The sequence below is a fragment of the Symsagittifera roscoffensis genome, chromosome 3 (genome assembly GCF_963678635.1).
Source record: "Symsagittifera roscoffensis chromosome 3, txSymRosc1.1, whole genome shotgun sequence".
In the NCBI taxonomy this organism is placed as follows: Eukaryota; Metazoa; Xenacoelomorpha; order Acoela; family Convolutidae; genus Symsagittifera; species Symsagittifera roscoffensis.
The window spans coordinates 10195651-10262640 of NC_087064.1; the positions used below are offsets into that span (position 1 = coordinate 10195651).

The following is a 66990-nucleotide window of genomic DNA, read 5'->3' on the forward strand; positions in this document are numbered from 1 at the left end:
AACCTTTAAAAAGGAAAAAAGGCGAGGGAGATTTCGAATTACTGCGGGACGTTTTAAGTCGGAACGCAGATGTATTTTCAAAGCATAAGGCGGATATCGGTTGCTGTAACTTCGTCGAACACGAAATCGAACTTCAAGAAGGCGCCGTTCCCCACAGAGAGAGCGCAAGACGAATGACGCCACATAAGTCGGAAGCGTGCCGAGCGGAGATCGAAATGTTGCTCGAATACGACATGATTGAACCCTCGAAATCGCCATGGGCTTGCGGAGTAGTAATGGCGAAAAAGAAAGGGGGGCAGCTTAGATTTTGTTGCGACTTTCGTTACTTGAACGCGGTAACGATAAAAGATGCGTACCCGATACCGCGAATAGACGAGAGCCTATCTAAACTCGGTGATGCCAAGTTCTTCACCACACTGGACTTGTGTTCTGCCTTCTGGCAGGTTCCTCTGCGGAAGAAGGATAGAGAGAAGACCAGATTCGCGTGCGAATTGGGGTTGTACAAATGGAAGAGGATGCCCTTCGGCTTCTGCAACGCAATGGCCACTTTTCAAAGACTGATGGCTCAGGCTTTGACTAGAGTGACAAAGAAGTACGGGAATCTTGTGATGTGTTACGTGGATGACGTAGTCATAGCAACATCGACCCTGGAAGACCACATTGATTGGCTCGATGAGGTCTTTGGATGCAAGAAAAGAGAAGGCTTGAAGTGCAAACCATCGAAATGTGAAATCCTAAGGGATTCGATCAAGTACCTAGGAAGAATGGTGGACAGGCATTGTGTGAGGCCGGACTTGGAAGCAGTAGAGGCTGTGTTGACATGGAAGGCTCTGAGAACGGACACACAACTCATGAGCTTCCCAGGGTTTGCCAACTTTTACCGTGAGTTCATAAAAGGATATGCAGACAAGGTGTATCCAATGCAGAGGCTGATGCGCAATAAAGAAAAGAAGTTCGAATGGAACGATGAAGCACAAATTGCTTTCGAGAGCATATAGCGGGAACTGTGCGAAGCGCCAGTGCTAGGAATGCCTACAGAGAAGGGCATGTTTGTTCTTGACACAGACGCATCGGTAGTGGCCATCTCGGGAATATTGCATCAGGAGCAGGAATGGAATGGAAGAACGGTTCTCCGTCCCATTGCATAAAACAGCAAGGTTTTGAACGACACTGAGATGAATTATTGTGCACCAAAAGCAGAAGTGTTTGCAGTAGTCACATTCGTGGAAAAGTACCGCGCATACTTGGGGAGCGCTCCCTTTAAGTTACGCGTGGATAACAGAGCGTTATCCTGGTTGAAGACCTACTCGATGGATCAGAGTTACATTGGTAGATGGAGAGTAAGATTGGATGGCTACCACATGATAATCGAGCACAGGATGCGTGACATACACCAGAATGCTGACAACCTCAGCAAGAAAACCGGGTTCTATGAAAGGTTGGAACAGAAGTAAGCCAATCAGGCAGAAATAAAGGAAGGGTTCTCGTTTCTGGACAAGGAAACTCACGAAACGCTTCCCTTAACGAATTGGTTGGACAAGTCTGGACATCCAATTCCAGGACATCCTGAGTTACCTGTAGAGAAAGCAGCCGAGATAAAGATTCTGTCCAAAAAGGACCCGGTGATCTTGAATCTGTTGCTGCGCTCAAACCTGGTCCAGCTGGAACTCTCTCGAATGAGCATAAACAGCCACTCATTGTTGGATAAGACTGTGCAGATCACATCACAAGTGATGCGGATTCTAGGTGGGTTGTTAGAGAGAGAAGTGACCAGAGATGACCCCGAGTGGGCAGCAGCCATGGCATCACTGATAGTCAGCGAGAAGGTGAAGATCATGCCGTCAATACGACAACACAAAGACAATGAGGGGGATTGTAGGACAATAGTTCAGCAACTAGTATCCTCAATACCCCTCGTAGTTTTAACCAGTACTTCTTACAGTCGGAAAGAACAGTCGGAACGATACCAGGATAAAGAAGGTGAGAAAGTTGAACGAAACCTGGTGCAAGATTGTTTATCCGGGGAGACGAACGGTGAGAAGAGCCGGCGAGTTCAAGATCAATACCCGGGACAAGGAAGTTTGTCCGGGGAGTCTGATGTAGATGAAAAAGTTCCTGATGAGAAACGGGACCTGAAGAACAAAGTTTTGTCCGGGGAGTTCAGATGGATGCGAAAAATAACAGAACTGATCTGGAGGAGGGTGCAGACTCCGTCACAGACTCTTCAACAGATGACAATTCTCGAAACTCAGGAATTGACATCTACTCAGACAGGAACTCGAGCTCGGGATCGGAACTGTCAGAACTAGCGATCCACGCACTGCTAGTGGAAACTCGAGCAAGGGATCTGGATGGAGAGGTATACCAGGACCCTGACAGTGATCGCTACCTCATACCAAGCGAAAGAGTCTTAGCTGATTTAGAAACAATAGCGGCGTCGAAACGTTCGATAAGTCTGTTGCCACAAAAAGAGGTAGTCAGGACTGATCTTCAGCCATTCAAACAAGAAACACAGCCGCTGGCGAAGATTTGGTGCGTTAAGATGGAAGAAGACACACACCAGCCCAATGAGCTGAATAGTCAGTTGAGGGTCATGAAGACATACTTGATGGCGAGATGCAGACTCTCGGACCTACTAAGGGCGCAGAGAAATGACCGCATGACAAGCAACCTGAAAAGCTGGATAGAAAATGGTGCTCCGGACAAAGGTGACCTGGAGGGAAACCGTTGCCGTATTCTGAGACAGTATTTCATACAGAAAGAGGGAAGGTTATATTTGAACAAGGACGGGATTGTGGCTTGCGAGAGAACAGATGAAGAGAAATTCCTATACAAGTATAACGCGATAGTGTTGCCACAACTCTATCAGACAGAACTCTTATTCAGGTCGCATGATCAGATGGGCCATCAGGGGATCGACAAAATGCATCAGAGGATCCTGAAGCGCTTTGAGTGGTCTGGAATGAAAAAGGCATAAGAGAAGTCGGTAACAGCGTGTCTATCATGCCAACAGGTCAAGGATCCTAGGAAATTGCGATTTCCATTACAATCGATCGAGCCGTCTGAATTCAACGAGGTGGTGCAGATAGATCACCAAAAGATGCATGACTGACAGTGGTTATAATCAAGTGTTGGTCATGATAGATAACTTCACGAAGTATGCAGAGGCCGTGCCCTGCATAACTGCCTCACCAGAAGAGACATGCGACCACCTGATCAATACGTGGATAGCGAGGCATGGTTGTCCGATGACGTTTCAATCGGATAACAGAACAGCTTTCGTTGGAGAACTGACGAAAGAGCTTATGAGACGCTCACAGGTTGCTCAAGCTCACTCCACGACATAGCATCCCCAGACGATTGTTAGTGTCGATGATGAGGGTATATTGTTCCAGGTACATGACTGATTGGGACAGATACCTTCAACAGGTGATGGGGGCTTATAATAGCAACACTCCACCACCGGAGTAAGTCCACACATGATGCTAACTGGTCACGAGAAGTCATTGCCCTTGACCCTTTTCTACCCAGAGTATGAGGGAAAGAAAGCGTCTCCACAAGTCTACGTGAGGGATGTGATTAGACGTCAGCAAGAGTTGAACGACTTGTGTAGACGAAATACTCAGCAAGCACAGGCAAGGCAGAGGAGAAGATTCCACAAGAAAGCAGCTGGTGCAAAAGTTTTCTCGGTAGGAGACTACAATTGGGTATTTCAGAATGATATACCACCAAAAGGAACGAAAAAGCTCCTAAAAAAGTGGAGGGGACCCTTCATGATTACGGAAGTGCACCAGGAGGGACGCTTTTATAGACTGATTACTGGCCGAGCCGCCCACTACGAGAAGACAAAGCCACACAACCCATCGACAGAAGACTGGTGTATACCTGCAGACATGGAAGAGGGGGGTTATCTAATGATGGACCCTGCTTGTGAGGCCAACGAGAAGGGCACCAGGGAAAAGAACGATGGAAACGAAGTCGTAGAGGAAGGAACAAGTACACCACTGGACCTGGATCCAAAGGAGGTGATCAAGGCAGACGATGAACTTTTACCCTATGCAGAAGAGGACTGGCAGGACCCAGATTTGGAACCAGATCTTCCATTCACGACACAGACTCGACAGAACGACGGGACAAGATCCAAGAAGAAAAATAATCTTTACGGTGACGACTTTGTAGTAGACGGGATCGATCTAAAAATGATAGTGGAAGAAGTGGTGGGTCTAGAAGGAATAACCGTGTCACAAGACATCGACATAGTAGATGACCACGACCAGGAATGGATCGAGGACCGGTCGAAACCCGAAGTAGAATTCGGCGACGAGAAACAGGAATCCTACGAACAAGATCTCACAAATCTGCGTGTCATGGAATGGCTGAACGAGATGACATCAGACCCCAAAGAGACCATTGTCACGTTTCAAGATGAAGATCGTGAAAGCATGAAATACATGAAAACGGAACAAGATGATCCTTCCTGGGCTGCCCAGGAAGGGCAACTACTCATTCCGGCTTCCAACCTCGACTTGATATCCGGTATGCGATCGACGGGGAGTGGGGGTAGGACTTACCCACACTGAAAATTTATTAATAAAAAATTTAAGAATAACAAGAGAGACAGCACACTTAGAAGCAGAAAAGGGCGAAGAACCAAAGAAACCTGACATAGGGAGGGTAGTTGAGCCATATTTCAACTTACCAAATGAATATTCAAGTAGCACAAAATTAACAGATAGCGATTTCATACTCACAAATAGAACATGTGCGATAGCAGTCACCGCAGACATAAGTTTTAGGACAGCGTTAGTGGCAGACTATAAATGAGAATATAAAAACATAGAATTCTTTTGGAAGCAAAGACCAGGATTAGGGGGCGTAGCAGCTTTGCCTCCGGCGGCTCCCTAGATACCGGAAAAATATTTATGCCTCTTGGTGACAAGGGCAACGGAAAAACAGCACGTGGACCCGGAAAACCTAGTCATGTCCTTGACGAGGTTGAGAGACTTCCTTGTGGAAAGGGAAGTGAAGGAGCTCTAGCTTCCAGTGTACGATCCGAACAGAGGACACTGCATCCTCAGGAGCTGTACGCGCTTATACACGTAATCTTCTCTGATACTAATATACAAGTATACTTACATAAGAAATATTACTTATGTATAGGCTGAGTTAAGGTGACATGCAAGAGGGTGTCAAACTAAAATAACCAAACTATCACTAGTGTGTGATATGTGTGTTATGTTATGTTATGTGTTATGTTATTAAGATTCTGGGTAAGAAGGAGTTAGTGACCATGAACAACTGAATAACGATCTTAGGATTAGATCCAAAATTTGGACTGTCCAATCTTATGTCGAATTCCAAAATTTTAGAGACCGATTGATTTTAATAAATTTTAGGATCAAAACTTTTTTATCTGACTCTTTTAAATAAATTTCAACGAGAAGTTGAGGTGAAACTGACAAGTGTGATATTCGTGACCTCTTTACTAGATCCTGGTTGATCGTTTAATTACTCATTTGAGTCAAATCATTGAATCAAATCGAATCAAAGCCAAAAAGAGAATGGATAACTTCAACTTGGATGAATTGATGGACCTGGCAGAGGCATATGTAGGACCGATGGTAGATGCGATCTATCGTCGGCTAATGGATCGAGACTTCGCTCTGGAGGACCCAGAGGTAGTCATGTTGCTGACCACCCTGATAAACATCTTGGGGCATGACAACCGTGGGGACCGCCCCACGGAAGTCCTATTGATGGCAGCATACGGAGAAAGGGTAGTACTAGACCGCCCGAGCATGAGAGTGATGAGGTGGAGAAACCGGGCTCTCTCAGGGAGTGACTTGGCGAACGAGCCTGGATTGGGAAGTTCTAGGACTTACCAACCAGGTGAGATGCCTTTGCCCTCCAAGCCCAAGTCTGGGTTGAAGAGAATGCATCAAGAGATGAAAAGCGAAGCTGCCTCGTCTAGTTCACCACTGAGAATAGTTGTGCCACCAAAAGGGCGAGAGTAGAAAAAGGGGTTCAAACGAACCAAACCATGCAAAAATCTAGATGGGATGAAAGATGAGCTAGAAAGGACCAGAAATGAGCTAAATGAAAAGAATAAGACCATGCTCACTACGGAGGAAGACGGAGACATGTGAAAGAGATTGTTTGAAGACTGCAACAAAAAGCAGGGTGAAGAAATTGAACGCTTGAGGCGGGACTACAAAGAGCGATCGGAGCGGTTGGCGTTGACAACTGCCGTGGAAAAAGTGATACCTGCAAGGAGTGTTCCTCGTGGGCAGTGTCCGATGGAGCTCTTGACGCCTCGAGAAATGAGTCAAACGACAGAAACGCGACCCCCAAATACAACAGGTCGAGTGACAATCCCGGACCCGATTGATACCTTGGGTGACCCGATCGTGGAGCAAACGGTGAGGAAAATGACAGAGACAGCTGGACGACTAGTCGCCAATAGGAAGGCGCCAGGTTCCGGGGTGACTTCACCCTACGGAACGATCGACGATACGGGCAGAGTACAGCTCTACCAAGACTTGATGACCAAACAGGGAGTTAGCGATACAACGCTACCAATGGGGAGCTCTAAAGTCCCAGAGAGGAAGACACGAAAGATGCCGGCAAAGAAAGTGTCCCGGGTGAGAGACGTACAAAAGAATAATCAGTTGAAGTATAACTTCACAGGAGTTCCGGAGGCGGATCCGAGAGCTTGCTTCAATCGAGCAACCTGGAACCCAGCTGTAAACCTGCAGCAACCAACACTGGGGACATCACATCTGATACTGGGAGACAACTTGGTCAGAGTGCTCTCAAATTTGAGGACCTCCTGGATCACCACGGTGATGGCTTTCGGAGGCGCGACGATAGCCCAGTTATTTTGGATAATGGAGTTGATAAACCTAGGGAGAATCCCTAATGTGATGATCCTAGTTGGGACAAGTAACATCTCGGGAAGCTCAGATGAGGAAGAAGCACTATGGGAATCAATGATGGTGTGGTTGCTTACTACCCTCTGGCAGAAGTTCAACTGCGCGGTACTGACCGTTTGCACTGTGCCAATGAACACGAGGACATTGACTGCAGCAGGGAGAAGACACAACGATGGAGTAATAGGGTGGAACAACATCCTAAGGAATCTTGCAAGTCGGAATGCCGGAAGGATGATCCTTATGGATATCGAACATGAGCTGAGGGCTATGGATCAGGCCAGGCTGACTACTGACGGCATTCTTTTTGATAGCATAGAAGGACAGGCTTGGTTGAACAGAGTCTTCCGAGAGCGATTGGTTGAATTGGAAGTAGAACTCTTTGACACGGGAGTGCTGAAGGAAGAGGGAGCATCAAACGAACCGGCAATTACCATCTTTGTGCCTCCTAACCTGGAAACACGCTTGGAATTGATGCCGGCCGTGACGAATTATAAACAGCAGAGCTCTAGCGAATCAGGTCAAAGAACAGACGTTCAAGATCGATTGGGAGAAGCGTCCATGAGGAGGACCATTAATCCTAGACGACGATTAGGGCCGGTCAACCCGACGGTGAAGACGACCAGCATCTCCGGATCGGATCCGAGATCGGAGACGACGAGTACCAGTCGAGAGGAGAGACGCCTGATAGAGGCTATTTGATGTGGTCGAGGCCCATACCTTCTCCCTGGCACATATACAAGGATGAACTGATGAAACTGAACCTTCAGACGGTGAGCTTCGCGGCGGATGCCATGCCATGAGGATACTGAACAGAGCGAGGTTATTGGTCAGCGGACTGTACTCGATATCAGTCGTAGATTGGTTGATAGCTGCTGGCATAAACTTCAGCTCCACGACTGCCTTGAGGTTTGCTGATCTAGAGGGACTGCCCTCTAATAATACAATGGGCCCAGTGAACGCAAGACCATTGCAAGACGTGAGAATAAATCAGGATGAAGGAAATCGGGAAGAAAGACCTGGGAGATTCTTGACGACGAGGGCACCGATTGGACAACATGTCAAGATGTTCAGACAGGTGAAAGCACCCCCAAGCCACGTGAAAGAAAGGGCGTACCCGAAGCAAGTGAATCAAGAAGGTGATGCCCAAAGATACGGCGGGTTGAAAGCGATAAAGAAAGATGAGACCATCTTTGCCGCGTACGACAAGGCAGAAATGAGGAAGGCCAAGATTATGATAGTAGCAAATTCAGACTTCGTACATACTTCCAAATCTCTGTTTTGGCCGGATGTTATAATATTGGCAGCGGTCGATCTTGACTTAATGCAATCGGGGTACAAAGACAGACAGAGATGAACCCAATCACAATTGTGTTTGCTGGCATCAATGACCATTTACACAGTAGGGGTTTCCTGAGCTGACTCAGAGAGCCTACGACGGCAGAAAACGCTGTATGGCCGGCATAAATGATATCCTCGAGTCAATGGTTGAAGTAGTGGATACTCTGAAGGAGGGTTCCTTCACCAAGATGACACCGAGAGCCGTGTTCGCGCTGTCTTTGGGGTATGCGATTGTGGCTTTGCTCTCGGAAGGGAAATACGATGTAATCATATCGGCCCCAAATCGCGAGATAGAGATGGAGAATCTGAGACCACTCAGGGCTGAACTACCTGCGGTGTGGTCGGATATCTCGAATACATTGAGAGAATTCAAGGACCATTCACTACACAAGCTAGTGTTGGACGAGGTGCTGGGGTTGGAACTGTCCAACTTCAGTCGACAGCTCAAGTTGAAGCCAGGAATAGACGACGACCATCGAGAGATCGTAGCGATGTCGAATGAATTATGGTTCCGAGGAATGGACATAAAAGAGGAAAGAAAAGGAGAAAGAATTCCCAGGAAACTGAAGCTCACTTGGAAGCGATGGTTTTGAGAACCAAACCAGAGGCTAACCAGTTGCTACATCTAACTCCTCGAGTAGCGGTTTTGCGTGCGGATGCTTTTGAGCAAGGCCCAGTGATGATCAGGAAGGACCATGCTTACTTAGTAAAGGAGGTGAACCTGGCCGAAAATGTTGAGGAAAGACAGCCGAGTTTGTGAACAGAGTGTGCCATGTTACCCTGGAAGCTTTTTGGACCCAGAAAGTGAAAGGGGAAGAAGGCTTTGAACGGACTGATAGCATGCTGAAAGGGTTTCGATCCGGATGGACCGGGTCCTTCTTGGCGAAAGTCCACCAAAAACTCTCTCGATACTTGATAAAAGAATTCCTCTAAGCAGTAGTGGAAGTATCAGTCGTTGAACTACTATCCTTGTTCGAGACGTTTGGAGCAGAAAACTTCGTGAAAGGACCGGTGGTACTGCTCACCGAAGGAGTTCAGAACTTGCGGTTAGATGGACTTCTAACATTGATCGCGATAACAGATGGAAACTTGGGAGGACTGATGAACTTGACCCGTTACCCAGAGCAGATGAGAGAGAATGTGAGGAAGTTCGACCTGAAGAAAGCCACGGCTTCCTGAAATAAGATAAGAGATTTGAGACACCTTCTTATCCAGTATCTCCTGCAGCAGAAGCGCTTTGGAACAGGAGAGGATGAGACGATTGCGAGGGAGGAAGACGTGAGGCGACATGTTGGGGCATGCCCCTGCTAACTGACTTGAGCTTGGCTATGAGGACCGATCCCTTAGCAATGATCCGAGTAGCCACGGAGTTTGTGACAGTGATATATGTTCCGGCAGTCACGTTTGCGTTCCCTGACGTTAAGGTGGAGGCGTACAGGAGGTCGGTGCTGCACCTGAACCTCATATCAGCAGTGGACGGGAGTGCGCTGAACTGGTGTGAGCAGCACGTATTGCGGGAACTCATGAGCGAAGATCTGTTATTTGCAAAAATATCAGAGCGAGAAATGACCGTCGTCAACTTTGACGATCACTTCCTTGATCGTATGGGAGAAGTAGAGAGAGGGCACATTGAGTTATTTCCGAAGCTCTGGAATCTAAGGCCCTACGACAAGACAAATGGTGAGATCACCAGGATTCCTCGTCTCACTGCAGCAAACCACAAGGTGAGAGAAGAGACGAGAGACTGGGGTGATTACAAGAAGCTGCCAGAGGAAATCCCTGAACTCTCTCTGATAAGAAGGATGTCGCTCGGAGCAGTCTCCGTAGTCCAAACTCCTAGGTTGAGAGCGTTTGATACCAATGAAAGGAGTGTAGCGAAATTCGCGGAAACGATGGATGCGTGTTTTGTGAGTAGAAATGCCGCAGTGTTACAGCATACGCGATTTGCCTACACGGATCAAGCGACGAGAAGGCAAAAAAGCAACGCCGCGACTCCTAAGCCTGGAGGATTTGACAGGGAATGGGCAGAATTAAACCTAGCACCTATGAGGATGAGAGGCAGAGCCGAATTACCTGATACCTGAGGCCTCCCTGATTTTGACTAGTGTGAAACCGGAGTTAACAGTGGAAGGAACGCTGCAGACGAGAACCTTCCTGACACCCCCCGTCTATTAGGAAATCGAAGTAGTCCATGGAGAGGAGGAAGATAAATCAGCCGGCAGGCTAATCAAACCAAAATTTCCGGTGGGGGCCAACACTGAAAAGCAAGGACCCTTAAAATCAAAAGACAGACCAGAAGGAGATGATGGACAGGGAGGAAACCATCGATCGGAGGAACCTATGCAACAGGACACCGATCAAGTGGAGAAGGAAGACGACAAGGCATCCACAGGAGGAGTATCCAGCCTGGATTTAATTTTCCTCAGTGACTTCGAAAACAACGCGGATACGTTGGAAACGACTGAGCCAGCAAACGAAGATACTTCGACACTGGAACCTCCGGCTTTTATAGCAGTGAAACGGAATTTGCCGGAGAGCAGCTCTCCGGGCAATTCTAAAGATAGCAAACAGAGACTCCTCATGGAATCACGGAGGAGAAGAAGAATAGAAGGCGCTGCCAGAGTACCTTTCTTGGGAACGTTGCCCGAAGAAGAGTGGGAGGTACATCACCGAGACCATGAAAATAGGGCGGGATATAGATTGGACAGAGTGGCCTTCATGGAAGAAGTCTGGACGGTAGTTCAGAGCTACGGAACCCAGTCCATTTTAAAAATAGGTCTCAACCGACCACTAATGCGGGAAGTCCTTGACAAACTCGACGGGAAGAAGGAAGGTTGAATGAGATGTTGATCGACTCAGCCACTGACGAAAGTGAAGCAAACTCTCCTATCAAGATGACGCCGCAAGAAGACAAGGGAGAGGTGGTATATCTGTCGAGAACCAGGAGAGGAACAACGCGATCGAAATTGGTGATTGACAGGATCAATGAATTGAAGATGAAACTAGGCAGCCAAGTGATACCGAGGAGAGCGGGAAAGACGATGGTGGATTCGGAAATTTCAATAAAAGCTGTCAATTCAGCGAAAAGGAAACGGGTCGAAGAATTCATGGATTTGGGACAAAGTGATGATCGATTGCCTGACACAGACAGAATGTTGACGGATGTAGCAATGGTGCCAACCATTCTCATGGCAGGGATAAAATCACCAGGTTATACATCTAAAAGGACTGACTGGAGCAACATTGAAAATGGAAATACTCAGCCAATGTGGAGAAAGTACCAGGAAAGACTTTAAACCGTCTTCCATGAACCACGGAAAGAAAATGTTGTAGGACAGCTTTTAAGTGGAATATAACCGACTTACAGTGTCAGAGACTGTATCAATAGATGAGCCCTCCGGTGGAGACATGGAGATGTTGCAATAGAGAAACTCGGCCAGAGGACACTTAATTGCACTGGAAGACAAAAGTGCTACGTAAGGTTATCTGAATACGATGGTGTAAGGCACAAACCTGAAACAGAAGGCATACGGGACTCTTGTATCGTTGGAAATGCACGTGGAAACGATAGAGCAGTTGTTGAGCCTACCATGGAAAGCAGTAGTGTTAAGGTACTTCGAAGAAGAGATGAGGACCACGCCGAAGATACACGCTCTGATAGCAGTACCTTACGTGAGAATTGAATTACAACTGAGGTTCGCCTGGTGCATGATCGGACTGACACGCAAGGAATATGATTCAGAAGAAAGGAAGAGATCAAAACAAGAAAAGGTCTTCCTCATGACGAGCTTGGGGGATCTGATAACCCAAAAGGGAGCAGCAGTAGCATGCGCGAAGCGGAGAGACCGTCTCTATTTCATCCGATTCATGATTGAGCAAATTTCAGTGCCAGCATTGAACAGTTGTGTCATGATGCTGAGAGAAAGTGATGAACGAGCGAAAACCTTACTTTTGCTAACTGCTGCTGAATATGCATCAAAGCAAACCAATGAGGGTGAACATGAAAGAACCCGTGGAGCTTGAGCCCATGAGGAAAAAAGACGAAATCAGGAGATTCTCAAACAAGGAGCTGAGACTCACTAAGGAATCTATGGGAGCACCGCCGAAATCCAGTGAATATTGCGGACCGATCAGGAAGAAATCCTACAGTTACATGGCATACAACCCTTCCATTAATGAAGACATACGCGATTGCTTCTTTGATTACGAGCAAGCAGTGTTGCTGAGGTTTTGGACATCGAGAATTGCAACGATAAAAAGCGCTGCTAATCCGCAGACCAAACTGGGACAAGTCTTGGAAAAAAAGTGGCTGCACCTTCAGAGCCAGAATCCAACAAACGAGTGGAGTTTCGATTGGGATTCTCAGATGAATTACTGAGAACGAGCTTGATGGTAGTGTGGGAGCTGATGAGACCATCGTGGTGTCCTAGTCCTAACGCTGACTCGATACTACAGGCAACACAAGATGTGCAGAGAGAACTAAATTCAGACTGTAACCTTGTGACCTGCGTGATCTCTATATCATATATAATGTGATTACAACAGCCACTAAGAGCAACGGGGAAGACAAAGTGGAGTTGCCCGGCGGGGGACCAGAAGACTGGTTTAAACCTGGTAGCTATCTGGCAGAAGTCTGTGGACTGGAAGGTCACATTTGTGGAAGCCTGGATTGCGTGAAAACCCTAGAGAAACAACACAAGCAGTTGACAATATTGTTTGAGAAAATTGTGATGAAAGCAAAAACGGAAACAAAATTGATCGCAGATTGCCATGGAGGAACCGAGGGGAATCTAGTGACTGCACTAGGATTCTACAGTATGTTTGGTTCTTTAGAGTCACTATTGAATCTAGAACAGAAACTTGAGATGGTCACAGCCATCAGTGTAGAAGTTTTCCCAGGAGTTTTGCAGACTGAGTAAAAGCACATAGGAAAATGGAGGGAAGCGATCGAGGCGGAGATGAACATCCGATCCGACACAGCGAGACTTATCGCAGGCAATCGGAAGCGCGATATTTATGAGATCGACATTAGTTTCAATGTGCAAAGTAGATACCCAGTCTTTTTTGTAGCTGTGGATGTAAAAAGTACGAGAACGATCGTGGATCAAGCCTTCTCAGTGTCAAAGTGTGTAAGACTAGCGAGAATGTCCAAAAATTCTTATGATTTGCTATGTAAGATGTTCTCAGCGGTTCCAGAGAGAACAAAAGAGGAGTTGGAGTCGATACTGGGAAGGAAGTTCATGGGATACGTGATTGGGAACTTCAGTGACTTTGAGAGACAGAAACAGAGAGGATCAACCGTCACAGATTACAATTAGATGAGAATGATGAAGTCCACCGAGTGATGATGGAAGTGGAACCACTACTGGAAGCTTCGGGAAAGCGTAATTGGAGGAGCATCATGTTGACAGATGATGAGTTTCCCTACCATTGCTTGCTGCAAACATGGTGGTACCCCGAGCGTAGTAATCTGGTGTTGATCTGGGACTCCGGAGAGCTGCTCTCCATGGGTTTACCAGACTAATCACTGCCCATAACAATAGTGATAGTGGTAGTTATGATGGCGATACGATGGCTGGAAGCTCATGTGAAGGTGAACAATAGACAGGAGGCGCCAACGAGAGATCAATTGCAGAAATTGCATTGTCTAAAAGGTTTAGATCTTTTTGAAACCATGTGCAAGATTCTGAAAATTCCGATGGAAGTGAAAAAGATATGGGCAAGAAGGCGAATGATGCCATGGTTTAGAGCCAACATGAATGCATGGTTGTACGAATATGCCAAGAAGCACATGTCGAAGCACGGCAGAGTGTACAGTGTGTATCAGCTAGACATTGGGGCAGGAGCTTGTAAGCGAGCTTTCGTAACTCATCGGAATGCAGTGACCAACGCTGTGAAGAGAATTTCCAGGACAAATGAACTTAATGGAAGGGAAAAAGAAGAGATGTTGAAGGAAGATTTAGAGAGAAACGTGACGTTGTGTCTCCACAACAGCTTCTGTACGAACAGAGAATCTAATGTGGATCCCTACCTTGTGTAAACAACGGGTAGAAGAGCCGAAGTGTTGGAGGACTGCTTTCAACAGCGTCAGAATAGCTAACGATGTGTTTCAAGACACAAAAACTGTTAGTGCAGAGTCAATGTCGCAGGAGGAGGAGATGGAACATTGACAAATGGTCGAAAAACAAGATGCAAGAAAGAAAGAAAACTAGAAAAGCTTACAAGTTTTAGAACTTCTAAACGACGAAAAAAGAAGAAACAAAGAAGTGACGAAAGAGAATAAGTTAAAACTCAGAATTGTTTCATATGTGTGATTAAAACTCGAGTGAGAAACTCAGCAACCAAGTTGTAATTGAAAACTGAAAGAAAACATTTAGTGGAGTTTTGAACATCAAAGAAGTTGTTGCATTTATAAATTTGCAGTTTGATTTTAGTTAGTAGCTTTAGAGATACTTACTACTTATTTAGAAAGGCTTGAGTAAAGAGTATATTTAAATATTCCAGCCTGCATGACTGTTTTTATTCAACTAGGACGACTGATCACTTTGTGGTGACATGAAAGACTTGGATAATCTCTTGACGAGGAAGATTGTTTTATTGTTCTTTCTAACCACAGAGTTTCTTAATTTTAAAATTTAGGACCAGTAACAACGAAAATTTCCGAAGGGAAGAAGCATAGGAGGGTAATTTTAGCTTGTTGGTTGGCAGGACTGTCCTGCAAACTAACACCTTTAAAACCTAGGAGAAAAAATTTTTAATCAGGGCGTTGACATTGGAAGTCAGAAAAAATGTTTTATCTTAAGTCATATCATCGAAAGTGCAGATTAAAGAAAGAGTTTGAAAGGCTATAGTAGTGTAGTATGATGCCATTTATATTCTGCAGTCAGTCGATATGACGTGGATAAGAGTAATTTCGTGAATTTTGTAAATTCTGTTCGATGAAACTGTAACATTTTTTACGAAGATTGCGAGATTCAATGGGGACATTGACCGGGTTGTCCGGTGATTATGTGACACTCGACCAGAATAGACGAAAATGCAGATTCGTATTATTAGCAGCTAGCCTTCCGAATTGGCAGTTTTGAAGGATTAACAGTGTTGTTGGAACAAACAGTCAAACGGTGAAGGCTAGAATATTCTGGTATTTCAAATTTTTAAAATTTCGAATGGTGACTTCATATTTCTGAGAAACGTCAAAAACTGTCATTTTGGAAGAAAATCCAGATGTAACACAACAACAATAGTTGCAACGACGACAACAACGAGAATTGCGATAAAAAAAGCAACAAGGAATAGCAGAATTAGCAGAGAACGCTCCGAGTTGCAACGATTGTGTCGTTACAATCGTTGCAAGGCCATTCACAACAACGGTGTAGGGTAGAAAACAGCCTTCCGGAGAGGAGATAAGTGTGTTATTTCCCCGGATTCAGGAATCCGAAGGGGCCTCGGGACTTGAACTGAAAGCATTTTTATAAACTTTTAGCTTCCCGATTATGTCCTGAATTGAATTTATTTAACGTTTGAATTCATATTCTGACGATGAGAAGCTAGGAGTTAGGGGAAAGGGTTGATCCATCTTCGACGGAGATGATGATTTTTATCTACTGAACAAAAACAATAGTAATATAACAAATAGTAGTAGCCCTGTTTTTAGGAGTGACCTCGTTGTCTGGGGATACTGAGACCCAGCCATGAGCTCACTAATTCTGCATGTAATTAAGTTAATTAGAGCGTTCTGGTCGAAGCCGGAGAACAGTAACGTTTTTGTCGACCCGATGTTGAAAAGACCATCAAAAGAACTGGCTTTGGTAGAGACGGTGAAAAGCATGTAGAGCTCTGTTTAGACGTCGGCCAGTCGTCTTAGGACTTAGCTTTATTTTCCGTCGATATGTACTTCTTGTCTAGTTCGCTCTGCAGCTCTGAACACTTCTTCTGTCGTCTTATACTCACTTTTCCGTGCTGGTTAGGCTGTAGCTCGATACACCTGCGTCTCGATCCGGCTGGTTAGGCTGGCAGATCGTCTTGGTGTTGGTTGCGTCAGGAATTGTCTGGGCCCATAACCTTCTAAGTAATGCTGAGAGAGTTGAGAAGAAGATGTGTCTCATAAGAGCTTTATTCATGGGATGATTTACAAAATGATACAGAAAGTAATTTTAACGAATGCTGGTAGACTAATTAATGAGTTTGGTATTGGCAGGTCCATGAAGTCAATTTGAAATCGGCACTTTTGATTCGACTTGGTTGATTGAACTTGATATTATACCTTGTTAGTAATGTAAAGTTATTTTCACTTCTTTTTCATCAAAATCTGACATACACTTGCACATTTGAAACTATTTTCATTTTGAAATTCAAGTGTTTTTCTTAAACTTTTTAGGCTCAACTTTATTTTCCTGAATGAAATTCCACTGGTGTATTGACTGGGTTAATTGATGAAGTAAATGACTGGGTTAATTGATGAAGTAAGTTTTTTTTTGTATATGAGAAAATATGTTGGTAAACTAAGTTTACAAAAATATTTTCTGATTTACAAAAAAAGTGAAAATATGCTTATATACATATTCAATGTCTCATTTTTCAGGTTCCTAATTTGTATGATATGAGTGATGAAGATATATCTCACAAAATTACAAAGTATTCGCGCATTTTGCGAATAAAGGAATCTTCTTATAAAGATGTAAGTACGTTCAAATAACGCTCCTTGTTGAACATTTGACTCATAATTTCGACACTGGTCACTTAACATGCATTTTGTTTGTTCAAATTGAGTTTTGTTCAGGTTATGGTATCACTGGAGCGCTTGCAATTCTGCATTACTTCAAGGCAAATTTTAGAGGTAAGTTTTTTTGCTAATAGTAACAAGTACTAGAAAAAGAAAAAAGCTAAACTGGGAGAAAGGTTTATAAAGTGCTCAACTTTCAGTTACGAAAGCTGATTCTTATTTCAGACTTCCCAATTATCTATTGATCCAATTTTCTCAAATTTGGTTATTTTTTATCAAAAAGCAACCATCATAATTTGTTCGTAAATTTCGAAGAGCTTTTAAGGGCATATGTTTTTCTTTACAATTTTAAAAAAGTTTTTTTGTTTCCTTGCGTTCATTAATCTTTTCCAACTTTCAGTGTTTGATGATATATATTCGAGCCCATTTGAGTACAGGTCCGTAGAAGTTTCCTGTAATTAACTAGCATTTGGGTACTAGACTGTTGATGCACAGCATAGAGTTGACTTTAATGAGATTGATGAGAATTAAGTTCGTGTTTATAGTTATAACTAGAAATCATTAACTAATATCAGGTTGCTGTGAAAACAGCACCGAATTCTCAGACAAAGTTTTAGTGCAATAGTAGGTTGAACGGAATGATCTAGAATATTCTTTGTTTTTTCAACGTTGATATCAGTAGGCAAGCAGATCTAGAAAATTAAATGAAAATGTATCATGTCTATAAGGTCCTTTTAAATATAGCGATAGAACTTATCTTTTGTGTTGCTAAACAAGCAGCAGATAATTTATATTCCATACCGCTTACAAGTTTGGCTTGAATCACATTTTCGTGAAAAGATTCATTTCAAATTACAAAACAACCCTCTCTCTAAGACATGGCCGTTTGTTTGCTGAGAAATGATCAACATGAAATAAATTTCTTTTTTTCCTCCATCTGACTATTAAACTTTTTATCTAATTGTATCATAGATAAAAATGAACAATCACTGATATGAATTTTGTTTGAACTCTATTTTTTACTAGTCCACCAACTTGTATTTTGAGGATGACAGCGTTTTTTCTAAACGCTTTTATTCGAGTTTGGTTTTTATTACACAAATATAGCTTGTGTCATAGTATGAAAATTCTTTTTTTCCCAACCTAAGTCGCAAATATTGTTGCGATGCAATTGTTGCGACAAAATGTGTTCATTTTGAAAGTGTTCATTTTGGTCCAGCTATTAAGTACAGCCAATGCTTAGGATATTAACACTGACTTTTATATTACAAATAACCTTTTAGCTTCAAGGCATCATGGATATGTAGCGTAGAGGTAGGTAAGGAGACCAGCAGCAGAATAAGAGGGTTGGAACTTGAGCAGGGTCGGATGTTTTTAATGAACTTTTGCTTTAGTAATTTCTGCTGATAAAGATCTGAAAAACTACGAATTAGAGATTTTTGCAAGAAAGTTTAGTACAATTCAGAAGTATTTGCGAAGCATAAGAAGAGCACCTAGACTACCTTCGATAATGAAACTTGACCTTCGATAATGGAACAAATAACCGAATTAAGTATCTTTGAAAAAGCAAAATAGAACCGCATCAAGCTGAATAAAGACTGCATTGAGAAAATAATGCTCGAACTAGACATCAATAAAGCAACAGGTCCAGATAATTTGGGAAATCTTGTCTACACAAATTTAGCGAATACAGTATCAAAATTAGTCCTCCTAATTTTTCAAACTTTTTTTGAATTAGGTATATTCCCAGAAACGTGGAAGTTAAGTGAAGTTGTCCCAATCTTCAAAGATGCGAACAAATGCGATATTAAAAGATACAGACCGATAAGTTTACTATGCTGTATCTCAAAAATTTTCGAAAAGGTTTTGACTACATTTATGAAAGAGTGCGACATCATCTTCATAACTCGCAATATGGTTTTCGTAAAAACGTTCAGCAATTACCCAACTCCTTGCTTACTTACATCAAGTGTACCTAAATTATGATGACCAAACGACCAAAAGTATAACAGCGCTCTATCTAGATTTTGAAAAAGCTTTTGACTGCGTTCCGCATCAACTTTTAATGCATAAATTGAAGTGTTATGGTTTTTGGAGGAAAAGCAATTCAACTAATAGCCTCTTACTTATTTCTTCGAAAACAGTATGTGCGAATAAACAAAGCAAAGTCTAAGATATGTTACGTAACAAGTGGTGTCCCTCAAGGTTCTCTATTGGGACCATTACTTTTCATACTATATATAAACGACTTACCAGATAACTTGAATCTAGTTGACTCTTTTGGATATGCTGATGACTTTAAGGTTATAGCAACAACTCAAACAGAAATGAACTATGCCACTACAACAATTGAAAATTGGTGTAGTAAAAACCAAATGCGTTTAAGTACCGGAAAATGTGCTCTCGTTAATTTCAAAAACGAGCTGGAAGGTCAAATTAATGGAAATATCCTAAAAATCGAAACTGAACAAAAGGATCTAGAAATTTTAGTAACACCCATCCTCTCGTGCAATGTAAATGCGTCTAAGCGTTGTCAGAAGTCGCTATCGGTTTTTTACTCACTAAAGCGTAACCTCTCTAAAAACTGTCCTATAACTTCTAAGCTAAATGCCTACACGGGATATGTAGTCCCAATTGTAGTTTATGGCGCGTCAGTAACGCACTACTCGAAATCAAACCTCCGAGCAATTGAAAAGGTTCAGCGAACGGCGACCAAATGGATGCTTAACTCACATATCCTATATTAGTGTAGACTACAAAAATTAAGAATGCTACCGCTGTCTCTGTACATAGAAATGCACGACCTCCTTCTCTTCATTTCTATAGTTCGCAATAACTATGAAATTGACATTAACCAATATGCCGAAAACACCAAAAGCTCAACGAGACAAGATGAAAGAAACCAATATCAAATACCGAAAACTCGCCGTAGGAAAACCAACTCAGACTTCTTCATTAGATGCCCAGCACTTTTCAATGTCATAATTCGACATACCTCAAAACAGTTAACTGACATACAGAAATCTGACATAGCGGAATTTTATTGACATCTGCACATGGCGAATAATGTGTCCATGTGGAAACTGTAACCCAAATGGAAAACTCAGAACTCATTAACACTAAAACTACATTTTGGGTGCAAACCCCTGGGATAACAACCCTAAATCCTGTTCTACTACTACTACTACTATACTAGTTAAAATGCATCCGCTTTATAAATTGAGGCATGTTAGTTGGTAAATTTCTTTTTTCAAATTTACTGGTACTGCTTATGCGTCATAGTTTGCTTGCGTCACTTAACAATCATGTAGACTCATAATTGGCGTGCGTCTTTATAGAATTTTGTAGACTCAAAGTTTTACTCATTCAGTTTTCCCAGTAGCGGTCATATTATTGCTTGTGTATGTGAAGTGCAACTTCGCCTGTGTAATGTTTATAATTTAACCCCTTTGATTTGGTATAACTTGTTTCTTCATTTTTTTTCATTTAATCGGCTAAAAGGTTTCGGCTATATCATCTTAGCGGCCTCATATTGCGCCGTTTGATGAGCGTTAAAAGTTTCTTTTACATGTGTGTTTAATGAAAGGGTCTACCTTTCGAGTTAAGTTTTCACAATTTTTCTCAGCTCAGCAGGTGACTGCTCTGGTGTTATCGGCTTTGTTACGCTCTTTTCAAAATTTGCTTTTTATGTTGGTTGTGATTTTTCCAACTCGATTTGTAAAATTTTATTTTGTCCTTTTTTGGTTTAATAGGCTTGGGCCTGTTTTATATCGGCTTATTGGTCTAATTTTGAGTGGTTTCATGAAAAACGTAGTTTTTATGTTCACCTCTGGATCACACAAAATGCTGAAAATCTTTATAGAAATTAGAGTTAAAGTTTTTCATGACAAGTTTTTTTGGCTTTTTTCGGCTTGGTAAGTTTGGACCTATGTTATATCGGTTTAATGGCCGCATATTACGCCTTTTGATGGGCGAAAAAAATTGCTTGTGCGTGTTTGTGTTTTGAGGTTGAGGGGGACTTATTAACTTATAACCTTAATTTTTTTCCTGGTTAATTAGGTTTCTGCCAATATTATATCGTCATATTGGCCGCATAATGTTTCATTTGACGCGTGAATAAAGTTTCTGTGTGTGTTAATGTTTGTTTGAGGTACTCGATACATTTTTAAGTTTTTCGGCCTATCGGATTTTTGCCAAGGTATTTCCGGCTTTGTTACCGCGTGATAACTTTTTATTTCGATGCTAGTTTTACATTCTATTTTCTTTGTTCGTTGTTGTCCCAAATGTAGCCTTATCAATAGATTTAGTACGAAATTTTCAATTTTTTTTTACTTAGCGGCTTTCGTGTTTTGTATCGCAAGTTGTGTGAAGCTCAGCTTCGCCTCTATGTTAAATTTGTTCCAATCGTTATTCTAGATCAATTTATTTTTTGAAAATATACTGGATACAAGACAAACATTCGAACTCTGTTAGATTGGGTTTTTGAACTTGGGCGCTTCGGGTATTGTTTTCCGTCGGCGAGTTTGCCTTGGTGTCAAGTGTCATTGAATGTTGTGAAAATGTTTATTGGGGTTGTGCGGTTCTTAAGTGTAAACGAATGAAGTGCTTTTCTTTTATATAGGACTTGATGATTTTTTATTACTTTTTTAATCAGAAAACAATGCATTAATGAGTGAACTTGGGTATATATGCACGACGTTTTGAGGCCCATTCAAATTCATTTGCCATAAAATATGAACGACTGCTAATTGCGACAGTGAAAATTAGTTTTAAGATTTCCCAGCTGAATAAAAAATTCATTGATCCAGATTAATTAATTAGGGTTATTTTTGTCAAAAAGTTCAACCTGATGTTTTTCATCGAAAGTTGAAAAGTATTCAAATGCTTTTAGTTATGATATTTTTTAGATTTCCTTGTTTTCAATTTTTCCAACCTTCTGTTGGCAATTTTGCTTAAAGCAATTTACCATGCTAAAAGAAAAGCTAATTTAATTTTCATTGTTTGAAGTTTTGTTTCTTTACGCTTGCGATTAGCAAGCTTTATCAGACCGGAATAAAAACTTGGGTGATTAGCAACTTGTATAACAGAGTCACTGAATCATTTGCTGAGCTTGCTTTAAAAGTATTTCGAAACTAAGGTTCGAATTTGGCCTGTTTAATTCAGAGGTACCAATTGGACCTGTTTAATTAGTGTCCATGCTTGAGATGGAAGAACCTGTGATCTTTTGTGGCCAGTAATTCATTTTCTATATATGTCCAAGAAACTGATTATATATTTTTTTTCTGGGAGTAATTTAATTATCGGACTTTTATACTGCTCCTTCAGGCATACTTTCTGACATCTGGTTTTGTATAATTTCTTTTTCTTTCTTAAACATTACTTCTACTCGTAACGTTTTTTCGATCGATATAAATGTTTTCGGCAAATGTGATATTGGCTTGCTAACCTCATACTGCGTCGTCACTAGGGGCAAAAACTGTCGTTTTATGTTTTTCAGGGGGGATTTTTATGTTTTTCAAGGGGAGAGCTTTGTGTAAAAGACTTTTTGTCCCGTTAATAACTAAGTATGCTTATTTTATACTCAGTATACTTATTTTATACCATTCATACTCAATTTTAGTATGAACGGCGAATTTCACGACTGCTGTTATGCTCAATTTCTTGAAAATTTAAATAAAACTACTTTAAGTTAGGCTGTAATAGGGGGAAGTTCGTTTCAGGTAATAGCTTTTCCTAAAATAATAAAATGAAGTTCTTGAAAATAAGATCGTAATTTTGTTGCGTAGATATGAATTATGTTGCGTAGTTTTGAGGATGAAATATATTTTCCTACTTTTATGAGTTTCTTCAAAACTTAATAGCTCAATTTTTTTTTAAATGACAACAGTTTACTCTTCTTTACTCCGTTCTTTTTACAAATCTTTTCTTTAGTATTGAACCTTAATATATATATTAGGTTCCTTACATTTGGCATAGCGGTAATGCCGTCGCATTTGCATCCTCATGTCTGGGGTCACATCTCGGCCGGACCTTGCGTTTTTAGTTGTGTTTAGTTTGTATGCAATTGACCAAAAAAAGTTGGTGAAAATTGAATTTTCGGACTTTCGCTTGTCTGCTCAAGTTTTGTCGCTTAAGTTTCCACAACACGGGTTTTGCTTGTGCTCTAAGTAACTTTCTTGCGAGTGCAAACGTTTTCATTCTAATATTAGGTGGGAATTTGAAAGTTAATTTTCCTGAAATCATTTTTTTTGGTGCAACTGATCTGCTTAAAGACTGCCGGCTTAGTTGCTACATTGCTGGTTTTCTTGTGTTGTAAGCAACCTTCGTTGTAGTAACAAGTGCATAAGTTGTTCATTGTAGTTTCATGTGGGCCTCAAAACTAAAATATTTTTTTAAATCATTTTTTCGGATCAACTTGTCTATTCGAAGATTGTGGATTTTGTTGTCTCCTTGTAAATTTTGTTCCTTTGCTAATTTCCTAATCAAATTGCTGGTATTTTTTCCTGGTATGAATTTTAATCGAAATTTATTGAGAAATTTAAAATTCGGTAGAGTTAAATTTTTCATTTTTTTTGGTGCATCGCAAGTGGTGCGCAGCTCCGCTTCACCTGTGTAAAATGATTTTTTTTTACCTGGGAGAATCTATTTTTGGACTACTATTTAGATGCTTTTTGGCGTACAGGAAATGCAATTGTTTTCTGATTGAATCACGTTTTTTCTAGAATTGCAAGGCTATTTGATATGTTCTCGTACTTCGTAATTTGTCGACATCTGATTTGTATAATTCTTTTTCCTTTTTAGCGGCAAATGTGGTGTTGGCTTAGTCATCTCATACTGCGTCGTCATTGTAAGGGCAGAAATAGATTTATTTGTTCTATTGGTTTTTCAGGCGGAATCTTCGAAATTATAAGCTCACATTTTTTATGGTGAGATATTGGTTTCAGTTCATCGATCGTCTACCCAAGTTTTTTTGGCTTAGATGGCGCTCGATATTTTTAAAAATTCTAATTAAACGCTGTAAAGTGTGTTTCTTCGAATGTCTTCCTCAAATTGAACATGCGAGCAAATGTTTCGAAGTTTTTATGGACGTTTTTGTATGTAGAATTTTTGCGACTTGGTTTCCTGGGCCTCAGTTGCTACGTAGAGTTGTAAGGCAAGTTGTACGAATCTCATCTCTGCTTTTGTTTTGTCATCTATTTTTCTCAAATGGATTTCCTCGTGGTTTTGTTCAGTTTTGTTCTCGTTCTTTCAATTTTTCTTTTAGTTTTGTTCAGCTTTCTGCAATTGGGTTAGTTTTATGAAAAAAGTTAATAATATAAAAAATTGTAGAAATTGAAAGTGTTATTTTTTCCTACGGTTTTTCCTTTTTTTCCGGTTTACTATTGTTGATCGATGTATTTTGAGAGTATTTGATTTTCAAAGATATTCAAATTCGAAACCTAGTTTTTGCTGATAGATTTTTTTGAGAGTTGATTTATGCGATGTATGTTTTTCAATTAATGTTTGTTTTTTATAGTCTTCTTTTTTATTAACCGGATTTCTCTGATACTTTTCCAGGTATCTGTTTGCTATGTTAGTGATAATAATAACATACTTACTATCTGTTTTCTGTTTGTTTTTTGGCCGCATTTTGATTTTTTAAATTTCATTTATTAAGTTTTTGTACTTAATGTATTTGTAATTAACGTATTGAAGATTCTTATATAGGTCTTGGTGATTTTTTTGGTTTTCTTTTCAAGAAAAAGTCTAGTTTTTTTTACATTCAGTTTTGATTTTTCGCGGTTTGACTTTTTCTAAGTTCATTTCTTTTCCATTGTGAAAAACGTGATTGACTCATTATTTTGAAAGTGGATTTTAACTTTCAGGTTTCCCAGCGGAAATAAAAATTTATTCAGTTTTAAGAAATTGGGTTAATTTTATCAAAAAAAGTACCAACCATTAATTCGAAAGTTGAAGTTTTTTCAAAACAAAAAAGTCGTTTTTTTTGCGGTTATTACTGTTTTCCAACTGTCTGTTGGCTCTGTGTTTTCTTGGATAAGAAATTTTAGTTCGCTCTCAACCAACGAGCAGTGAAGCAGGGGCGGATTTAGGGGGGGGGGGGCGTCGCCAATATATACTAATTTTGAGAGGGGAGCGCGCGCCGAAAAAACAGTTTTAACAAATTGGGTTAATTTTATCAAAAAAAGTACCAATCATTAATTCGAAAGTTGAAGTTTTTTCAAAACAAACAAGTCGTTTTTTTGCTGTTATTTCTGTTTTCCAACTGTCAGTTGGCTCTGTGTTTTCTTGGATAAGAAATTTTAGTTCGCTCTCAACCAACGAGCACTGAAGCAGGGGCGGATTTAGGGGGGGGGACGCCCCCCCTTTCATGGATTCGACCCCCTGACGACCCAAAGGGTCCCCCTTTGGTACTTTTTAAGAAATCTATTTTTGGCCGACCGACCATAAAATTTTTCTAAAGGCGCCTTTGGCGCCAATATATACTTATTTTGAGGGGGGAGCGCGCGCCGAAAAAACGCGATTTTCTGGTCAAAATTTTCCAAAAAGTGCCTAAAAACGCCTTTTTTGGACTGTTTTTTCAAAATTGCCTGCGGCGCAGAAAATTTGGCCAAAACAGGGACTAAAACGTGCTTAGGGAGAGCTCGAAAAATCAATTCGGTCGATCTAAAAAAAAAGTCGACAAAATTTTCGCCGAACCCCGAGAAAATCCTAGATCCGCCCCTGCACTGAAGGATCTTGAACCAGAAATCTTTCGACTGAGAGCGTCAGACTTTTGTCATGTGCCATCGCTGCTACGTTATATTTGGCATTTATTTTGTTTTAGTCGTCTGGAATTGAACCAGTGGTTCGCTCGTGGGTTAAAAATGACGATGGCCCTGCGTGTAACCTTGCGAGAAAACTCCTCAAACAGTGGGAAAACTCACACTTTTTCAAATCGAGTTCGCAGAATTCTCAGCCTAATAAATACTCTGGCTCGAAAAGCAATGGCCATTCAAATGGTCGTAAAATAAATCGGGTTGCCGCTCTCAAAAGTCCCTCCCTATCGCCATCGTCAGAATCTGAAAATGAAGTTGAAAACACAGGAAATCGGTCTTCTGTTTTGCTAAACTATTCTACGTCTAAGGATTATTCCGCGTCTTGTACCAAAGGGTTTCTCGCGAACAGAGAAAGAAGTATTTCCATAAGTAGCTCTTCAAGTGAAGACGATGAATCAGGTGAAACAGACGAGCTAAACAGTAGTGAAAAGAATACTCTTCCGATCGTTCCTGTATCTTCAGAAAAATCCGATTCTAGGCAGATAACTTTTTCGCAACTCAAATCGAGCGAGGAAACATATCAAAAAACAGATAATCCTACAAAACCACAGGAAGCGGACGAAACTGACCTTCAAACACGTGCCGAGAACTCTGATTTTAAAATAGATTTCTCCAAATTTCAGAACGTGAATGCGTCAGATACCGGTGCACGATATTCCCCCGGTAATCCGACGTTCGATGATGATTTGGACTCGGAATCATCGGCCGAAATGCCCTCGCTGAATATCCAGGAAATACCGTCACGAGAAATTGAGTCAACTCCAAAAGAAAATACAGAATGTTTTCCAGAAACTAAAGTTTCTCCACAAGTTTTGCATTCTGAAGTTGAAACCAGAAATTCGCCCTTAATTTTGCAGCCTGTCGTAGAAATTAAAAAATCACCGCCAATTGTTGTTGAGCGATCGTCTCAAAAAGAGAAGCTTTTGGATTTGAAGAGGCGAGCAGCGCTTATTTGCAATATTCCAGAACTGGCTAGTTCGCCTCCAAAGAAAAAGAAACGCGATAAAAAGGAGAAAAAATCAAAAGAAAAGAAATCAAAGAAGAAAAGCTCCAAAAAGAACAAACTATCCAAAACAGAATTTTCCTCCGAAAAGCACAAAAGAAAATCCAGCAGTAAAACTCGTGATACAAGTTTAGAGTATGACTCTTTGTCAGGCGAAGATAGCGATAACTCAAAGGACTAATGTTAATCCTTTTTCTTTCTATTTATGCTGCCTAAGTATTGATTTTCTTTTAATTGCTTTAGCTATCTGACTGGACTTGATTTAATGAAGTTTTACACTGGTCTATTTTGTTCGGGGTATTGAATGAGACGTATGTTTTATCTATGTTCGAAATTTTCATTTTGTTCCAATTTTTGCAATATATTATATTTTTCAACTAGTTTAAATTTAAACAAGAATGGGTGGTTGCTGTGCTGGTAGAGCTAATGTTCCGACTGCAGTTAGTTCTGAAAAAAAATATGAATTTTTTACATTTGAGGCAGCAAGTGTCTAGTTTTCATTTTTTTTGCGTGTGGAAAAAGGAGGGACTAAAAACTAGATAATAACTAAATACTAATGCCTTTTTTAACGAACTCAAGCGTTATAGCCAATACAATATAAAGAGTAACAATTATAAAAGCAGAAGTACCGAACCGAACGAATCACAGTTGAAACAACTTGAATGTTATTTTACAGTGCTGATTATATTATCCTTACAAGCTCAAGAAGCTTCGGAAAAATTTTGGAGGCACTCAGCATAGTTGTGGTAAGGCGTTCACTTTGAAATCGTCAGATCGTGTATTCGAGTCCGTGCCTTGGCAATGATAGGATGTGAGGACGAGCTCCCACTTGACCTCTAGCTTCAGGTCTACCACTTCCTGGCCAATATCGGCTGCAATAGTGGTACCTCGTGAAAGTTCTAGACGCAAAAAAAACAGCCTTGATTCGCAAAAAAGAGCTCCGCTTAAAATAACTTAGTCTGAAATGGGGGGAGGCGATACAAATGAATTATCCTCGACGATTGTTAAGGCCTACTGATCGCTTTTCTGCTTTTGGCAGGAACCACAGTATTATTTCACAAAACGAACAGCATTGGAAATTTTGAATGCGTTTTTCTAAATTTGGGTTGCAATTAAACAAAGTGATTAGAAAAAATTTGCTTAGACTTCTACCAAAATTATTATGGTGCAAATTATTCCGAAATTCTCATTCAAATTTTACCCAAAAAAGTCATTCTGGCTTTTTAATGATCAAAAATTACGCTGAAACTACCAAGTTAATTTGCGAGAAAGTAATATCAAAACAAGTCTGTTACACAGCTTAACAAAGATCTAAAAGGGTAAAACCTCGAAAAATTTGGGTGAAATACTTGAGTTGCGAGAGTAAGTGACTTGTAATTGGGAAGTAAACATCTTCTCCAGTAAAAAAGTTTTCGTACATTTCTGCTTCTGCGCAGACAAGCTTGCTCAACCTCCTAAAAATTCAACTAAAACTAGTTTTTAGTTCTTGAGGTTTTAATTATTTTTTAAACATATGTTTTGAAAGAAGTTTAAGTTTTTGGGACATGATTTTTGTCCTAATTTTGTTGGCTTTTTTCCGTTTTTTTTCAAATGCTTTTTATAACATCTTGTTCACATTTCAAATTTATTCTTTCCTAAGTTAAGGTTTTTTATTCATGATGGTGCAAACAATAATTTGTTACTGTACAATAATTTGTTACTATACAAGAATTTTTCGCAAAAACAACCCTCCCAAATCTGAGATTATGAGTTCAATGTATGGAGCAGGCTTAGGAAAGCTTCCCTGCTGAAGACCTTACAACTTTTTTTACAAAACATTATTGCTCTCGGTTAGTTCGAAGTTCTGATTTCTGACCATTATTTTGAATCTTTTGACTTTTCTTGAAAACAAAAACAGTCCTTCAATCAACTGAATGGGCTGTGGGAAGCTCTGGTACATCTTAGATGGGCTCCTAGTAGCACAATTGAAATTTTTCTGTAGTTTGTAAATTCACCAACTGATTTTGAATTTATATTTTTTCGGTTTATCGGGTTCGATTTATGTTCTATTTATGTTATCGTCTTATTCAACTTTTTTTCGTAATTTTACGGGCGATTTTAAAAAAACGTTTTTGCCTTTGTCAGGAGGCACTGGTAGTATAAATTTTGATTTAAAAATTTTTACAGCTCGAAAATTTTTTATGACTAGTTTCGTTTTCGGTTTAACGAGGGCTGCTCAAGTTTTTTGCCTTTTCTGATTTTTTTAAAGAACTGAAATGCTTGCTTAGGCTTTTATGAGCCTTCTCCGGGAAAAAGTTATAAAGTTTTTGTTATTCTTGTTTTTGTTATTATTTTTGTTATAAGATATTGTTTTTTTCTACTTCAAGTAACTTTTTCAACTTGATTTTTCAAAAAAAAATTGTAGTACAATGTTTTAATCGTATCGGAAGTGTTGCGAAGCTCCGCTTAGCTTCCGCGTTGAAATTTGTTTTGAAATACAGATTTTGAGTTATATCTATTAGAAATGACTTTTTTGGCCAGCGTGTTAAAATTTTTTCTCCTATACAGGTTTTAGGCATTTTTGCCCATCCAGATCTTTTTTTGATTGTGTATGAGGCTCACCTTATATAACTTGCTTCGATTGACATTATAATTTTCAGCGTTTTTTGATTAACAAAGTAGAATCCTAATGACCCATTTTTGGTCTGAAGCTTTGGTTCCCAACTTTTGCGAATTAATTTGTAACCTAATAATTTTGGTAACTCTCTACGCAGTTTTTTTTCTCATTATTTTTTGCTTAATCTCAACCTAATTTGAGAAAAATGCGTTCGAAGTTTCAATTTAGTTTGTTTTGTCCGAATTGTTTCCAGCACTCTTTAACTTCATCACTGTTTAACTTGAACCCATTTGACGAATTTTTGTGGTAGCTGATTTGGCTCGTAAAATCTATTATATATTTAAATGCGGGCTTCACTATCTCAAGATGTTTAAGCTTTTTCAACGTATTGTTTTTGCATGTTTAAGAAAAGAGTTTTTGCACGTTTAAGCTATATCGTATATTGCAATGCGGGCTTCACTATCTCGCCATGTTTAAGCTTTTTCAACGTATTGTTTTTGCATGTTTAACAAAAGAGTTTGCACGTTTAAGCTATATCGTATATTGCAATGGCTAAGAATTTTTTTCGATTTCCCACTTTGAATTCAGTGTTTTTTTCACCGAGTTTAAAATAAGCAGCCCAATAGTGGATACCGCCAGGATTCCTACAGAGGTTGACATATTAGCCTTCAATTATGAATGCCGAAATCTTTTAGTGTACGAGATACGACGATTTTTGTGTTTTTAAAAAAATTCAGAAAACTAAATTTAGAAAACAATTTACAAAATTTGAAATTCCGAAACCTGTTATTGGGTGCTGTCAGACTTTACTCAGGGGCTGCCAATCGTGCCTCCAGATCTCACTTCTCAAATCTTTTTTGTTTTCGAGATATGAAGTTTTTATGCTTTTTTCAAAAATTTCCAAAAAAAACTTAAATTTTGAAAAATTCCAAAACTTTTCAAAATGTTTCAGAGTAATTAGATATAAAAAAATTCAAAAAAATTGAAGATCTCATCTTTATATTGATTCTTTGTTACGGTGCTCTCAGGGGTTGTAAGTTTGGCCTCCAAAAATGAGTCCTCAAATCTTGTTAAATTTTCAGATATGACGTTTTTTGCTGATTTTTTAAAATAATTTGGACTTCCTAACCTGTATTTGGGGGCTCTCAGAGAAATCTCAGGGGTTGCGAGTTCGGTGTCCAATTAGGAATGACCAACTCCTTTTGGTCAAGGATTGCGAATATTGCTTTCGAAAAAGACTGCTCAAGTCGTGGCAGTTTTCGAGATGTGACTTTTTATCTGTTTTTTTTTTTCAAATTTTTTTTTTATTATTTATAAAATTTACGTTTGAAGTTTCTCAATTTGAATTTCCCAACGTTGTAGTTGGGTACTGTAAAAGTAATCTCAGGAAATGCTAATCTTGCGTCCAAATGCCACTGCTTAATTGTTTTTGTTTCCGAGATATGACGTTTCTTAGTTCATTTTTTTTTTTTTTCAAAGAACATATTTTAAAATCGACAAAATTTGATGGTTTTTCAAATTTTGAATTGAAAAAACTTGAATAAAAAACCTTAAAAAGTTTAAACTTATGAAGCCTGTAATTTGGTACTGTCAGAGTACACTCAAAGGATGCAGATCTTATTTCCAATATATGTGGTTTTTATGAGCTGTTAAAAGTTCGAAGCACCGGAGTTGCGTTACACCCAAGTTCACTTGGAAAAAAATCGAAACGAGAAAAACAAAATCCCTGAGAATAAGCATATGTGGACTTTAAAACGGAAATACTGACTTAGTTGGACGAGAATGAGTTAGAGGGGTCCATTTTGTTACTAGAAACCGTAGGGAAGGAAATAGTTAACAAGAAGTATCTTGTTTCCTTTGCGATATCGACTAGCATATTTTCAGTCGTATCAAAGTCTACAAAATTGGTGGAATATGTGAGGTTTCGGAATAACTTCTTGCTGTAAAGTTCAAATGACTAGATAACGTAACGCAGTGGCTAGATTTTTAAAAACAGCTTCGTTTGAAGAAGAAAATTAATTCTTTCAAGTCACGAAATTTTACACGTTTAGGCTGTATCGTATATTGCAGTGCTTGAGAAACATTTTAGCTTAAGGGCAAGGAGCGGCAAGGCAGGATAGTGCGAGGAGCAGCAAGGCAGGGTACGGCAGCAAAACAGGGAGCAGCATGGTGTACAGGGCCAAGAGCAGCAAGGCAGTGCAGGGCGAGGGGCAAAAAGGCAGAGCAGGGCAGGGCGAGGGGTAGCAAGGCGAGATAGGGCAGGGAAAAGCAAGGAAGGGAACACAAGGCAGGATGAGAAGGACAGTACAGCACCATGCAGAGGACAGGGCGAAGAGCAGCAAGTCAGGGTACGACGCAGCAAGGTTTTGCGGGGAGAGGAGCAGCAAGGCAGTACAAGGCAATGACAGTGAGGCACGGCGAGGAGGCCAAGGCAGGGCATGGCGAGAGCAGCAAGGCAGGGTAGGGAGCACAGGAAAGGACGAGGTGGACAGTGCAGCAGTAAACAAGACAGGGCTAGGAATGGCAAGGCACGTCAGGGCAGCGGAGGGCAGAGGAATAAGGCAGGGTAGGGAGGACACGGCAGCGCAGAGCCGGGTGAGGAGGAGCAAGGCTTGGTTACGGCAAGTATATGCGGGCAAGGCAGAGTAGGGAGTGCAATGGAGGGCAGCAGAAGCAAGGGCAATGCCGGGAAGGAGGCAGTGCAAGGCGTGGCAGGACAAGGCAAGGTAAAGCAGCGCAAAGCAAGGGTGCGCAGGGCGAGGACTGGGAAGGCAAAGTAGGGCCAAGAAGGGCAGAGCCCCTAAAGGCAGGGTAGGGCAGCGCAAATCAGTGCAGGACGAAGCCAGGCAGGCTAGGGCAGAGCGAGGCGCAGCAAGGCGGTACATGGAGAAGAGCAGCAAGACAGTGCAGGGCGAGGAGCATCAAGGCAGAATAGGGCAGCGCAAGGCAGGGTAGGGAGCACAGGGTAAGACGAAGAGGACAGTGCAGCACTAAGCAGGACAGGGCGAGGAGCACAATGCAGGGCAGGGAGAGAAGCGACAAGAGGGGGCTGCGCGAGTTGCAGCACGGCAGGGCAGAGTGAGGAGCAATAAAGCAGGAGCAGCAAGGCAGTGCAGGGCGAAGAGCAGCAAAGCAGTTCAGGGCGAGGGGCAGTAAGGCAGTGCAGGGCGAGGAGCACAAGACAGGGAGGGCGAGAAGCAGCAAGGCAGAATAGGGCAGCGCAAGGCAGGGTAGGGAGCACAGGGTAAGACGAGGACGACAGTGCAGCACTAAGTAGGACAGGGCGAGTAGCGCAAGGCAGGGCAAAGCGAGGAGCAGCAAGGCAGGGCAGGGCGACGAGTAGCAAGCAAGGGTATGGCGAAGAGCAGCAGAGCGCTACAGGGCGAGGAGCAGCTGGGGAGTACAGAGCGTGGGGCAGCAAGGCAGGGCAGGGCGAGGAGCAGCAAGGCAGGGCAGCGCACGCCGGGGTAGGGAGGACAGTGTAGGAGGAGGAGGAAAGTGCAGCAACATGCAGGACTTGACGAGGAATGACAAGCACGTCAGGGCAGCGCAGGGCAAGAGGGAAAAAGTGGAGTGGGGATTGCAAGGAAGCGCAGAGCCCTGCGAGGAGGGGCAAAGCTTAGTTGAAGTAGGTATAGGCGGGCAAGGCAGAGTAGGGAGTGCAATAAGGGAAAAGAGAAGAAAGGGTAATGCAGGGAAGGGCAGGGCAGCGCAATGCAGGACAAGGCAAGCCAAAGTAGGGCAGTGCAAAGCAAGGGTGCGCAGGGCGAAGACTGGAAAGGCAAAGTAGGACCAAGAGTGGCAGGGCAGCCAAAGGCAGTGCAGGTAAAGTCAGGCAGGGCAGGGCAGCGCGAGGTGCAGCAAGGCGGTGCAGGGAGAAGGGCAGCAAGACAGTGCAGGGCTAGGTTCAGTAAGTCAGGGCAGAGCGACGGTCGCAAGGCAGGGCATGGCGAGGAGCAGCAAGGCAAGATAGGGTATTGCAATGCAAGATCAGAAGTACATTATAGGAAGAGGAGGACAGTGCGGCACAAAGCAGGGCCGGTCGAGGACCGGCAAGTCGGGACAGGGCAAGGACCAGCAAGACAGGGCTGCGCAAAACATGGTAGGGCGAGGAGCAGCAAGGCGAAGAGCAGCAAGGCAGGGCGAGTGGTAGTAAGGCCGGATAGAGATCACAAGGCAGGATGAGAAGAACAGTGCAGCACCATGCAGGGAACAGGGCGAGGAGTGCACGGCAGCCCAGGGCAAGGAACAGCAGTGCAGGGTGAAGTGCAGGCAGTCAGGGTACGGCGAGGAGCAGCAAAGCGAGGAGCAGCAGGGAAGTGCGGGTAGAGGAGCACCAAGGCAGTATAAGGCGATGGGCAGTAAGGCAGGGCAGGGCGATGAGCACAAGGCAGGGCAGGGCAAATCAGGGTAGGGAACACAGGAAAGGACGAGGTGGACAGTGCAGCAGTAAGCAAGATAGGGCTAGGAATGGCAAGGCACGTCAAGGCAGCGCAGGACAGAGGGACAAGGCAGAGTAGGGAGCCCACGGTAGCGCAGAGCCGGGTGAGAAGCAGCAAGGCTTCGTTACGGCAAGTATAGGCGAGCAATGCACAGTAGGGAGTGCAATGGAGGGTAGAAGAAGGAAGGTCTATGCGGGGAAGGAGGCACCGCAAGAAGAGGCAGGACAAGGCAAGGTAAAGCAGCGCAAGGCAAGGGTGCGCAGGGCGAAGAGCAGCAAGGCAGGGCATGGCGAGAAGCAGCAAGGCGATATAGGGCATTTCAACGCAAGATCAGGAGCACAGTGTAGGACGAGGAGGACAGTGCGGCCCAAAGCAGGGCCGGTCGAGGACCGGCAAGTCGGGGCAGGGCAAGGACCAGCAAGACAGGGCTGCGCAAGTCATGGTAGGGCGAGGAGAAGCAAGGCGAAGAGCAGCAAGGCAGGGCGAGTGGCAGTAAGGCAGGACATGGCGAGGAGCACAAGGCAGGGCAGGGCGAGAGCAGCAAGGCAGGATAGGGAGCACAAGGGAGGATGAGAAGGACAGTGCAGCACCATGCAGGGGACAGTGCAAGGAGCGCACGGCAGCTCAGCGCGAGGAACAGCAGGGCAGGGTGAAGTGCAGCCGGTCAGGGTACGGCGAGGAGCAGCAAGGTAGTGCGGGGAGAGGAGCAGCAAGGCAGTACAAGGCGATGGGCAGTAAGGCAGGGCAGGAGGAGGAGCACAAGGCAGTGCAGGGCAAGGCAGGGTAGGGAGCACAGGAAAGGACGAGGTGGACAGTTCAGCAGTAAGCAAGTCAGGGCAAGGAATGGCAAGGCACGTCAAGGCAGCGCAGGGCAGAGGGACACGGCAGAGTAGGGAGCGCGCGGCAGCGCAGAGCCGGGTGAGGAGCAGCAAGGCTTGGTTACGGCAAGTATATGCGGGCAAGGCAGAGTAGGGAGTGCAATGGAGGGCAGAAGAAGGAAGGGAAATGCGGGGAAGGAGGCAGCGCAAGGCGTGACAGGACAGGGCAAGGAAAAGCAGCGCAAGGCAAGGGTGCGCAGGGCGAAGACCAGCAAAGCAGTGGAGGGCGAGGGGCAGTAAGGCAGTGCGGGGCGAGGAGCACAAGGCAGGGAGGGCGAGGAGCAGCAAGGCAGAATAGAGCAGCGCAAGGCAGGGTAGGAATCACAGGGTAAGACGAGGACGACAGTGCAGCACTAAGTAGGACAGGGCGAGGAGCGCAAGGCAGGGCAAAGCGAGGAGCAGCAAGGCAGGGCAGGGCGACGAGTAGCAAGCAAGGGTACGGCGAAGAGCAGCAGAGCGCTACAGGGCGAGGAGCAGCTGGGGAGTACAGAGCGAGGAGCAGCAAGGCAGGGCAGGGTGAGGAGCAGCAAGGCAGGGCAGCGCAAGCCGGGGTAGGGAGGACAGTGTAGGAGGAGGAGGAAAGTGCAGCAACAAGCAGGACATGACGAGGAATGACAAGGCACGTCAGGGCAGCGCAGGGCAAGAGGGAAAAAGCGGACTTGGGATTGCAAGGAAGCGCAGAGCCCTGCGAGGAGGGGCAAAGCTTAGTTGAAGTAGGTATAGGCGGGCAAGGCAGAGTAGGGAGTGCAATAAGGGGCAGGAGAAGAAAGGGTAATGCAGGGAAGGGCAGGGCAGCGCAATGCAGGACAAAGCAAACCAAAGTAGGGCAGTGCAAAGCAAGGGTGCGCAGGGCGAAAACTGGAAAGGCAAAGTAGGACCAAGAGTGGCAGGGCAGCCAAAAGCAGTGCAGGGTAAAGTCAGGCAGGGCAGGGCAGCGCGAGGTGCAGCAAGGCGGTGCAGGGAGAAGAGCAGCAAGACAGTGCAGGGCTAGGTTCAGTAAGTCAGGGCAGAGCGACGGTCGCAAGGCAGGGCATGGCGAGCATCATTAAGGCGAGATAGAGCATTGCAACGCAAGATAAGGAGCACAAGGTAGGACGAGGAGGACAGTGCGGCACGAAGCAGGCCGGTCGAGGACCGGCAAGTCGGGACAGGGCAAGGACGAACAAAAGGGGGCTGCGCAAGTCATGGTAGGGTGAGGAGCAGCAACGCGAGGAGCAGCAAGGGGAAGAGCAGCAAGGCAGGGCGAGTGGCAGTAAGGCAGGACATGGCGAGGAGCACAAGGCAGGGCAGGGCAAGGCAGGTGGACGAGGTGGACAGTGCAGCAGTAAGCAAGACAGGGCTAGGCTGGCAAGGCATGTCGAGGCAGCGCAGGGCAGAGGGACAAGGCAGAGTAGTGAGCCCACGGCAGCGCAGAGCCGGGTGAGGAGCAGCAAGGCTTGGTTACGGCAAGTATAGGCGGGCAAGGCACAGTAGGAAGTGCAATGGAGGGCAGAAGAAGGAAGGTCTATGCGGGGAAGGAGGCACCGCAAGGCGAGGCAGGACAAGGCAAGGTAAAGCAGCGCAAGGCAAGGGTGCGCAGGCCGAAGAGCAGCAAGGCGGTGCATGAAGAAGAGCAGCAAGATAGTGCAGGGCTAGGTTCAGAAAGTCAGGATAGAGCGAAGGTCGCAAGGCAGGGCATGGCGAGGAGCAGCAAGGCGAGATAGGGCATTGCAACGCAAGATCAGGAGCACAGTGTAGGACGAGGAGGACAGTGCGGCACAAAGCAGGGCCGGTCGAGGACCGGCATGTCGGGACAGGGCAAGAACCAGCAAGACAGGGCTGCCCAAGTCATGGTAGGGCGAGGAGCAGCAAGGCAAAGAGCAGCAAGGCAGGGCGAGTGGCAGTAAGACAGGACATGGCGAGGAGCACAAGGCAGGGCAGGGCGACAGCAGCAAGGCAGGATAGGGAGCACAAGGGAGGATGAGAAGGACAGTGCAGCACCATGCAGGGGACAGTGCAAGGAGCGCACGGCAGCTCAGCGCGAGGAACAGCAGGGCAGGGTGAAGTGCAGCCAGTCAGGGTACGGCGAGGAGCAGCAAGGTAGTGCGGGGAGACGAGCAGCAAGGCAGTACAAGGCGATGGGCAGTAAGGCAGGGCAGGAGGAGGAGCACAAGGCAGGGTAGGGCAAGGCAGGGTAGGGAGCACGGGAAAGGACGAGGTGGACTGTGCAGCAGTAAGCAAGACAGGGCTAGGAATGGCAAGGCACGTCAAGGCAGCGCAGGGCAGAGGGACAAGGCAGAGTAGGAGCGCACGGCAGCGCAGAGCCGGGTGAGGAGCAGCATGGCTTGGTGACGGCAAGTATAGGCTGGCAAGGCACAGAAGTGAGTGCAATGGAGAGCAGAAGAAGGAAGGGCAATGCGGGGAAGGAGGCAGCGCAAGGCGTGGAAGGACAGGCCAAGGAAAAGCAGCGCAAGGCAAGGGTGCGCAGGGCGAAGAGCAGCAAAGCAGTGGAGGGCGAGGGGCAGTAAGGCAGTGCGGGGCGAGGAGCACAAGGCAGGGAGGGCGAGGAGCAGCAAGGCAGAATAGAGCAGCGCAAGGCAGAGTAGGGATCACAGGGTAAGACGAGAACGACAGTGCAGAACTAAGTAGAACAGGGCGAGGAGCGCAAGGCAGGGCAGGGCGAGGAGCAGCAAGGCATGGCAGGGCGACGAGTAGCAAGCAAGGGTACGGCGAAGAGCAGCAGAGCGCTACAGGGCGAGGAGCAGCTGGGGAGTACAGAGCGAGGGGCAGCAAGGCAGGGCAGGGCGAGGAGCAACAAGGCAGGGCAGCGCAAGCCGGGGTAGGGAGGAAGCCAGTGTAGGTTGAGGAGGAAAGTGCAGCAACAAGCAGGGCTTGACGAGGAATGACAAGGCACGTCAGGGCAGCGCAATGCAAGTGGGACAAAGCGGAGTGGGGATTGCAAGGAAGCGCAGAGCCCTGCGAGGAGGGGCAAAGCTTAGTTGAAGTAGGTATAGGCGGGCAAGGCAGAGTAGGGAGTGCAATAAGGGGCAGGAGAAGAAAGGGTAGTGCAGGGCAGCGCAACGCACGACAATGCAAACCAAAGTAGGGCAGTGCAAAGCAAGGGTGCGCAGGGCGAAGACTGGTAAGGCAAAGTAGGACCAAGAGTGGCAGGGCAGCCACAGGCAGTGCAGGGTAAAGTCAGGCAGGGCAGGGCAGCGGGAGGTGCAGCAAGGCGGTGCAGGGAGAAGAGCAGCAAGACAGTGCAGGGCTAGGTTCAGTAAGTCAGGGCAGAGCGACGGTCGGAAGGCAGGGCATGGCAAGGAGCATTAAGGCAAAATAGGGCATTGCAACGCAAGATCAGGAGCACAATGTAGGACGAGGAGGACATTGCGGCATAAAGCAGGGCCGATCGAGGTCCGGTAAGTCGGGATAGGGCAAGGACCAGCAAGAGGGGGCTGCGCAAGTCATGGTAGAGCGAGGAGCAGCTACGCGAGGAGCAGCAAGACGACGAGCAGCAAGGCAGGGCGAGTGGCATTAAGGCAGGACATGGCGAGGAGCACAAGGCAGGGCAGGGCGAGAGCAGCAAGGCAGGATAGGGAGCACAAGGCAGGATGAGAAGGACAGTGCAGCACCATGCAGGGGACAGGGCGAGGAGCGCACGGCAGCTCAGCGCGAGGAATAGCAGGGCAGGGTGAAGTGCAGCCAGTCAGGGTACGGCGAGAAGCAGCAAAGCGAGAAGCAGCAAGGTAGTGCGGGGAGAGGAGTAGCAAGGCAGTACAAGGCGATGGGCAGTAAAGCAGGGCAGGGCGAGGAGCACAAGGCAGGGCAGTGCAAGGCAGGGTGGAGAGCACAGGAAAGGACTAGGTGGATACTGCAGCAGTAAGCAAGACAGGGCTAGGATGGCAAGGCACGTCAGGGCAGCTCAGGGCAGAGGGACAAGGCAGTGTGGGGAGCGCACGGCAGCGCGGAGCCGGGCGAGGAGGAGCAAGGCTTGGTTACGACAAGTATTTGCGGGCAAGGCAGAGTAGGGAGTGCAATGGAGGGCAGCAGAAGGAAGGGCGATGCGGAGAAGGAGGCAGTGCAAGGCGAGGCAGGACAAGGCAAGGTAAAGCAGCGCAGAGCAAGGGTGGGCAGGGCGAGGACTGGGAAGGCAAAGTAGAGCCAAGAAGGGCTGAGCCCCGAAAGGCAGGGTAAGGCAGCGCAAAGTAGTGCAGGACGAAGCCAGGCAGGCTAGGGCAGCGCGATGCGCAGCAAGGCGGTACAGGAAGAAGAGCAGCAAGACAGTGCAAGGCGAAGGACAGTGAGGCACGGCGAGGAGGCCAAGGCAGGGCATGGCGAGAGCAGCAAGGCAGGGTAGGGAGCACAGGAAAGGACGAGGTGGACAGTGCAGCAGTAAACAAGACAGGGCTAGGAATGGCAAGGCACGTCAGGGCAGCGGAGGGCAGAGGGACAGGGCAGGGTGGGGAGCGCACGGCAGCGCAGAGCCGGGTGAGGAGGAGCAAGGCTTGGTTACGGCAAGTATATGCGGGCAAGGCAGAGTAGGGAGTGCAATGGAGGGCAGCAGAAGGAAGGGCGATGCGGAGAAGGAGGCAGTGCAAGGCGAGGCAGGACAAGGCAAGGTAAAGCAGCGCAGAGCAAGGGTGGGCAGGGCGAGGACTGGGAAGGCAAAGTAGAGCCAAGAAGGGCTGAGCCCCGAAAGGCAGGGTAAGGCAGCGCAAAGCAGTGCAGGATGAAGCCAGGCAGGCTAGGGCAGCGCGATGCGCAGCAAGGCGGTACAGGAAGAAGAGCAGCAAGACAGTGCAAGGCGAAGGACAGTAGGGCACGGCAGGGCAACGGTCGCAAGGCAGGGCAGGGCGAGGAGCAGCAAGGCAGAATAGGGCAGCGCAAGGAAGGGTAGGGAGCACAGGGTAAGACGAAGTGGACAGTACAGCACTAAGCAGGACAGAGCGAGCAGCACAAGGCACGTCAGGGCAGAGTGATGAGCAGCAAAGCAGGAGCAGCAATGCAGTACAAGGCGATGGGCAGTAAGGCAGGGCAGGGCGATGAGCACAAGGCAGGGCAGTGCAAGGCAGGGTAGGAAGCACAGGAAAGGACGAGGTGGACAGTGCAGCAATAAGCAAGACAGGGCTAGGAATGGCAAGGCACGTCAGGGCAGCGCAGGGCAGAGGAATAAGGCAGGGTAGGGAGGACACGGCAGCGCAGAGCCGGGTGAGGAGCAGCAAGGCTTGGTTACGGCAAGTATAGGCGGACAAGGCAGAGTAGGGAGTGCAATGAAAGGCAGAAAAAGGAAGGGCAATGCGGGGAAAGAGGCAGCGCAAGGCGAGGCAGTACAAGGCAAGGTAAAGCAGCGCAAGGCAAGGGTGCGCAGGGCGAGGAATGGCAAGGCAAAGTAGAGCCAGGAGGGACGATGCAGGGTAGGGCACTGCAAGTCAGATTAGGGCAGCGCAAGACAAGGTATGGCAGCGCAAGGCAGGAAAGGGCAGCGCAAAGCAGGGCAAGGTAAAACCAGACAGGGCAAGGCGAGAATGTTCAAGACATGGTAGGGTAGTGCAAGTTATGGCATGCATCTATCTAGCTATCACCCGTCTGATCATCCGGCCAACCAGCAAAATGTCAAGCCATTCATCCAACACACCCATCCCATAGAACAATTATTCTGTTTTCCAACTATCCAGTCATCTATCCATCAATTCTTCCATCAATCTATCAATCCATCCAACCAGCAATTCATGCAACAAACCATTCAGCCATCCATCCAGCCTACAATCTATACAACTATCGTTCATCTTTTGTTCATCTATCCAACCAACAAAATATCTAGCCATTCATTGAACCATTCAACTCTCAAACCATTTTTTCATTTTTTTCAACAGTTCATCCAGCCATCCGTACAGTCAGCCATCTATTTATCAAGCCATCTATCTATCTATTCATCCATAATTCATGCCGCCAATCCATCAAGCCATCCGTCAAGCCACCCATCGCCCAGCAATCCAACCAGACTATCAAGCGATCTATCCATGCCTCTAGCAATCTAACGTGCCAGTCAGCCATTGATCATCCCAAACCTTACGCCATCCATCATTCATCCATGAAGCCATGTATACATGTAGCCACACATCGTCCATCCCTCCATTATTTATCCAGCCATCCATCCATTCAGATACTCAGACACCCATGCATCCAGCCAACTATGCATCCATCCATCAAACCATTTAATAATCAAACCATTCGCCCATCCAGCTTCTTACCCAACCACTCAGTCATTCGTCAAACCTGTAATCCAACTATCATCCCTTCATCAATTATTTCCAACCGTCAGTTCAGCTGTTCATCTGCCTAACCAGCAATCCACCTAGCCATCCACTCAACCAACCATTCGTACAATCAGTCAATCTGTCAATCCACGAAGCCATCTATCTATCTAGCCATACATCCACCGTCCATCCATCCAAACAGCAATACATGTCATCCATCGCCCATTATTCCAACCAGCCTGATTTCCATCTAGTCACTAGCTATCCTTTTTCCAGCCAGCCATGCATTAATTCATCTTTCATTCCATTGTCCATCAACCCAACTATACATACATCTTGGCATTATCATCTATCCATGTAAACAGCCATTACGCAAGTCATTATCCATCTAGCTACCCATCGTTCTAAATGAAACGAACCATCGATCCATTTTTCCATCCAGTAGCTCATCTGTCCCTCCAGCAGTCCATAGCTCCATCCATCTACCCATCCATCGATACAACTAACAAATCAGTCAAATATCCATCCATCTATTTATCCATCCAGCCATCTATCCATATATCCAGCCAACCTTCCACGCGTCCAGACAGTTCTGCCTCCATCGGTCCAACCATCAGCAATCAGTCAAGCCATTCATCGATACATCAGTTCCACATTCGTTCAGCCATCTAACCAGCTAGCCATCCATTCAGCCATTCCAGGATTTTTTCCGTTCACGATTGATGTCATCATTTTTCAAGAGCAGCGTTGGCTGCAGAGGGCCGCTAGTAATAATAGCTATTTAAAAAATTTTTTAAATAAATCAAAAGAGGCAAACAAATCTTCGACTGGAATTCGCATTCTGTTCTCTGGAGCTTTAATCAAGCTTTTTATCACTAGAATAAAGAACTGTGGCAGTGTAAAGTTTGAAAGCCCTATAAATGAAAAAAATTTCAATTTCTTCATTCACCGCCTATCTTATACAATCTATTGCTTTGGACATTTCTTAGCATCAGTTCTCTGCTTTTTTCTGGCTGGTGTTTGACGGTTGTTACGCATCAGTAGCCGAGAGGGATCCAAAGTGTTTATATTAATTCGAGGCTTACCTCTGCCTGCTCATTTTCACTCTATAGTGCTACTTTTTTGTCGTTTTCTCGCTAGCTTTTTTTTCGAAGAGCAGTTTCGCTTCCATGTAACTTTTTTGTTACCTTTTTCACGTTTTCCCCCGCACAGAGGCTGAATGATCCCAAGGATGCTTAAAAACGGGCAATTTTTTTATCTGAAACTTTTTACTTTTCCGGTTTCAAGTGCATCCAATTAAAGTTGTCGGCTTAGCTGCCGAAAATTTTATCTTCATTGTAAAAAGTTGTTGTCCTTTCGTTTTTGTTTTATTAATTATTAATATAAATAAAACACAGCTCTGATTTGGTTTATCATTAGGTCAAAGTTATTTTTCTAGTTTTTGTAAGAATACCCGATTTTTGTTTTCAATTTGTTATAGATAAATCCAACTGAATGGTTTCGTTTCATTTAAGAGTCTCATTTTTTTCAGGGTTAAACATATGTACTTGTTTTTCAATTTTGATTGATCAATGGATGGTAAGTTTGCTCTCTAACAAAAAAAAATTAAAATATGGAAAAAACCAGATGACTTGTTATAAGTCCCAAGTGACTGAAAAGTTTCGTTTCATCCAGTTTTTACGGCATTTTTATACAAAAGTGTCAATCTTGATATATTTTTGAAATGAAAAATCAACTGATAGTTTTTTTTTCAGTTTGTCTGCTGACTGTAATCACTTGTGTATTGGCTGTTTTTAGTTGACCTCTTTTTGCCAGTTTTTGTGTAAGTATCAATGAATGAAGTGAAGACGTTTATTTGCCTTTCAACAGCAAAATTGATTTTATCGCGCTTTGATTTCTTTACGCACAGTTGAAATCATTTAGTGAACGCAAAACAATTTACCATCTCTGAATTTTTCTTTTCAATAGAATAAATTATCTCTTTATCCAGTTTTCTGGAGTTGGTTTATTTTTTTTTAAAAAACGTCAATTATAGAATTTTGTTTAAAGTTCGAAAATTAAACTTCCTTCAAAATAATTTTCTTGCGCTAATTGACTCTTTATCAAGCACTGTACCATAGAGACCTCAAAAAACGCAAATTTTAAATGAAAGTCAATACTATTTATTTGCGAATCATAAAAGATCAAAACTTTTCGGTTACCTCGATCATCGAGGTGCATGAAATAAATGTGGTCTTCATTTGAAGAAATTTCAATCATCAAAGGCAAAACTCCTAAAAACACACCCAGTATCTTTGACAAGAAAATCATAAATAACACAATAAATTTCATATAAAAAAGTGAAGGATTCAATAGATGGTCGAAGAAGCAAAAAACCGGTAAGAAAAGCAAATACTTGCCATTAAATATTTAAGGAAGCTAATAAACGTATCGCTGAGTAATTCAACAGTGCTAGAAACTGGAAAGTAGGAGAAAGTTTTCTAGCTTAACTAGAAAAAGATTGCATAGCTCTTTGGACTGTCAAAACTCGAAAAGCAACTTAAAATGTCAAAAAAAATCGACTTAAATTTTCAGAAAGGCCAACTACCTGAATAGAAATTCTTTCTTTATCAAAACTCGGTTAAAAAAGGCCAAACCATGTCACAGGAAACTAATATCGCCGTAAATTTGACTGCAGTCTTTGATACTGTTGATTTCTACCGTCTGCTCAACGATATCGCCAGCTCAGTATTATCTAATATCTCCAAAAAATTAGAATCTTTCTCGGTTTTTCCCACAAACTACAAACTGCGTCTTAGTACGGGTTTAGGATTTCACTCGTTTTTCTACGCATGCCAGTAAACTTGGCCGCTACAATGTTTTGTTCAGACTCTATCCAAATTTACCTCCTGGGCATGCTACAAAGAAAAGACGCGTCAAAACCTGCAGGATGAAACTATCCCTTCAAAAGGTGGTTCCACTTCTACATTGGTGTTGTCGCTAGACACCCTGGGCAAACTGTAGTGATAGATCAGGTGAGACGACAGTCACTCAACCAAACAAACAAGCATCAACAAAACTTACCTCACTCTCTCTATTTCTAATACAAAACAGGTATCTGCAATTCACTCAATTGCTCAAAACAGAGAACGATGTAGGTACAACAGCAACAAGGTCAGCTAAGAGTAGACTCAGTTAAAGATGAATGTAGTCCATGGCTTCTTTCTGATAACAATCACCCTTTCCCTGCATCTTTTTTTCGTAGGTTACATTAGTTCTAGTTCAAAAAGAAATGTTTGGAAAAAAATGAAGTTGGACAGTTGCAAATTGGAAATAAAGATTTGCAATGTCTGGACCTGTTTTAAAACAGTTTTTCTAATCAGCAACTAACTGTTTTTCCATAAACTTTTTTTGCTGGATTCACAATGCATGCGTTTGATCTGTGTGATAATGTAAGAACAGCGAGGAGTTAATCAAAAATTTGGTTTTTTCAAGTTTCGATGAACGAAGTGAAATCATTTCTTTAGGTGGTGTTAAATTTTGTGTCCAGCAAAAAATGTTAAAAATTGTTCAAGCTTAAGTTTGATGAATTTTTGCGGTTTGACTTCTGATTTCTCACTAAGGTAATACAAATTCAAATGCTAACAAACAGCAAATTACTCTCTAATAACAAAATGTAAATGATGCAAAAACGGCGCATTCAATTTCGAAAGTGAACTTTGTCAGTTAGGTTTTCCTGGGCATACCGAGGCCAATTTGTACTTTTATAGGACGCCTGTCAAACTTTCAACCGCCAAAATCTCTAACCAATTTTTTCCGGAATCCACAATGAAGTGCCTCGCACCGTTCATTTTCGAATATGTTTACAATATCATATTTTTGTGATATTTTGTAATATCATATATCACTCGACCAACTGATTTAAATTCAATTTTTCACTCGAACTTCGGTTGTCGGGACAACAACTCCTTTCTTCGGGCAACTTGCTTAACTCTTCTGCTGTGTCAAACATGCAGTTAAACACCTTGTATAAAGCTGACAATTTTGCAGTAATTCAATTTTTACAGTAAACTGATCACATTAGATTTTCTGTAAATTATTAAGTCAGTTTAATGTCATTCTTTTGGTCTATTTTTTCTCTTGTGCATCGGTCGAGCCGGCAGCACTTCGGTCTGTCTCCTTGGGCGAGTCCCCTTCCCCTTTTTTGGGCTTATCTGGCTCGGGCTCCTTCTAAGGAAAACGAAGCACTTGAAGTACTGGCATACAAATAGCTATGAAAACTAATTTTATGTGAGCCTTTTTCAGCGCTTTTGTAAAATTTTGGATATAACGGGTATTATACTTTCTCAGATAGGCAAATCAGAAGAACATTTTTTTGAAGCAGCTTTTACCGAACATGATTAGCTTTTCTAAAATAAGAGTCTCGAAAATTTTTTGAAGGCAGAGTTAACGATTCGTGCATATCTTACCAAAAAAGCTGGAGAACATTAAATTTACTGGTTTTGTTTTGGATCTTATCTTTGAGGAAAACCGTTTCTAGGAAGATGTACTGATTTCATGGACAAATAACTGGCCCAAAGTTGAAAATTGGCATGCTTAAATTCAGGGGAGGATTTGTGGTACTATTTCAAGACCCCCTTTGGTACGCCCCTCTTTGGTACTATTTCAAGACATCAATTTTTGGCGGACCGACACTAAATTTTTCTATAGGCGTCAAATTTATTAATTCTACCCGGGCCGAGGTCCGCGGCCTAAATTTATTTCTAATTTTAGCTTCGTGGTAAGTGTGTTTCATTTAGCTATCGTCTTGTTTTTTTTTAAGATTCATTTAACTATTCTGATTCATGTTTGATTTGAAGGGTTTCTAGCATTCAATTTTTGTGGTAACGAATTTATTGTTGCCCTAAAAAGATTGCTTATATTTTACGTTGGGACCATGTCTAGGCTTTCTCATGGCGGTCCTGTATGTGACCAGCAAATATGTTGATCTAGCTAACTGCACATTAAAAATACATATATACTGGATTATTTGGTAAATCTGCATCTGTATAACGCTTATGCAAGCAAAAAAATCCAACAATAATTCCATTATTTAAGCTTTGCGCGACCCATGTTGCGACTTTAAGCGACCCATACTGCGACCCAAATTAGCTATAATGTGACTTTGTGCGACCCAAATTAGCTATGTTGTGACTTTTTGCGACCCAAATTAGCTATGGTGCGACATTGCGCGACCCAATTTAGCTATGTTGCGACTTTGTCCGACTCAAGCCTCGTGCAGAATGATGGAATTTCGGTCGCAGAAAGTCCATTTCGGCTAACCATTTTGATCGCAACATGAGTCGCGGACCTCGGTCCGGGTGGTAATGTACTTCAGGCTCTCAATTGAAATGTCGGCGGTTCGAGGCCCACCATCATCGATCATTTTTGGCTTTTTTCCGTTGGAGAGTGAATGGTCTTAATCCTTTCTCACTTCTGAATCATTCGTTCTTACCTTCTTCGCTTGTTCAGGAGGGGGCGACTCCTTCTCCTCCTCATTTTCAGCATCCTCTTCTGTTTTCACACCGCGAACTATTTTGTTGTTCACGTCTTTCAAAGCCTGAAAAAAAACATACATTTTGAAAGAGTACGTTTTTTTTCAATTTCTCTGTAAAAAATAGTACCCCTTCTATTTTAGTTGTATCGAATTTGTTGGAAGCGTTTTGGCAATTTCTTAATTTTGATTGCAAAGCAAGGTTAATGAGGGGGACGGTGTTGAAGTTTTCTACCCAAAATCGGTATGAAAATCTCATTAATCGATCAATTTTGATAATTTTTGGACCAGGGAATCTAATTTTCCTTACGCTTTCGATGGCTTTTTGTGCATTTTTAGCGCCCTGCTCTTTCGCAAGTTCCAGTGCTTTCTCGTAAGACTCCGCCGCAGCCTGGTACTCCTCCATTTGGGCTGCAAAAACCATCATCAGTATCAAATATGTTATTTGCTCGCCCATTACTTGACTTCGGAGACGATATAATGTTCGTATTTTTTTTTCAATGATTTCTTCTTTTTTAAACTCCTTCTTTCCGTAGAATGTTCCAGGCATCTTTCATGCAAAAAAATATATTCGGTGTCTGCTCACAAAAAAAATAAATTTTGAGTTTGTTGTTCACAAAAAAATATGTTTACGAGGCTGGAAAAATTGGAAGTTTTCGTTCCAACTATTGAAAATGGAGAGAAATTTTGTTTTCCGGTATCTTTTATTTTTTCCATGCAAAACCAAATATAATAATCGGAATGGGTCGAGTGATATATCACATTAAAAGCCTTTACTGATAATTCGAATGACTATAAAAAGCTTCCAAAAATTTGTCCATGTTTCGAGAAAAACCAGTTTAAAATTTTAGTCTAATTTCGAACAATTAAAATTGGTCATTTAGGCTAAAAATTGATTAAACTAAACAAAAGTTATTTTTGAAAGCTTCATTTAGCGGTTCCTTGACAATATAAAAAAATTTGTAGTTTGTGCTAAAAATTAGAAAGAGTTTCAGATTGTTTGCTTATTATTGGTTTTTTGAAGGCAACTGCATTTAAGAAAGTTGCCTCGAAGATGGTTGGTGTTTTGGGAATTTTTTTTTGCGTACTCAGTTTTTCATTATATATTTTCAGCGCAATTTGATTCCGAGTGATTCATTGGTACCTTCGGCCTTTCCGGAGAGTACTAGTGCGTTTATCTGCCAAACTTCGTCGCCGGAGGCCTTGGCAGAGGCCAGAGCCCTCTCACCGTACTCTTTAGCCTCAGAGTTGTTCTTCAGTTCCAAGTGACAGCGACCTACACAGTATAGTAGAGTCATTAACTACTCATTCATTCATAGTAATTAGTAATCGACTTAATCATTGACTTCTGAAACATAAACAGTCTGTTCGATTGCAATTAAGTCCCCGTTCCAAATATAGTTACAAAATTATGAAATGATACTGATTGAGCGTCTGTTTTCATTGAGAATCCAGTTTTTTTTTCGGTGGAAGTAATTTCAACCAATCAGATTTGAGCATTATACCCCCCCCCCCCCCCCCCCCCCCGGTCGGTATATTCAGCGACTCACCTATCTCGTGGTATAGCCATGTTCTCTCTAGTGCCATCTCCGTGGCCGTCTTCGCCCTGCTCTCACCCCTCTTTTCTCCCCCCTCCCCTCCCCCGGCCGCTCCATCGCCTCCCCCCTCGCGTGTCTGACTCTTGGGGGTCTGTTGGGTGGTCCTGTTCTGATGCAGCAGCTGCAGTTTGCTTTCCCAGTACTGAATGGCTTTGTCGAATTTCTCCAACTTGACACTGACTCGGCCTAGATTGTCCAATGCACGGGAGCTGCCATCAAAATGACCCCTGAAATTTGAAGGCTCCATTACGCTACTGTTTTTTGGCCACAACTTGCAAAAAGTGGCCAAAAATATCCTTTTGGCACGTTTTGCGAAATTTAACTTTAAATTGTTTGAAAAATTGTACTGCATCGTTCACCAAAAATACGCGTCATTGACTAAATTTATTTGTTTCAGCGGTTGTTGGTATGAAATTTCTCTTAAAAATTGTTAAATTCAATCTATACTTGCTACCGTGATAAGTGCTATGTGAGTTCCATGATGAAACAAAAGACGACCAAAAAGAAAAAAAGTATATCTTTATTAAAACCCAAACATTTATTAAAAACCTATTTAAAAAAACTTGAACTAAAAGTTATGCTCACATCTCGTCCGATATTTCGAAGTCCTTCTTGAAGCTGGTCTCTGCTGCGGCCAGCTTGCCCTGTTCCAGCTGAGCAATGCCCTGGAGGCTGTACAAAGTGGCCAGTATCTCCTGCTTGTTGGCCAGATCGTTTTCGTCGTAACTCTTCGCCTCGTCAATTGTCTCCTTACTTCTTTTTTCCGCTTGCTTGAACTTCTTCTTCTCAAGGTCTGCAAAAAATAGAATGTTCTAGAATTTTTTTGTTACAGTTCACTAAATGTTAGCTGGTAATTGGGTGTTCAAAACTTAGGGTTCATTTCACTACCTGATAGCTGTAAAGTGGGGTCGTTTCAAACTTTTTACTTGGTGTTTTTCTTGGTTGTCTTTTTCTACGCAAAAGCTAATTTTTCAGATAGAAAGTATGAGTTAAGGTCATTAAAGTTTCAAATATTATTGAAGAATTTATTCAAAATCAGTAGATTGATCTTCATAATTTTTTTTCCAGCTATTAGCTACATTTTCTATAAAAAGTGCAAAAAATTCAGACAGACAAAATTGATAGAACGATCAACCTTGCCATTTCGACAGAATTTCTTAATGCTTTTTCGAAGTTTCAGATAACCTGGAGACACAAATTCTTCTGCAAAATTAGTTTTTGCATGCATGTTTTTCCAAAACAGGTCACTGTCTATTTTTCAATAAATTTTGTCTGTTCCAACATATTAGTACTTGATATAGATTGAACTACTGACCTTCCTCGATGCGGTCCAGCTGTCTGTGGATGTATCTCTGAGGGTCATTCTTCTTCAAGTTCGCAGAGGTCACCACCCTCCCACTGCTAGTCCTCTCCTGCTTCTTTGAGTGCAGTCGCGAAGGGTTCTGTTGGCGCCAGAACTCTTCCCGCTTGTCCAGGTACTCCAGGGTGCTCGAAGTAACCTCCTGGATCTTCTTGCCGCTGTCTGTTTCCGGGTTGGTGATAGCTGAAAATTGAATGCGTATGTGGAAAATGCGTATGTGTTCCTTTAAAAATAGGAAAGCAAACTCCGCTATCGAACAGTTGAAGTGTAAAGCTTAAGAAAAACGTGATTGACTTCTAATTTCCAAATAAGCCATTCGTTTTTTTTCTTGGAAATTCGAAAATTGAGTTTTTTTTTTCCAAAAAACAAGTCAGTAATTTTTTTCTGTTTATTTGCGTTCAATGACTCTTTTCTAATTATCTGTTGGCTGTATTTTTCTGATTTTGTGTTCGTAGTAAGTACACTTGCGCTCGGGTACTAGATTTTTTCCCGTAAACAACTCTGTTCATAAGATATAGCACGTGAAAGTTACACGTGCTTCAACTTTTGAATAATGATAGATTCAAAATCAGTTCGCTATTCAGTGCATCTGGTGTAGCGGTAAGACACCTGTTTGAGACGAGAAAAGCTGGTGGTTCACATCGGGCCGGGACCTTTTTTTGCAAACTAGAATTCTCTGCTGTTTCGAACTTTCGACCGTCAGTTTATTTTGTCGGCTTAGTTCTCGTAGCATTGTTTCTACATGAAGATTCAATTTTTTTTCTAAATTTTTGGATGTCATTTCTAAAGCCCCATTAGAAAAGGTAATTGAGTTGCATAATTTTTTGCTAATTTTTTTGTTGACAAACTTCTAAACCTTCGATCAGCAAGTTTTGCATGACAACAATTTCGTTTTTGCTTTGACGGGAGTTTACGCAAGTTTTGTTGAAAGTTGCCGTTCAATAAATGTTTTTGGATTTTCATTTAACGCCATCGATAAATCTAGTATATCTGGATGAATTTTCCGCAAATTTAACAACATTCTAGACAAAACTTGAAGTTGCAGTTCTAGACAACTGGTCCTGTGAAAACTTTGTCCTGCAAGCAATTTGTGCTGTAAGCAACTTGCCTAACAAATTAAATGAATCATTTGAAATTTTCTCAAATGTGCATTTTCGTAAACAAACGCAGATTTTAAGCATGTCTGCAGTGAAAAAAAAACCTACTGTATTTGATAGTTGTTTTTTTTTTATGTTGGTTTCAAATTTTTACTTCGGTTATTTACGTCAGCCTAAAAGTTTTTCATTGATACGTAATCGGCTAGTGGCATCATTTAGTGATGTTGCATGAGCGAAACAATTTCCTATTTGCGCGAGAGTTTGGATGGGATAATTTAAAGTTTATTGAAAGCTTGAATTTTTTTTCGTGAAAACATTTTTTTTGGCTCAACAATGTCTGCTCCAATATTGCCGGCTTTATTACTTTTGCTTTTTTGTCTTGATATGTTTGTGTTTTACCAAAAGTGGTGCGACGCTCTGTTTCACCTCTGCGTGAGAATTAATTTTTAGAATGAAAATACAGAGTTTATTGTCTGTGCTTATGCTCATCATCTGCTTGCATCCATTTTTGACTATCAAGCAGTGGCGGATCTAAGATTTTCTCGAGGGGAGGGCGGATTTTCGAAAATTAGGATTTTCGCAAGGGAAAGGCGGATTTTCGAAAAAAAATTCGAAAATTTTGACGACGTTTTTTTAGGTCAACCAAATTGATTTTCCGAGCTCTCCTAAAGCACTATAAAGACCGTAGATAGACCAATATTTCTGCGCCGCAGGCAATTTTTTGAAAAAACAGGTAAAAAAGCCGTTTTTGGGCACTTTTTGCAAAAAAAATTTTGACGAAAAAGATCGCGCTTTTTTGGCGCGAGGTTCCCCTCAAAGTTAGTATTTATTGGCGCCGAAGGCGACTATAGAAAAATTTAGGGTCGGTCGGCCAAAAATGGATTTCTTAAAAAGTACCAAAGGGGGGACCCTTTGGGTCGGCAGGGGGTCGAATCCCTGAGAAGAGGGCGTCCCCCCCCCCCCTAAATCCACCCCTGCTATAAAGGAAGTATTGCAATTTTGCAAACAATATTACAAACAATTTTGCAAACATCTGAATTATTGTAAACACTATTAAAAAAGCGAAGAGGTGCTAATTCAATTGTTTTTACTCTTTTTGATTGCAAAAGCTGTTTTTATGAGAAGGAAGTGGGTTTCACACATTTTTTACCCCCTGACCAACCACTGAGTTTCTCCATACTCAACAAATTATTGCATTTGCTGTTTGTGTTTTTATTTTGAAGAAAAAAGTTGTTTTCGAAATTAAGTAGTTAAATTAAACGTACTCTCATCCTCGAGCAGTTTCTGGAGGAACTCTTTGTCGGAGTAGAGTTGTCCCAGCAACTTCTTGGAGTTCTTCTTGCTCGTCTTCTGGTCCCGCTGACCCCCCTTGCTGCTGCCCCTCCTCCCCTGATCATCCTTCCTCTTGTCCTGCTCCTTCTTAGCCCCAGCACCTCCTTTTTTCTCCTTCGCTCGCTTCTCCTACAATTTTTACTTAAGTGGTTACCACAACAGACTTTAAATGTGAAGGTCTCGGTTCGAATATCGCTCGCTGTCTCCCTTCCTTAGCTATACAGTAGTTGTTATCCTAAAGTTTATTTTGTTTTTTTCTTGCATTTTTCCTTTTTTGCCATTTTTTTTGGGGTTACGTAGTTTAGTTTGCCTCTGGGTCGATATTTCCTTCTCTTTTTTTTATCAAATAAGTGGTTAGTTCAAATTTTGTTCAAACAATTAAAATAATTCTAACAGAAATAAAAAGTTTAATTTTTTTTGAAACCTTAATCATCGGATTGAGCTCAAACTTTGCCTGAAAACTCAGGAAGCTGCATGGCGGAAAATTTTAGCTGTTCATAGTCTGCAACAAGTTGACGACAGGGAGCGCTTTTGAGCAAAAAAAAATGCTTACCGAGAAAGTGATGTAGTTTTGGGTCTAAAACACAATTTGATAAATAACTGGGTTTGAAATTGTTTCATCAATTTTTGCGAAGAAAGAAATCATTACCAGGTCTCTATTGAAATACATTCCCAGGTCTCCCTCCGAACTCAAGTCTTGATTGTCGTCCTCTGAAAAAAATCAGTAGAATTTTTATACAAACCAAAGCTTATTATTTCTAGTTTTATCATTAATTCGGAAAATGAGTTTCTCTCGTCTGAAAAAGATTCATGCAAAAAATTTCGGATACTTTCCGGCAAAAGTGTTGGCTATTTTTTGGAGAGTTTTTCAAAGAAACGACGTTTAACTCAAAATTAGGGAAAAGTTTAAAAAAACGGTAATGTTAAATATTTCTAATCCATCTCAAATTCTAAGACCACCTTTTTACTAGTTTCACGTACGACAAACAAAATAAAAGTGAAAAATCGTACTCCCGATAGCGTTTTCGATGGCCTCCTGTGACTTCTGGATTCCAATTCGGAACTCGGCGAAATCCGACCTGGCCTGGAAGCCCCTGTGATAGAACAGCAGAGCGTACTCGAAGTCCCCCATGGCGTAAAGCGCCTCCGCCTTCACCCACAGGCCCTGTGCACCAACAGCAAATTAAACCAAAAGCTCAAAAACAGATCAAATATGTCATTTTTTGTTCCTGCTCCTATCATTGCTCGAGTACAGGCAATTTTATTTTATTTAGGCCGAAAAAGAATATGTTGAGTGGTCCGTTACTATTATTGATGATAACAAATTAATATAGATAGTCCTTTTTTGAATTTTTTGCAGGAAAAAGTTCTAACATTTATGCACGCCAAAATGCTTAAGCGATTTGACGATAACTAATTTTTTCAAAATTGATTTGCTAATCGGAAAACAAATTACACTCGGCAATATCAAATTTGCAAACAGAAAGAGAATAAAAACTGATTTTTGTCTTAAAAAGTGATTTTAAGTTTAGATTTGAAACCATATTTACACTCGCGAAGTTTTCTCTTTTTTCCAACCTAAGTCGCAAAAAAGTCCTACTTTTGGTGGCACTTATGAATTGGTAGGCTGCAGTAGCAGTATAATATTATATGCGCTTTGAAGTTTGGCTAGTAGAAAGTTAACACAGCTGATGCTTTTTTAATTCATCAAAGAACCGAAAAAAGTTATTTGTTTCAAACAGCAGTACAATAATAAATGCTCGATTTCAGAAACGTTTAAACTCAATTTATTTCGCATTTTTTTAAATGCATAATTTATATATAATTTGGCTTAATGCTTTCCATTTCATTACATCCAAAATTGTGTCTTTTTGTATTTGGCGCTACTTTTGCTGCATCGTTTGGCAATTTATTAACATGTAGCTGCGTTATTGATGGCTAGTTTTCTGGGGAATTTGAAGCATTCGTAGCTGAGTAGTTGGAGACTCAATTTTGCTACATCGCAGATTCGAATATTCGAATTCGACACGAAGCCGAGTTTTTGCTAAATTTCTATCTTTTCTTATTTAATTTGATAGAGCTGCTTTTTGGTCGTGTTCTCGCAATTGTTTGCAAAGCGCAGCTGTGCCCCTGTGTCAAAAATTATTCATTGATCCAGTTTTTTCACTTTGGGGGAACATATTCAACACTTTGGGGGTCCCGATCATTAATGATGAATTTTTTTATTCGATTGTTCGATGAATTTTTTTATTCGAATTTATTCTCTCTCATTTTGACTTTTTGTTAATGAGGTTTTGAGACTTAGCTTTTCTTTAACTTGTTTAAAATACGCTTGGGTTGTAATACAAGATTTTTTTTTCCAGCCTAAGACTCTATTGTTTCGATTTTTTTGATCAGTTTCATTGCAATATGTAAACTAGCTATAAAATACAATCAAAGCAGATGATATTAATAAGGGATAGTGTCGTTGTTCTGACTTTCGAAAGAAGTAATGAGATACTTGTGATTGGTCTGTTTTGGTTTTTCAAACCAATTTCGACTTTTTAATTAGCAGGTTCCGACATATTTTTCTAAAACCTTTCAAAGAGTGCAAATATTCTGGTCTGAAAGTTAAAACAGTTTCACTTACAATCAATATTTACTTGTGATGGTGGTTTGAAAATTGACAGTTAAGTACATTTAAAGCGCCGTATATTTTTTTGCCTAAATCAAACGTCAGCGGTGTATCGAATAGCATAAGGCTTGACCAGCATGAAATTTTCAAAACTGAAAATCGTGTCGACTAGCATAAGAATCGAAACACAAAACTGAAGTAGGCAAAATTAAAATCATTTCTCACAATATATGGCCTCCCTACAAAGGAGTAATTAAACATGCGAATTTTTGGATCTATCTAACAATCCTTTTATATTACCTACTAAAGAATCACCACCCCATTGTGATTGGTCGAAAAGTCGACTGAGTGGATTTTTTTAAGTCTTTCCCTCCCTAGGGTAACTAGTAACAAATTGCCCCCCCCCCCAATAAAAAATAATTCAATGGTTAATCATATATAAATTTTGTGCCTAGTAACAAATTTTCCGCCTTTTGCAAAGTAAGGGGGATAGTTAACGAGATCTGGCCAACTTAATCTACTTAAAAATCTCCCCCCTACCCCTACTTGAAAGGGAGGCGATTGATAGACCCGAAAAAGTTTGTACCGTATAACAAATTGCCCCCCCCTTGTTGCAATTTTTTCACTCCCCACCATCAATTTTTTCACCATTTCACAATTTGCGCGAGGATCAGTCTTCGGTTCAAGTCATTACAGGTCGTGTTGTGACTGATCACGACAATCGGAAATTAATTTTAGTTTTGATTGCTTAATTTCTCAAGTGCTCAAATTCAATTTCTCAGAGGCGCATCTTGCAAATTAAACGCAGTATTATTATTTTGTAAATCTGAGAAATAATGCTATAAAATTATGGTAGTCGATACTTTTCCATGTTTTCTCATGTTTTCAAACTTGTATGCTAGTCGAGCTTTATGCTAGTCGAGCGGTCACCAAAACGTTGACTGTTTGGTTGGCGATTTTAAAAAAACTACCAGAAAGAAAACAAACCCGTACCTAGTAAATGTTCTAGTTCAAATCTGAAATAACTTTTTTTTCAGATCTAATTTTCAGATCTGAAATGGGTTGAGAAATGTTATATTAACGCTTGGATATTTTAGGAAGGGGTTATTTCAGATCTAACTTCAAATTTGAAGTTTTGTTTTCCTTGGCTATTTCAGATCTGAAAAATCAATGATTTTGACCCAATTTTTGCTGTTTTTGATACTTTTGTTTATCATAGCTTCTGCTAGATACTAGCAGGTACTCGGCAAAGTCTCTAACGAGAAACAGCCATAATATGTTTCCCCAAGCATGATATAAACATTAGAAACGCATAAGTAGCCTAATAGAGTAAAAAAATTCATAGGTTTTTGAAAACTTTTCATTTGTTTGATTTTCGTAATTGTTACACAATTGCTAAATAATTATTACGTAACTGCTCGGCTTTTATAACTGGCTTATTTGTATGGTAGCTGGTTTATACTGCGGCTGGTGTGTTAATATATCAAAATAATATTCCATTTAGCACCACTATGATACTGGCATAGGCATAATAAATTCCGAATCTGATCTGTACAATAACCTGTGTAATAACCTGTTTAGTTTCAGGCCTACCTTGGTGTAAGTTTGTTCTAGTTCCAGAGCTTCCTCGGCGTCTGCGAGGGCGGAGTCACTGTCGCCCAAATGCAGATGACAGAGTGCCCTGGCAATGTAACTGGCCTTCAAGTCCACCTCCTCTTTCTCCGCCTGGTCCAGTGCCTAAATTGCAGTCAGTGTTGACACATTTGTTGCTAACGAAACTTTTTAGCTAACCTTCGACAACAGAATTAAGACGGGGAATTTTTGTGCGTTTTAGAATTACTTGTGCTTCTTAAAATTATAGCTTTGAAGTTTTGTTATTTTTATGGCTCCTACTGTTAACCATATGCGAAAGAAACATATGACGCAGGGTATTTATTTTTTTACATAATTTTTTTATCGACCGATGACTCGAAAAAGTCAAACAAAGCATTAAAATGCATAGAATGCTTTGCATAGGCGGGTTTGATTACCTTTTTTTGATGAACCTTTTTTAGGTCGACCAAAATGATTTTCCGAGCCACTTCCAAAACACTATTAAAACCCCTTTTTGACAAAAATTTTGAATGTTGACCTAAAATTTAAACCAAGCAAGTTCAAGATTTTTGGCAACTATGGCTGTGTTTGATTTGCGTCTTTTCTAAGGTGTTAGCCAGGGCTGGATCTAAGAGAATCTCGAAGATGGATGTTCAAAAAGAGTTTAGAGTATATCTTCTGAGCTCTCCTGAAAGGCCAAAGAGACCCAAATAAAGTAAAATATTCTGTGCAGCTGGCCCATGTTTTCAATAATGAGCCAGAAATGGCGTTTTCAGCACTTATTGGAAACTTTGACCAATGTTTACGTTAAACCCTTAAAGTTGATGCAGAAGAACTAGTGCTAACTACTTCTATGGTTATGATTCTTATTCTAGCAACCATTTCTGGTTTCATTTGTGGCTCTTTGCGAGTTTTTGCACCGAAAGTTACAGAAAATGAGGATTAAAAATGGTTCATACGGCTACTTGCATATATAAGAGGTTGTAAGAACCGGCTCTTTTGTTCATGTTGTCACATTCTATTGCACTTAAAACCATCAGAAGTTTTTTAAATAGGTTTTTGTAACTCGAAACACTGAAAAAAATCAAGGGGGGACTGGAAAAGAGCATCTTTTGTTTATTCATTTGAGGAAATAAATGAAGTTGTATACCGACCGCTGTGTATGACTCGATGGCTTTTCGGAACTCATTCTTCCTATACAATTTGTCTCCCTCGGCGAAGTAGGTCACAGATGAACTTTTCGGGACTTCCTTGATCTCCGAGTGCGAATCATCATCATTTTCAGCTTTCGGAAGGGGCATTTTTTCTTCTTACTTTTAAACTAATGTTTTTCAGATAGAGTGAAGCTAAAAAACGAAAACAGAACGAAGCGCGTGTTATAATCTGGTAAACGTTGACGGTAGAAATGCTCAAATGCAAGATTATTAAAACTAGTTGTTATTAAAACACGTGTCTCCTGAGCTCTGCTAGAAACCAAAGCTAGCGTTACTGTGATTTGATTCAAATTTAAAAGATCTATTTTTATGCGGGTCACACAGTGAAGAGAAACAAACAACAAGTTGGGCCATTTCTTGTTCAAAATCCAATGCAACGAAAAAATGGTTGAGTGATATATATCTGATTTGATTTATAAATATTTAGTTCAATTTTTCATTTACTGTTTCAGAGGAAAGTCACTGCAAACCACCACTAGTAGCAGTAGTCGATTTCCTACCATGGTGTTAATTAAATAACTTAAAATAAACATGAGAGATCCTAATTTTGCCAAAAGTTGCACTACCAAATTTGTAGTCGTAGGTCTTTGTAACCGATTTATTCAATTTTTGAAATGTCAAAGTACCATCATTGGCAATGGTTCCTGCGGAAATTAAAGTTCGTCAGGAAATTAACAATCTGATAAAAAAGTGCTTTGGAAACTTCGATTGTTTTTGATGTGTTTACTTTGCAACGGGATTACTAAAATCCTCCGCTAGTATATTCCATTAGCATGCCCCGGATTTTTAATACGTAAAAACCATTTAAGTTAACTAAATACTTCCTTAAAAACTATCAAATTAATAGAAGAAATATTAATAAAAACTCGCGTTTTTACAAAGGTTTGCCCCAGTAACTGTAGAAAAAAAAATAATTTCAACCAATTCTCGGTTAAAAAATGTAGCGAATCTGATAGAAAACTTGAGTGTTTCAACAGTGGAAATAATTACCGAAAAGTTAAAAAGTTTTCAATTTTATAGTTTGTAGCCTCTAACCAATTCTGCAACGGTGATATCACAGGTCTTGGTAGAGATGTCATTATTGGCGTGTATTTGAAATACTGTCAGTTTATTGGACAACAGAAATATTTAGAGTAAAGTGCCTCTTCTGTTTAGTTCATTTTCTCAGAAATAGCTAGTTAAATAGTTAACTAAAAAAAGGCTTTTATTATAAATACGGTGCTTGTCCGGTACTAAAACATAAATTGTAATCAATTCATAATTAAATAGAAATACAAAAAAAGGTAGCTGCTTGATGAGCATTGGGCGCAGAACGCACCGACCACGCTGATTTAAGAAATGAACAAATTCGTAAAATCAAAAAGAAATCAGACATTTTCAAACTTGTTTTTTGTCTATTTTGGTCTCAGCTTCCTGTCATTTTGATCTAGAGATACTATTGGGTTTGGTGAAAACTTATTCTCTCCAAATTTGCTTATGATTACAACTTTCTTTCGCGCATTTTGTTTTCAGGCTTGATGCGTGTCTGCCACGTATTGTGGGCTTTGTTGGTCGCTCGGTTAATTCTAAAAACTTATTTATTGGTGATGGTTGTGTCTTTTTTCGACTGTTTTTCTGAAGTTTAGTTTTCAATTTTTGTCAACGGCATTTGAAAATTTTTCATTTTTTTATTTGTTACACTCTTCTTTCATTATCTAGTCGCTAACTCGCAACTCTAAGCTTGCGTTGCATCGCAAATAATGCGAAGGAATATTTACCCCTGGCTTACATTTTTCTTTCAAGTAATTTGAAAGATTTTCTTACACCTCATTGATTACCTGGAGAAATTGAATTAAAAATTTAAAAAATATGTCAACTGTAATCTATTATTTTTGTTACTGAATAGTTTTTATACTTGCTATTAGGAAAAAGCTAGTTTGTGTTAAAAAGTTAGGATACCACTCGTGTTATAAAAGAGTGACTTAAACTAAGAATAGATTAAGACTGTGGATGATTAAGATTCCTACTAAAATTGTAGGCTTTTATTTAAGACTAAATAAAAGACGGGGATTCTATCTAAGTTAAGAGAGGTTTAAAAGATTGAATTGGTTGCGATTGATTTGTTACGTATCATAAAAGATAGTGTCCAATTCAGAGTCTACCAAAAGCCGTTGCGCTTTTGGCAGGTATATAAATTAACAACTTAAAGGTCGATGGTAAGATAAGATCAGAGGTTAAATAAACAAACCATAATACTTTTACATTCCCCGCGAAATTTTATCTATAATTTATCCCTTTCGCCTCACCAGAAGGGAACAAAACAAAAATGATTAAGCACTAAGATGAATGAATCAGTAGGCGCATTGTCTAGGACCCCCGAGAGTGGATCTAGATTCGTAAGAACACAGATTTGATAAAGGGCCCAAGAGGCGTATCATAAACTAAGTACAATTACACGGTTATCAGGTCGAAAGGGTGGGTGTACAGTACGGGGAAGGCCGGTGATCGGACCCGACGGGCCGGACGGCAAGTTCAACAAACAAAAACAAAATTCCAAAACAAAGCACCTTAGATCGAATAATATGTATTCGTCGGAAGAAATAACTGTAGACTGGTGACTATAGGCAAGCGAGAAACTGAAATAGCACCAGGGTGAATAGAGTCATAAGGTATGCAGGGAGTTATCCTTAGAATAAGCGAAATAACTGGGTAGAACCAAAAATGGATAAATCTAATGGTTATCCGGTGGTAGCGCCCCATGGGTTAACAGAATTATAACGAGATTCGGGCTGAATTCTATGGCAAAAGCAAGGGTATAAGTGTTACCAATCATAACTATGGCTTAAAATAACAGCACTAGAGGTTTGTATGACTCTAGGGTCATGGAATGTTAGTAGCATTCAACAATAAACAGGACGTACAGGTACTAAGAGTTTTACAATGGAGTTTTGGTAGATCAAGAATGTTTTTGATAACATCTGTTTTGGAGTTTCTACATCTAATTAGATTCCCGATTTGCTGCTTTATTTATTGTCCATCTCCTTAACTCCTCCAGTGTCATTGGCCGTCCAAGGAGTTCTATCGCCGAAATGATAGAAGAGGTGTTCAGCCAGTCTGGGTCAGGTACGATGGGGACAAATGTGGAAGTTGAAATTTCGTAAGATAGGCCCGATGGGTTAAATCGCGTGGAGCAGACATCAGGGCTAAATTTGACCTTCTTGTCAGGACTCTTTTGATCGTCTGTTTTTAAGGGCTTTGGGTCACTTGGGTACGCATCGTTTTCTTCTCGCAAGTGAACTATAGTAGGCCGTGAAGATGAAGGTGGTGTTAATGTTGTCAGGTCTACTAGGTCGACATGGTGGCTTTCCATTTCTACCGTAGTTGCTTCCAACGTTGAACATACTGAGACTAAACTAGGTGAACCGAATTCTAGGGCATCACGATCTTCCTCAGTTAGATCGACTATACTGGTAAATACTCTCTCGCCTAGCATCTTGGGAGGCTGCCTAGTTCGCATAGGTCTGGTGTTCTGACGTGTAAAAATTTCTGACAGTTTTTTCGAGGGTGGTGATTTCATTGGAGATGACGCTTTCCTTTTAGCAGTACCGGACAATTTCTGTGTCTTCGTAGAACGGTCAGAATGTGTTTGTTTGGGTCCCGTCTCCGCCATGGTGGTTTGTTCTCCAGTAGGTTTAGGGAACTCTCCTCCGGGATTCTCTGGAAGTACCGGCATTTCTTGGATCGCTTCATCGCCCTCCTCCCTAGTGTCCAAGAGAATCAACTGTGGGGTCGCTTGAAAGTCTCTTTCATTGTCACCGGAATCCAAGTCGATCAAAGGAATCTCATCTAACTCGACCTTCTGGTCGGCGTGGTCTGATGATTCTAGCTTAGGATCTGTTCGGTCGGACATTAGGTGTTCGTCTCGTTTCGTAGTTTCGAGTAGTGTTTTCTCCTTGAGGTCTCTTAGTGTCATTAAGTCACTAGCATTATCGTCTGACATCTCATCATGTGGTTCGATCGTCACTCCGGGTTCATTTAGGTAACTTTTAAGAAGTTCGGGTTTGCCCGACGGGCTTGGTTCTTGGTCGCTCTCGAGGCCAATCGGTGTTCTCAGTCTCTTTCTCTGTTCTTCTTCTTCTCTAAGAAGAGTTTCCCTAGAACTGTTCATGGCCGCGTTTCGCCTCGCAATGTCAAGCTCTTCAAATTTCCACTGAAGATTTCGTTTCTTTTGGGTAGTTTTTGAGCTTTTAAATCCGATATTTCTTGGAGGTTTTGCAGTTTTCCTCAATCCTTTAGTCGCATAAAATCTAACTAATTGGTCTCGTTTTCTCGGACTTGGTTTCTTCTGGGTGCACTGTCTTTTAATGGCTAAATCAGATTTACGTATTATTTTACCATTTTTTAGAGTCACAGTGTGATCTGATTCCCTTACGATTTTGTCCTTAAGTACTCTATAGTATGGTTCATTTTTCATTCTATCTTGGATTTTTCGATAAACAATGGTCTTACCCGACGGGTTGTTCAGAATTGAGTCCTTTATGCCCAAGGCATCTCTTTTTTCTGACCGGGAGAGGACTTTTACTGGGGATCCAGCACTTGTTGGTACATATCTCACGGCATTTGAGATATTCTCCGAGGATGATGAATTTTCATCGACATCTCCATCTTCTATGTCGTCAGGGGCATCCCAGTCATGTCTTCGCTCTCGGCTCATTAGTTTTTTGCCTTTATCTATACATAACAAAGTTTTGTTCCAATCAAGGTTATTCGAAGAGGGTGATTTGACCAAATTATGCCAGATAGTGTTTGGGGATCTACCGAAATGTGCTTCGAAAGGAGAGCAGTTAAGCGACTGTTGAGTTACTGTTCTTAAGCATTTTATTATTTTCAGGAGTGCGGATTCTAGTGAAGGTTTTGGACGTTCTTGTGCCATAACCAGGAGTCGTTCCTTAATGGTCCTGATTAGGCGTTCCACTAATCCCGTAGCTCTATGATCACCCACTGGGCTAAATATCACCTTTATGTTGTGATCGTGGCAGAATTCTCTAACTTCCTTGGAGATGAAACCAGATCCTTGATCTGTTCTAATTGTTCTAGGTATCCCGTGTAAAGCAATGTATTTACTAAGGAAGTTTATAATAGATTTTGCCGATGTACTGGATGTTATTTGAGCTGATGGGAATTTTGAAAATCTGTCTACACACACCAATATGTATTTTTTTGTTCCCCATACTAAAGGTAACGGACCAGCGAAATCTAATTCCATTTCTTGGTTTGGTTCTTCGACCATTGGGAGTTCCCCTAGGGTATTGTGTTTTATAAGAGGTTTCAAATTTTTACCTGCTTTCACGCACTCTATACAATTTTCGCCGTGGACTTGGATTTCACGGTAAATTTTCGGCCACCAGATGTATTGCGTTGCCAGGCTTTTCATTGCGAACTGGCCGGGGTGGGCTTCGTGTAGTCTGTTCAGCATAGTCGATCTTAGGCATGCTGGGATTACTAAACGGTTGTCCAAATAGAGGCATCCTCCACTGACATGTAAGTTATTCAAATATGACTTATAATAGTTTCCCAGTTGTAGGATATCCTGTTTTCGGTCTTCCTCGATTGCCTTGATTATCTTTTTCAGAATTAGATCTTGTTTCGATAAGAGGGACATAAATTTAGAGTCAAATATTTCCGGCCAAGAGAAAGGGAATAAGTTAACTGTTTTCTTTTTGCTAGGTGATCTATTCTCGGGTTTGTCCGACGGGTTACTAGTATTTGGTGTTAAAACGTCCGTGTTTTCTTTAGTAGTAAGTTCTTTTTGTTGGTTAAATTCAATTTGTTCTGCCATTTCTTTCAGGATTTTAAAATTCGTAAAAAAGTCGTTAGTTTTGCAAGATGAGTCACACAGTTCTGTACGCGAGTGAGAATTTTGACACACTGAAATGTTGGAATGGTTAGATATCGCTTGGAAAGTTTCAGCGGCATTAGCAATTCGTTTCTCACGTTCTATTTCTTGACTGGTCATATGATCTGTTGACTGGCTAATCGCATTGCAAGAAGTGACGTCATGTGCTAAGAAATGTTGAGAAAATTTATTTCTTATTTGCGCCCACGAATTTTTTGGCATAAGGTGATCAAAGCCTAGGAGTGTACTAATCTGGTTTACTGAAGCGATAACAAACTTCTCGTCATCCAGAGAAACTGGTACGGGTTCACCCGATGGGTGTCGGGATATATAATCGACAAATCCCATATCTTTACCGGGTAAATGTTCTACGGTAAAGTCGAACGGTAATAGTTTATCCGCCCAACGGGTGAGGCGTGATTGGGCCGTTTTAGTGTATTTATCGTCTTTCAGTGCTCCTATTAAGGCTTTGTGATCTGTTAAAATTGAGAATTGTTTACCCAGTAGATAATTTTTGAAATGATCTAGTGCCCAGACTAATCCCAGTAATTCGAGTTCGTTAGTGCTGTATTTTAATTCGGCGATATTCAAAAATCTGCTAGCGAACGCTACGGTCTTCCAATTTCCCCAATGGTCTTGTTCGATTGACGCGCCCAATCCTAAATGTGAGGCGTCGCATTTCACCCGAGTGTTCAGTTTTACATCGAAATGGTGGTTCGTCACCGTATTACAAATTTCGTTCTTGATTTTTTCAAACGCTTCCGTATGTACTGTGGACCACTTAAATGGTTTATTCTTTTGCATAAGTTCTCTGAAGGGTGTTGATAGGGACGCTAGGTTTGGTATGAACTTATTAAATTGGTTAATCGATCCCATTAAGGATCTGATGTCTTTAATACAGTTTGGTTCTTTTAGGTTTCTGATTGCGTCAGATTTATGTATTAATGGTGTCGTCCCTTTTGCGTCGATTCTAAATCCCAACCATTCTATGTTATGAGTTAAAAACGTGCATTTTTCCCATTTTATGGCTAGTCCCTCGTCATCTAGCGTTTTTAACACATTAATGACTAGCTTTTTATGTTCTTCCTCGCTACCTACGGTGGCGATTAGGATGTCGTCAAGATAACAATGAGTATTTGGTAGTTTTTCCGTCAAACGGTCCATTATACGTTGAAATTCATTTGGCATATCGCCTAGTCCATAGAATCCGGTTTTAAAACGGTATGAACCCGTTACTTCTCCCCCCACAATGTTAAAATTACACTGATTACTTGCCTTTTTCGAAAGCGGAATTTGGCTGTAGGCGTATTTTAGGTCTATCGACGAAAACCAGATGTTTCTTTGATCGTGGCCGCTAATAGTGACTGCAACGTTGTCAATTAGTTCGAATAGATTCGGCATTTGATATCTATTGCGAAATATTTGTTTGTTTAGTAGTTTTGAGTTCAACGCTAGTTTTATTGATCCATCCCTTTTTGCTGTAATCACGATAGGGGAAATAAAACAATCTTCAGAGCATCTAGATAGTTTTTCAATGTGTCCGTCACTTAATAATTGGTCGATGCATAGTTTGACTTTGGGGAGAAGATGGATTGGGATACGTTTCCCTTTCACCTGTATCGGTTTTATCGGCTCGTTAAAATAAGTATTAACTACGTAGTTTTTTGATCTACCAGTTCTTTTTATAAGGTCTGGAAAGTGCTTTGATATGTATAATTTAAACTCACGTTGGGATGATGTCTCTTGGTTTTGATCCTGTTGGATGTCGGATGCGAATTTAACTTGATTGACATTTGTCCCGATGGGTGGTACTTTCTGGTTTTCCCGTGAATTTGACCCGTTGGGTGGAGGTTGTTTTTGAAATACTACAATACCCAAATTTGGTAGGATGTCATTTCCTAGTAGATTTCTTTCAGCCCCTTCTGTGATAAAAAGTTTTTGATCATTAGCCTCCCATCCTTTCGATTGGATTTTCACTCGAACTTTTCCAATAATATTGATCGTACTCCCGAAACCCTGGTATGCTTTCTTTGTTATCTCGTCCACAGGTTCTAGCTTTACAAATCTGTCTCGTATCTTCAGTTCGTGTAGTAGGTCTTTTTTCATGAAGGAAACTGGACTTGCAGAGTCAATTTGAATCTCGGTATAGTAGGGGTTGAATTTTCCCAGAGCTACTTTTAGTGTCTTTTTCAATTCTAATCCTTCGTGATTGAATACTGTTCTCACTCCGCGCTCTATTTTGTCTTCTACGGCATTTATTTGGTTATCTGTGTCGATGGATAGAACTAAGAAGTCGTCTAGGTTAACCTCAAATTCGGGATTTTCCTGCGGGTTGGCCCGGATATTTTCGTTTTCTTGGGGTACCCGATTCTGATCGACGATGTTAGTTTGAGTTTTTGCTGAACTCCTACAGTGTTTAGCAAAATGTCCTTTCCGTCCGCACGTATTGCAGTTTCTATCTCTAGCCGGGCATGTGGATAGGTGTCCTTTTTTGAATTGCTGACCGCAATTACGGCACTTGTTATTTTCGACTATGTTTAATGTTGGTTCGTTCTTCACGTATTGTGATCTTGGTCCTGGGTTGTAAGTTGGGAATTTTAGATACTGTTGATGAATTTTAGTACCTTTTTCGTGAACTAATACGTAAGATAGTACGTTTTCTGGGGTCAAGTATTCAATGCATAGTTTCTTTTGGATCTCGACATTTCTCATGTTGGTTATGAAAATGTCTCTTACTAGTTCTGACTCGAGTTCCCCCAGTTTACAATTTTTTGCTAGTTCTGAAAGAATTTCATGGAATTTTTCTAAGGACTCATGTTCTTTCTGTCTTCGGCCAAAAAATTTAAATCTTTCGTATGTTAGGTTTGTAGTGATCGTGAAAGTCGTTTTTAATAGTTCCCAAAATTCTGCGAAATTAATATCCAGAATTTTTTTTCCAGGATTTTTATGAGAAAAGCATTTCTGTCCTTCTTTCCCGAGTGCTAGGTATAGCTGTGATTTGAGCTTCTTGTCAATATCTCCTATTTGAAGTCCGTTGAATTTTGCGTTATCTTCCGCCCTTCTCCTTTTTAATTCTTCGTTGTAATTTTGTACTGCTACTCTATGACGTTCCTCTTTTTCGGCCCGACGGGTCTGATCCTCGGATGGGTCCAGTGGTTCTGCCATAGGGTAGATTAGTTCATCTCTTATCGGTGGGTTAATTACATCTTCGATGTCTACGGAGTCTTTCGCAATAATTGTCAGTTGGAATTTTTCCGCCCACCTTTCCCAGTCATGTTGATTTTCGTATGATGAGTTGTTCCAAAAAAACTCTAGTCCGCGTAGGTTTGGTTCATTCGACTGCGCCATGTTAAAAAATTAGGATACCACTCGTGTTGTAAAAGAGTGACTTAAACTAAGAATAGATTAAGACTGTGGGTGATTAAGATTCCTACTAAAATTGTAGGCTTTTATTTAAGACTAAATAAAAGACAGGGATTCTATCTAAGTTAAGAGAGGTTTAAAAGATTGAATTGGTTGCGATTGATTTGTTACGTATCATAAAAGATAGTGTCCAATTCAGAGTCTACCAAAAGCCGTTGCGCTTTTGGCAGGTATATAAATTAACAACTTAAAGGTCGATGGTAAGTTAAGATCAGAGGTTAAATAAGCAAACCATAATACTTTTACACTCACCTGCCCCCACCCAACACATAAACTTTGTTCGAGGGTCTAAATATTGAGGAAACGATGGTTGGGAGGGAGGGAGGGATGTGTGTGCGGTCGAGGATAAAAGTAAGGGCCAAAAAATGAAGTGAGGGCTTGGGGAGAGAGGGGAAAGAGATGATGGGGG

The 66990-nt window shown here is 41.9% G+C and overlaps 3 protein-coding genes across 4 annotated transcripts in view; 2 read left to right on the forward strand and 1 right to left on the reverse strand.

Annotated features, from left to right (window-relative positions):
- LOC134842921 (slender lobes-like protein) overlaps positions 1-27201 on the forward strand; it is a 305507-nt gene extending 278306 nt beyond the window's left edge. Inside the window, exons 2-4 of the mRNA XM_063859451.1 lie at positions 16850-16947; positions 17050-17106; positions 25817-27201. Coding sequence (XP_063715521.1) covers positions 16870-16947; positions 17050-17106; positions 25817-26992 — 1311 coding nt within the window. The 5' untranslated portion in view covers positions 16850-16869 and the 3' untranslated portion in view covers positions 26993-27201. The remainder of the gene's footprint in view (positions 1-16849; positions 16948-17049; positions 17107-25816) is intronic.
- A 7628-nt stretch (positions 27202-34829) lies between these two features.
- Positions 34830-38865, forward strand: LOC134841559 (uncharacterized). The gene is made up of 6 exons (XM_063857590.1): positions 34830-34963; positions 35089-35278; positions 35919-36172; positions 36643-36885; positions 36979-37230; positions 38628-38865. Exons 1-6 carry the CDS (start codon positions 34830-34832, stop codon positions 38863-38865), a joined length of 1311 nt encoding a protein of 436 aa, XP_063713660.1.
- Positions 38866-44984: 6119 nt separating this feature from the next.
- On the reverse strand, positions 44985-57485 carry LOC134842358 (outer dynein arm-docking complex subunit 4-like). Of its 2 annotated transcripts, none has more exons than XM_063858652.1 (13): positions 57224-57485; positions 56070-56213; positions 52874-53027; positions 52512-52573; positions 52416-52439; positions 51796-51991; positions 49389-49616; positions 48659-48866; positions 48026-48300; positions 47620-47751; positions 46786-46886; positions 46437-46541; positions 44985-45169 (listed from the first exon to the last, which is right to left on the reverse strand). In XM_063858652.1, the coding sequence occupies exons 1-13, from the start codon at positions 57368-57370 to the stop codon at positions 45071-45073; spliced, it is 1875 nt and encodes a 624-aa protein (XP_063714722.1). In that variant the 5' UTR covers positions 57371-57485; the 3' UTR covers positions 44985-45070. The 2 variants fall into 2 exon arrangements, with proteins under 2 accessions (XP_063714722.1, XP_063714721.1); XM_063858651.1 differs by having other exon boundaries at positions 44985-45172.
- Between the last annotated feature and the right edge of the window lie 9505 nt (positions 57486-66990).

What these genes read in the sequence shown, in the direction of transcription:
- LOC134841559 (XM_063857590.1), top strand. Translation starts at nt 34,830, where the DNA reads ATGGAGGGCAGAAGAAGGAAGGGAAATGCGGGGAAGGAGGCAGCGCAA. An exon ending in GCAGGGCAGCGCAAGCCGGG is followed by an intron (nt 35,279 to 35,918) that starts GTAGGGAGGACA and finishes AAGTCATGGTAG; the next exon opens with GGTGAGGAGCAGCAACGCGA. An exon ending in AGCAGCAAGGCTTGGTTACG is followed by an intron (nt 36,173 to 36,642) that starts GCAAGTATAGGC and finishes AGCACAAGGCAG; the next exon opens with GGCAGGGCGACAGCAGCAAG.
- LOC134842358 (XM_063858651.1), bottom strand. Translation starts at nt 57,370, where the DNA reads ATGCCCCTTCCGAAAGCTGAAAATGATGATGATTCGCACTCGGAGATC. An exon ending in TTCGAAATATCGGACGAGAT is followed by an intron (nt 48,301 to 48,658) that starts GTGAGCATAACT and finishes TTCAAATTTCAG; the next exon opens with GGGTCATTTTGATGGCAGCT. An exon ending in CACAAAAAGCCATCGAAAGC is followed by an intron (nt 46,542 to 46,785) that starts GTAAGGAAAATT and finishes GTTTTTTTTCAG; the next exon opens with GCTTTGAAAGACGTGAACAA.